The sequence below is a fragment of the Anomaloglossus baeobatrachus genome, chromosome 1 (genome assembly GCF_048569485.1).
Source record: "Anomaloglossus baeobatrachus isolate aAnoBae1 chromosome 1, aAnoBae1.hap1, whole genome shotgun sequence".
Classification (NCBI taxonomy): Eukaryota; Metazoa; Chordata; class Amphibia; order Anura; family Aromobatidae; genus Anomaloglossus; species Anomaloglossus baeobatrachus.
Window position 1 is genome coordinate 888,594,065 of NC_134353.1, and position 72,089 is coordinate 888,666,153.

Genomic DNA, 72,089 nt, shown 5'->3' on the forward strand with positions numbered 1-72,089 from the left:
GAACTTAAATCCAAAACCGCGGCTCCGGCCGTGAACCTCCCCACCGAAACCCCTCACGTAGCGCCAGCCTCCCTTCAGAACTACATGACCCCCGGGTCCGAAGGCACTCGAGCCACCCACCGACGAGCCCGGTTTCGAGCGGCTCAGCTGCAGCCGAGCCCCGGGGCGGTACACAAGCATATGAATCGGACGAGTGCAATGCGAGGAAATCTTGCATTGCACTTTTTACCAATGATAGTCAATGAGGCAGAGCAGATGATCAGCTTTTTTCTCATCCAGATTCTGGATTGGTGAAACGTTGCACGATGCTATGTTTTTGCATTATGATTTTATCCCTGGTTCTATCTCTCCTGTTACGGACAAGGTTGGTCTGATTATCCCTCAGGCTTGCTTTTATGGTCAGCTACTCTTTGAATAGTACTTAGAAGACACCATTATACGTCCAGATAAATGTATAGGCGTTAATAGGCTGGGGTTCGTCTGAGACCTGCTAAATGAGGGGGCTAATGTCTAGTTTATTTGCCGCATCCTTTTTTTACTTATGGTTTCTGTTGCAGGCAAGGGGACAGACCACGGCAGGGGGGCTGCTTGAGACGCTCGGATCCGGGGTCGTTGCGGTGGCTCGAGGGGAAACCGGACCCGGGCCTGAGCATTCGTTTGTTGCCCGTAAGTGAAAAAGGGGGATGTATATATATAGGGGAGGTTTGTCAGTGACACCTCCCGTGGTGTGCGGTGATTGTTGATGACACCGCCGCTGGCACTGGAGGTGATATGTGGGACCGATGGATTGGGTCAGCTGGATGTTATCCCCTCCACGGGTAGGGGAGGTGTTGTCCCAGTGCCCCAGTAGAGGTGGGATGGTGCTGCGGAGCGCAACTTGCAGGGTCGGACCGGATGGTGTTGGTGTACTCACAGTTCCTGAAAAAATTCACACAAAGTCCAGATAGTAAACCAAATTGCTAGTGACTGGTGACCTCCGGTGGATGTGTTCGGATCCCACACCCTAGTACAGCAGATAGGGGTCCCTTCCTCCTGCACTTAGTGTTTGTGTCCTTTTTGTTAACTATTCCGCAAGAAATTGGCAAGTCCACTCCCGGTGATATTGTGTGTTGGGAGCTGTGGCCCACGAGATCTGACCCATGGGATCTCTTAGCAGGCAATTGTAGAGCCCTATCCCTCTCAGTGGGCTTCCGTCTCGCTCTATCTTGGGCTCCTGTGGGACAAGACCTCAAATCTTGTCCCCGGCTGGTCAATTAGTAAGGTGCATGAAGCTGTCCTTGCTCTAGGGTCCAGATACCCTGTCGTGCATGGCCTCCAGACCGAATTTCCGCTGTCGGTACTGGCAGGCTACAACTCTGCCCCGGTCCACTTAAGGTCTCCCGTGACCAGATCTCCGTCGCCTGTGGCCCTGTCTGCCGACTGCCACCTAGTCGCTTGTCCAGTCCTCTTGTAGTCCGGGAGCTCCAACCCCTGACTACCCTGTCACTTCACACTCCTCACTCCATCTCTCTCACTGCCCTGACTCCTTCTGTTTGACTGTATCTCTGACTGACTTTTTCTGTTCTGTCATTGCCCCCACCCACAACACCTCAGAATCCCTAGGTAGGCATTGCCATCTGCTTGGCCCCGACCACTGGTGTGTCCCTATTGTCATGGTGGGTGACTAGGGTTTTCTGGCTGGTGTTATGTACCTAGATGGGGGTTGTGATGGTGACTCAAGGAGGAGGGAATCCTGCACCTAGAAGAGGGGTGCAGTCATCTGTGACATCCTGATTTTGTCATGGCGTCACATTTCTGGCAGACTTAAAAGAGTAACTGGCTCATACAGATCTCCTACAAGTTCTGGTCGATCAAATGCAAAGTCTGACACAACTGGTCCAGAATATCCTTTTTTGAACTTAAAGCTTCTTAAAAACTTAACAATTGACAAAACTATTGGGGAGGTCCAGCTAAGAATTGAGGAGTACATTTGTGATATAAAGCTTGGCAAATGAAACCTCATCTTGAAATGCATTTTAAGAAATGCCAAAGTAACCCCCTGATCATTTTTATTCCATAACCAACTAGGTCTTGACATGTAGCTTGCAATAAACATATGGAAAATTGAATGAGACCATTTAAAGGGGACCTATCACAATGAACATTTAATCTAAGTTGCTAACATGATACAGATCAGAACAACAGATTGATATCTTTATTTTGGGGAAAATGTTCATTGAGCTTTAATGCATCAAAGAGAACCTGTCACCAGTTTTTTCAGCATTGAACCTAAAGTATCACCTTCTGCAGATCCTGGGCTGCATTTTATGAAGGTGCACCTTGTTCCCTGACTCCCCTTGCAGACCCCAGAAATACATTTATAAAATCAGCCGCCACGTATGGAAATGACCTTTTCTGGTTGGATGGGCGTGCTCTTTTCGGCTCCTGTCTCCCCCTCCTTCCGCTGTTTGCCGTCCTCCTTTGATGATTGACCTGGATGAGTCCTCCGTCATCATCCACATACAGGGCAAAATCGCGTGCCTGCGCAGTCATTCTCGACTCAAGCAGGCACACTTCACTCTGCCCCATTGCAAGCAGAGCCGAAGACATAGGTGCGCTTGCGCAAACCCGTGAGTTCTACGCAGGCGCAAGATTATGAGAGAGCTTCATCAGTGTGCCTTCCTATGTCTTGTAGTAGCGCGGCAAGTGGCTCTGAATGAACGCGGAAGCACTACTCATCACAGTGGTGGACACCGAGTTCATTCAGCACCGCTCGCCATGCTACTACAGGACCTAGGAAGGCACACTGACGAAGGTCTTGCATGTCTGAAATGTCTATTCTGTTGGTCCTATTAATTCTTCTGAATAAAATCACCTTGTACCATTTACCTGGAGTGCCGAGTTTCAACTTACACTCAGTGCTGGTATACGTAGAAAGTGGCCAGAAATGCTCAGTTTCAGAGCTGCATTGGCTTCTGATAGTGGCCACAGCTGGGTATTGCACATCTGCCTTCTATTGATTTGAATTGAAAGCAGATGTAGAGTACCCAGCTGTGGAGCAGCTCCAGATCTGAGCATTTCTGACTGTCTTCTACCGCTGCCAGCACCGAGAACAGCTGATCGGCGAGGGTGCAGAGTGTTGGATCTTGGCCTATCAGACAGTGATCTAGACAAAAAGACTGATGGAACTCACCAAACTGCAATGTCAACAGGTGCATAACTGGACATGACACTAAATTACAAAAAAAGAAACAGTTTGCATTTTGAAATGCTAAAGCATGAAAGCCATGAATGTAAGAATATAGATATGCATTACTGCTAAGGAAAATTAAGAAAAATAAGATGTTTAGTATACAAAAGCGGCCATTTGTATATCTGCCCAGTCTCCACCACGACATATCTCATATATTGGGTACCTACTCTGAACTGACGCCTCTCTCTGGGTTTAAAAACTATGGGCATGTAGGGACCTGTTATATAGGACACAATCACCTGTGGCTGGTGGGAGAGGGGTACATGGTCAGAAGGCATGACCCCATTAATCTTGACAAAAAGACTGACGGCACTCACCAAACTGCAATGTGAACAGGTGCATAACTGATCATGACACAATATTACAAAAAATGAGGATCATCAATTTATAAGTAGTGAACAACCTGTGTAAGTCAATGTACAGTTCATTCAAATAACTTATCTTTCTTTATTAAAAAAAGTACAAATTTTATTGAATTTTCTTCCAAAAAAGTATGTATTAATCTGCTCAGCTTCTCCTACTTGATAACATTGTGACTATAGCACATTTTCTTTTTTTATGTTCCCTTTTAAATGAAAGTCTAACATTCAATCATAAATGAGGTCATAGCTGTTTTCTTTATGCAGGACCACCAGTTCTTTCCATCGAATAAATGATTTTCTGCAGCCACCACTAGGGGAAGTATAGCCGCTTACGGTACACAAGCTAACTAATAAAACACTATTACACAAAGTTGGATCTAAAACAATGTAGTGGTAAAAGTTGTGTATTCTTCATAAACATCCAATTTATTGTTCATTTTATAAAAGTAAATAAACGAAATTGTGAAAGGAGAAACACTTGTCTTCCAAGTGTTTCTAAGATGGATTTTTGATCGTAAATGACCAGGTGAAACATTATAATGGAATATCTCAACAAGGACCAAAACCTACAGAATGTGTACAACACCATACTTCAATTCTTATCTCGCTAATGCATGCAGCCACTTAATCTTTGGGTGTATTATTGTTGAGTGTCCCCTCGTACATAGTATTCAAGCTCTTGAGTTGAAGTCGGACCACTCTATAAATCTTACTTCATCTTGGAAGGGTAAATATTGTACTCTGATGTATTTCGGTGCTCAGAAAGAAATCTGTCAATTTACAGATGGAAACTGGAGATGTTCAAGTACCTTAGATAGAATCTTGCCTAACCTTTCAGAAGAAATCCTTATACAAGGGCTTATGGATCTCAAGACCAAGGAAATGAACATATAATGGAATAGTTGCAAGTTAAGAGAAAACAGGCAACTCGGGCTTCAATTTTTGTATAGATGTAGGAGAACGGAATTTAACCATTGTTAATTACTTAGTTAAGGTAATGCAGCAGACATACTCTCAATCAGATGGAAAACCATAGAGAAATCTATCTATTTATTTACCTATCTATCTATCTATCTATCTATCTATCTATCTATCTATCTATCTATCTATCTATCTATCTATCTATCTATCCATCCATCTATCTATCTATCTATCTATACCTCTATCTATCTATCTATCTATCTATCTATCTATCTATCTATCTATCTATCTATATGTCTATCTATCTATCTATCCCTCTATCCATCCATCCATCCATCTATAGCAAAAAAGAAAAAACTGGCAGCACTTCTATAATGTGAGCAAGTGCATATCTGTTCGAGACGCATAATATAATAAAGAGAAAAAACAGTTGCACACAATTATGGCAGAAATATAACTTACTAATAACAAAAGTTTATTGAGGTCTTTAGCATATTAAAATGGCCATTGTTATACATGCCCAGCAGCCACATCACGGCTAAAATAGTAAGTTATATTTCAGCCATAATAGTGTGCGACTGTTTTTTCTCTTTATTATATTATGTCTCTCAAACAGATACGCACTTGTTCACATTAGAGGAAGTGCTGCCAGTTTTTTCTTGTTTTGATATATCTAGTATGGAGTGATGTCATTAGACTGGCCGTGCACTCCATTCTACCTTGCCCATTAGCCCCAGGTGTGTTTAACTATTATTGGGGAGGTCACTCACTGTCCTTACATGTAGGTTTTTAGGAGCCCAGACAGAGGCAGTTTAGAGAAGGACCCAGCACAATGAGGTTACCGTTACGCAGCTGCTGGGCAGGTAATATGGCCATTTTAATATGGTAAAGACCTGAAAAATCTTTTGTTATTAGTAAGTTATATTTCTGCCATAATAGTGTGCGATTGGTTTTTTCTCTTTATTATATTATGCGTCTCGAACAGATACGCACTTGTTCACATTATAGGAAGTGCTGCCAGTTTTTTAATTTTTTTGCTATATCTAGTATGGAGTGATGTCATTAGATGGGCCATGCACTCCATTCCACCTTGCCCATTAGCCCCAGTTGGGTTTAACTATTATTGGGGAGGCACTCACTGTCCTTACATGTAGGCTTTTAGGAGTCCAGACAGAGGCAGTATAGAGTAGGACACAGCACAATGAGGTTACCATTACGCGGCTGCTGAGCAGTTATTATTATGGCCATTTTAATATGGTAAAGAACAGAAAAAACTTTTGTTATTAGTAAGTTATATTTCTGCCATAATAGTGTGCAACTGTTTTTTACTCTCTATCTATCTATCAATCATCAATATAGATCTTTGTCTATCTATCATTGTATTCCTCCAATAATTTTTTCCCTTTCCTATCTATCTGCAAAAGAGTAAATTTGACCAACTCCACATAACTGAATGAAGCAAATGTGAACAGGTACAAAATGCTGTGACTGCTATATACATATCAAAAAGTGCATCAGATCACTATTTGCGTTAATTTTCATTTCAAACGTTGAATAAATGAAACATAAAATGTTATATTTTAATATAAAATACAAAATTAAGGTACTCAGTTCACAAATTCGTCAATTTGTGTATTCACACTGGCCACAAAAGGCATACTTTTTTTGAAGCAAAGGTATGTCTAAGAAAAAAAGGCAGGGTCCTGTCAAAGAAAATTATGTCTTGTTGTAACTGGATGGTATACACAAATTAGCCAATTTGTGAACTAAGTACCTAAATTTTATAAATATAGTCTATATTGCAATAATGTAATTTACACTGCAGTATTTTCATATCTTTTGCTGTACACAGTGTACTGCGCTCTATCTATGTATCTGTCTATGTAATCTTACATTTTAAGAGTGCCCCCACAGAGTCTGATTTCAGTTTCCCCACAGAACAACAATTCTCAAAAAGACCCCTACAGAGCCTGTTTTCCTAGTTTACCCACACAGTCAAGATTGTTAGAGCCCCCACAGGTCAACAATTCTTAAAAAGTCCCTTACAGTTCCTGTTTCCCAGTTCACCCACATAGTCAGCATTGCTAGAATTTCCCCACAGAGCAACACTTTTCAAAAAGGCCCCTACATAGCCTGTTTTTACAGTTCACTCTACAGAGCCTAAATTTCAACTCCAGTAGCGTACACTACAGCTGCTGCAGTTAAAAAGCTTGTAGTTTAATTTGGGATTGAACTGGCCATTTGCCAGCTAGCCTTTCTACCACAAGTCCACAGCCACTTTGCCTTTAGGCACCTCCCTGATGTTGTTGACTCAGTGCACCAGGGCTAGAAGAGTTTAGTTGAAAAAAGTTATTGTTGAAAGCAGACAGCCATGGCTGAATACTACAGTTAGGATTATTGACATAGGATTCTGGTTCTATTTTGTTTGTTGTTGGTACTGGGGCATGATTAAGAAGGGTGCCAGCGGAATCTGAAGTGAAGGAACTGGAACTAAATGTGGAAGACCCATCACTCAATACATGAAAACATGTGAATTCTCTTTCATTATGTTGTTGAAATGCTGCCTCCTGCTAATAGGGAGTGTACCGCCCCGCGCTCGGCTGCAGCCGAGCCGCTCGGATCCGGACTCATGGTGGGTGGCTCGAGCACCTCTGGACCAGGGGTCACTTTGCTCTGAAAGGGGGGTGCTGGCGCTTTTGGTGGGGGTTAGGTAGGTGCACGGCCGGAGCCGTGCTTGAGTTCGTGACGTCACCCACGGGTCGTGGTGAAGTTGGACACCAACGCTGCGATTACTGGGCACCCGGGGGAGATGGTAGTGCAGCAAGATGTTAACCCCTCCATGGGTAGGGGTGATAGCCCCGGGACCCGTTGGGGATAGCTGGGTGGTGCAGGGCGGTGCGCGGCCGGATGGCACTGTTGTACTCACGGTTATTGACACACACAAGTCTCTGGTAAACCAAGTTGATGGTGGTTGGTGCCCGCAGCCGGCTGCGTCTGGTCCCCCACCCGGTTCGGTGGTCTTGGCCTTTCTCCTGCACTGTGTTGTGTATCTGTGGACTGCCTCCACCTCAGCGACGGGAGTCCACTCCCCGGCTTTGTGAATGTCGGGAGAGCTCTTTTGCCCGCAGACGCTGGCCCGTGGGATCTCTCTGCCTGTGCGGTCGCTTTCTATCCCCCTCAGTGGGCTGTTGTCTTCAGTTGGGACTTGGGTGGGAAAGGACCTATAGCCCAGCCTGCAATCAGTTAATTATGGGGAGATAAGGTATGCACACCAGTGACTATGTAAGGGGAATACATGAAATAGCAGAAACTGCTGTGTGAATACTGACTTGAAAAATCCAATAGCTATATGCAAGAGTGAAAATGTGAAAAATGGAATCTGCATTGCTGCCATGAACATATGAATCAAGAGAAATTTAGCTACTGAATTGATCAATGCAATAGAGCCCCAACACTACGCCAAAGTATTTCTCTACGTTGGGGTCCCTAGCTTGTGTGTGTCCTCTCATGCAGTTAAAAAACTTACCGTGTATGGGAAGCTGAGACCCAGGCTATTTATGCGTATGATATGGATTGGCAATAGGTGTGGTTGGGGAGGGTTCACAAACGAAAAAATACTAACAAATAGGAATAACATTTGGAACACCATTCTAAGTCCGAACTGGGTGCAAAAACCTAAAAAAACATCACTATGGGGAGATAAGGTATGCACACCAGTGACTATGTAAGGGGAATACATGAAATAGCAGAAACTGCTGTGTGAATACTGACTTGAAAAATCCAATAGCTATATGCAAGAGTGAAAATATGAAAAATGGAATCTGCATTGCTGCCATGAACATATGAATCAAGAGAAATTTAGCTACTGAATTGATCAATCCAATAGAGCCCCAACACTATGCCAAAGTATTTCTCTACGTTGGGGTCCCTAGCTTGTGTGTGTCCTCTCATGCAGTTAAAAAACTTACCGTGTATGGGAAGCTGAGACCCAGGCTATTTATGCGTATGATATGGATTTTAGGTTTTTGCACCCAGTTTGGACTTAGAATGGTGTTCCAAACGTTATTCCTATTTGTTAGTATTTTTTCGTTTGTGAACCCTCCCCAACCACACCTATTGCCAATCCATATCATACGTATAAATAGCCTGGGTCTCAGCTTCCCATACACGGTAAGTTTTTTAACTGCATGAGAGGACACACACAAGCTAGGGACCCCAACGTAGAGAAATACTTTGGCGTAGTGTTGGGGCTCTATTGCATTGATCAATTCAGTAGCTAAATTTCTCTTGATTCATATGTTCATGGCAGCAATGCAGATTCCATTTTTCACATTTTCACTCTTGCATATAGCTATTGGATTTTTCAAGTCAGTATTCACACAGCAGTTTCTGCTATTTCATGTATTCCCCTTACATAGTCACTGGTGTGCATACCTTATCTCCCCATAGTGATGTTTTTTTAGGTTTTTGCACCCAGTTTGGACTTACAATGGTGTTCCAAACGTTATTCCTATTTGCAATCAGTTAATTAACTCAGTCCAGTGGATTCTGGACCTCGTTTCAGGGTCTGAGTACCCCCCTCTGTGCTCCGGCTTCCAAGTCGGTTTCCCGAGTCAGTACCGGTGGGCCACTACCCTGTCCCGGTCCACCACGGTTCCACCGAGCAGTCTTCTCGGCTCCTGCAGGCTAAGGCCACCGTATGCCTCCTAGCCAAGGTACCAGGGCTCCGACCCCGGCAGCTGTCAGACTCCTTCACTCCACTTCACTCTCAACTCCACTGACAACTCAACTGAACTCTGTTTTTCCTGCCTCAGGCCCTCTGAACTCCTCGGTGGTCGTGGCCAACCACCTGGCTCCACCCCCTGGTGTGTCCATCAAGCACTGAGAGAGGTGACTAGGGTTTTAATGGTTGGCTGATGACATCTTTTTAGGGGATGGGTAAAGTGCGGGGGTCTACCTGTGACTACCTGGCTAGTCCTTGGTCCTTTCTCCTTGTTTTTTTTCTGGCTAGTCCAGGGCATCACAGGAGCATATCAGATGGTAGTGCTGGATGTTGTGGCATGCTGAGGAGCATCCTGTCGCCTTTGTGCGACAGAGGAAGGTGTTTCAGTTTGGCACGTTGCAGGCAAAGATCGACCACGTTCTTTCCTTGCAGCAGCTTCACCTCCACCACCAGCAGCAGCACCATGGCCGCCACATCCTCTAATTGATACTGTCCACATTCTTTGCACCCTAAAGTAGTGCAGAGTATTACATGGCCTGTATACAGAGAGAGACCATCATTACACTGCCTGAGTTCACAGTCCCCAAACAGAATCAAAATTTCAGCTCCAGAACCTTATACTATGGTTGTTGCAGTAAAAAAGCTGGTTACTGGATGTTAGATCGAGCTGGCAGTCCAGTGCAAGTTTTGGAAGAGTTCCCCCACAAAGCAAGAATTTTCAAAAAGACCCTTTCCGGAGCCTGTTTTCACAGTTCACCCAGACAGTCAAGATTGGCAGAGTTTACCAACAGAGCTACAATTTTGAAAAAATGGGTATTTGCTAATATTATTACGCCAACTACATATTGGGATAGTATTGTAGCACCCCTGCGATGACAGGTACCATGAAATGTAACCTGTGGAAACCCAAACCCTGGAATATCCGTGCCAGGCAACACATCAGCACCCTCAGGCCACATACACAACCCCAACACCAGTCTGGGAGACTGCCTAGCAACAGGTAAACGGGATGGGCACTGATTGGATAGTTGCCACCCAATCTGTAGGGAAAGACCTAACGAGGGGAAGGGGTGAGTGGTAAGTTGGGAAGTTAGTGGGAAGGAGTGTAGAGGAGAAAGTTTACAGTGTGTGAGGAGAGGAGAGAGAAGGAATCGAGACTGAAAGTACAGAAAGAAAGGAAAAGACCTGAAGTAACAACTGAGTGCTGTAACAGGAGGGAAGGACTGTGGAACCAGGACTCCAAGAACCGTGGGTTACCTGTGGAAGTGTAAGACTCCAACAACTGCAGGACGCCTGTGGTAGTCTGGAACCAAGGCTCACAGGACTCAGCACAAGGTGCAGACCCTAGGACAGCGGGCCACTTTATGGTCAACTGTTAATTCTGCAGGTGAGGGAATCTCCAGGGTCCCTCACCACCCAAAGAGTCTGAAACATCTGCAGTGAAGAGGGTACCGGGGACTGAACCCCTTAAATAGTCCAGGCGGCCTGCAATAGGACAAGACTGAAGAGAAGGGACTCCGAAGCAGCTCTAGGCCATGGGAGCCCATTAACAACAAGTGTGCATGGAGGACAGCCATCCCAGGTCACAGCTAGCATGGAGAACAAGGGGAGCGGGAACACTTGTAACCGGCACCCTCGGGCCCAGATACCAGCCTCCAGTAAAGGCAAGTTGAAATTGCAACCGATGTGGACTGTTTCCTTCTCGTCTCTGCACAGTTATACTGACTGTCCCTTACCATTGCCCCCTTCACAATCCACTGCTGTGGCCTGTCCCTGCTTGCGGAGGGCCCAAAACACCTAAGCTGCACTACTCCATCAGCCCCAGCAAGATCCTGCAGCAGCGGCCCCAATAACCTGGCTGCACAGCGCAAGTGGCATAGTCGAGAACTCTTTTATTTTTACTCCCTTTTTATTTTTCACCCCCTTTTATCGGACCGACCCCCAGGGTCACGGAACCAGGCCTCAGCCACCACGATGACGGTTCCCCTCTGCGCATTACACACCCCGGACCGTGTAGCCCACAGCTCTTGGGGTGTCACAGTATCTTAAAGAAGGGAATAACCCTTTAAATCATCTTCCATTGTCAGAGTGAATGTGTCGCGGGCGGAGGAGGGGACGCCGCGCTCTCCCACTGCTCGGGTCCGGCTGCCGCTGCGGCTGCTGCTCCCTGCTGCTGCTGCTCGGTGGCTTGAGCGATGGGCCGGATCCCGGGGACTCGAGCGGCGCTCCTCGCCCGTGAGTGAAAGGGGATTGGTTTTTGGGATAGTTTATTGTCCGTGACGCCACCCACAGTTGTGGTGATTTGTTGACACCACCGCTGCTCTTTATGGGGATCCCGGGAGTGATGGTATGGAGCAGTTAGATGTTAGTCCTCCCCTCCGTGGGTAGGGGGTTGGTTGTCCCAGGGCCCAGTGATGAGGTGGGTGATGCAGGGCTTGGTGGGGTGCAGGGACGCGGGGGCAGCGCTGTGCCTTGTGGCACTGTGGTACTCACTCAGCCTGACACGATGACACAGTTCTTGGTAAAACACACGGCTGGAAAGATGGTTCCCACGGACGGCTGCACTTGCTTTTCCCCAGTAGTTGACGGTGACGGTCCCTTTCCCTGCACCTAAGATGATGATGGTTGCGATGGGTTCCCACCGGTAACCTGCTCCCCGGCTTGGATATGGGCCGGAGGAGCCCTACTTTGCCCGCAGGCACTGGCCCTGAGAAAATGGTGCCCTGGCGGTGGTGGTGTCTCTCTGTAACGGTTGGACTGTTGCCTTCAATCGGGACTTGCTTGTTGGGAGACCCAGAAGTCCCCTTCACTAACGGATTTGGCAAATTCACGGCAACTCCTAGCCTTGCCGGGATCCGAAAGGCCCCTGCCACTGGTGCTGACTGCTCTTCGTATACCGCTCCGGTACCGCCGGGCCACCACCCGTCCGCGGTCCTTCCAGCAACCTCCAAGCAGTCACCCCTGCAGATAGTCTGCTGACCTTGCTGTCTCTCAGTCCGGGGCACACACCCGGACCAGCTTCAGGCTTGCTTAACTGTTTCTTTTTCTGTCACTTTTTACTCCTTCTCTCAAGCTCCTCTAACACTTCCTTCTCCTTCCTCCTCCCTAGCTTGACTGCCTGGTTTTCCCGCCTCCAGGGCTGTGAACTCCTCGGTGGGTGGAGCCAACCGCCTGGCCCACCCCCTGTGTGGACATCAGCCCCTGGAGGAAGGCAACAAGGATTTTAGGTTAGCCTTGATGTTCCTAACTGGGGTGTAGGGTGTGGTGGTGTTGTGACCTGTGACCCCTGACTTGCCCAGGGCGTCACAAATGGAGTGGTGAGTGTGATTTGTTTCTAAGTGTGATTTGGATTAAATGTGTAATTTGTTATTCAGCCACTTTGGATTCACGGAGTTTAAAAGGAAGTCATTTGCACTGATTCACTGTTTGTATTTATTTGTTTAATTACTCAATATTTCTGTCTTGTGCAAGCCAAATTAGGAAAATGTGCCCCATTATTGACAATGCCATCCAGTGTACATCTTGTCTCATGTTCATCAATCCTTGAGCAACCATTGAGGGTGCACATTGCTGTGAAAGATGTGTGCACATTGTACATTTGGAATCTAAATGAGCAGCTGCCAACACTGATATCCGTGGTCAATATGGAAAGCAGTTTGCTGCTCACTGAGCATGAGAAGAACATAGTTTTGCCAATATGTACTGTAAGTCACTAGTTCGACCACACTTAGGGGCACTTTGCACACTACGACATTGCAGGTGCGATGTCGATGGGGTCAAATTGAAAGTGATGCACATCCGGTGTCGCAGGCGATATCGTAGTATGTAAAGCCTTTTTGATATGATTAACATTGTAATCGTATCATCGGTGTAGCATCTGTCATTTCCATAATTTGGAAATGACCGATGTTACAATGTTGTTCCTCGTTCCAGTGGCATCACACATCGCTGTGTGTGAAGCCGCAGGAGCGAGGAACAGTTCCTACCTGCGTCCTGCGGCTCACGCCGGCTATGCGGAAGGAAGGAGGTGGGCGGGATGTTTACGTCCCGCTCATCTCCGCCCCTCTGCTTCTATTGGCCGCCTGCCGTGTGACGTCGCTATGATGCCGCATGACCCACCCCCTTAATAAGGAGGCGGGTCGCCGGCCAGAGCAATGTCGCAGGGCAGGTGAGTGCATGTGAAGCTGGCGTAGCGATAATGTTCGCTACTCCAGCTATCACCATGATATTGCAGCTGCGACGGGGCGGGACTATCGCGCTCGGCATCGCAAGCATCGGCTTGCGATTTCGTAGTGTGCAAAGTGCCCCTTAGAATACTCGGTACAATTTTGGTCTCCAGTGCATAAGAAGGACATAGGTGAACTGCCACAGATGCAGAGAAGAGCAACCAAGATTTTAAGAAAATGGGTGGACTGCAATATGAGGAAAGGTCATAAAACTTGGGGTTATTCAGTTAGGAAAAACAAAGCCTTAGGTGCAATCTTAATACAGTGTACAAATATATGAGGGGACAATACAGAGACCTATCTAATGATCTTTTTACACTTAAGCCTGAGACCGGGCCAAGGGGCATCCTCAACATATAGAGGAGAGAAAAGTTAATCATAATCAGAGATGAAGATTCTTTACTGTTAAGATTATTGATACTGTAGAACTCTCTGCCACATGATGTTGTTAATTCACTGCTAAAATTCAAGAGAGGTCTGGATGCGTTTCTTGAAAAATATAATATTACTGGTTATTTGCACAAGATTCTGTAATAGGGCGTTGATCCAAGGAACTAGACTGATTGCCGTATGTGGAGTCGGGAATATTTTTTCCCCCAATGTGAAGTTTACTGTCTGCCTCATTGGGTTTTTGCCTTCCTCCGGACCAACATGTTAGGCTATGGGTTGAACTCAATGAACTTAAGTCTACCTTCAAACTTAAAATTAGGCAACTGTCTATAATCTCTCCATCTAATTAACATAGCTTTCGCTCCAAGACTGAGCCTTTCTCAAGTGAAAAGTTAGAGAATTGGAATAAAAAATTTAGATACAGTGGTTAACGAGTAACCCAGTTAGCAAGTATTTCACTTAACAAGCAAAGCTTGCTGTAAATTTGTAACTTAGTTTACGAGCAAGCTTTGCCGTACAAGTAAATACTCACCGCACACACTTCTGGTTCCGTACTTCCACCGCACTCTAACCCACTCTTGCAGTCCACACAAACATGCACAAACTCACACAAACACACACATATTATACTCACCTTACCTTCCGTTCCATCACCGGCATCCTGGTTCTTGTAGTTCGACACTACAGGATGTGTATCAGGTAACCATCGCTACGAGGGAGGAACTTCCACTGTCAGCTGCTACTCTAAGGCAGTGCATTGACCAATCAGAGGCAAGCAGCTCATTCCTTTGACATCAGCGCTCTGGAAGCGGAAGTTCCTCTCTCGTCGCGATGGTTACCCGATACACATCCTGTGTCGGCGAACTGCAAGAACCAGGAGGCCGGCGATGGAACGGAAGGTAAGGTGACCATAATATGTGTGTGTGCGTGTTTGTGTGTGTTTGTGCATGTTTGTGTTTTTGTGTGTGTGTGTGTGGAATGGCACAATAGGGGACCAGGATGGGAGATTGCACAAGTTGTGGAACGAATTGTCTGCATTGCAATGATTTCCTATGGGAAATATTGCTTTGCTAGACAAGTAACTTGGTCAACAAACACACTCCCAGAATGGATTGTTCTCGTTAAGCAAGGTTCCACTGTACCTTGGGAATCAAATATGTTTAAAAGCTTTATTGAAGGATGTCCTGCTTAAATTTTTGCTACTTGTATTTTGCGATCTGATTGTCAATCATTCCGGAGGTTTGCACCCACATTGGTGGAATATCTATCTATCTATCTATCTATCTATCCCTCTATCTATCTATCTATCTATCTATCTATCTATCATATACATCGATATCTATCTGGCTGTCCCCATAAGACCCATACATGTTAGTAACATGATACCATTTTCTGAAGATACTTCCATTACCTCGAATATAATGACACAACCCACATGCCTTGCCATTATTTTATAATTTGGACAACTCTTTGCTATCTCCTATATAATCATATGTAATGGGGCACTTTGGTCAACAGGAAAGACTAAATACGTAACTGCATTTAATACTCTATAATGGTATATTCCATTATTGTGAAAATGGAGGTGATGAGGTGAATGATGATAAAATCAATTAGAATTAATGTAATAGCGATTTTACTCTTGCAACTAATTATAGCAAATTAACAAAAACGTTGCGAAATCACATATAAAAGGACATATAAAAGTGCTAAAGTATGATAGCAATCAATGTTAAAGAACATTTTGTCCTTTTTACAAGATGATTAGATGTATCAATAGATACATTCAACAAAATATGGCAAAGACAGATAGATAGATAGATAGATAGATAGATAGATAGATATATAGAAGGTATATCTGGGATCCCCAATGATCTCCAAAATGGGCTCTCTAAATCCCTATTGGAATAAAGCAGGACTGCAGTTAATTTAGATCCTGGTTCTCTGGATCAATGGATGTCCCAGTGGTCAGCAATTATTTTTTTGTAAATTGATTAATCCTTTAACCTCTTTAACACCCAGCCTGTTTTCACCTTCATGAGATCCACCGCCCCTTTTTATCAGTTCAGTCCAGTGTCAATTTTTTAAGTTATAGCTCTGTAATGCTTCAATGGATCCCAGTAATTTTGAGAATGTTTTCTTTTATGAAATACTAGCTGTACTATCCGGCTTCGCCCGGGTTAATAACTGTTGTTAACAAAATGGAATGTATTAACAAAAATGTATTCTGCACACAAAAACCACAAAACAAATAGATAGAAATGTAATTATTAAAAGGCAACAACTAAGCTAATAGAAGCATTTAACAACATATATTTCAACACCACAGATATTCCACACAGATTTAACTAAATTGGCCAAGTAATGTGCTCCGTCTGTCTCTTTCCCCGTCTGTCTCTTTCCCCGACTGTCTCTTTCCACGTCTGTCTCTTTCCCCGTCTGCCTGTCTCTGTCTGCCTGTCTTTATCTCTCTGTTTCTTTCCCCATCTGTCTCTTTCCCCGTCTGTCTCTTTCCCCGTCTGTCTCTTTCCCAGTCTGTCTCTTTCCCAGTCTGTCTCTTTCCCAGTCTGTCTCTTTCACCGTCTGTCTCTTTCACAGTCTGTTTCTTTCACAGTCTATCTCTTTCACCGTCTCCCCATCGACATCTTATTACCTCACATATAAGCTTCTTATACTATGAATGTCTTTTTTTCCCATAGAAACCAATCTCAGCTCCTACTAATAACCTGTAGTTCCAGGCTCCATTTACTTTAATGAAGGCATGTTTCTTGGAGAGTAACTGTAAAGCGCGGGGTTAAATTTTCCTGTCAAAACATAGTCTACGACGTTCCCTGGGTCACATGAGGTGTATGTGCAAAATGTCGTGATTGTAAATGCGACGGTGCGGATACACTTTTCGTTTCACTTTTTCTCCATTATGTAGATAGGGGCAAAATTGATTGGTAAATTAGAACGCGCGGAGTTAAAATTTCACCTCACAACATAGCCTATGATGCTGTCGGGGTCCAGACGTGTGTTACGTGGGGCTGTCTGATAATAAAACCTAAAGGAGTATCAGACAGTCAGGGTCCACCGTGCAAAGACTCTGCTGCAGACTATGGCAGAGTGCAATACCTCTGTTAAACTCACAGAGGAATATAATTAGTAAATAAGGCAATTCCTCCCTTACTTGGAGGGTGTGTGGAATGGTCTCTGTTAATAATCACAGAGACAAAGGCAGTGAGTGTGAAATGGCACCTACCTAGGTCCGTTCCTCTAGTGGTGCCAGGAGACGGACAGCAGCGTAAGCCGCACAAAGCTCCTACCTGCGTTCGCTCTGCTAGTGTGCGAGGACACGAACCACTAGATATGGCACCTGCCTAGGTCCGCTCTTCTAGTGGTGCAAAAGAGACGAACAGCAGCGTAAGCCGCACAAAGCTCCTACCTGCGTTCGCTCCAATAGTGTGCGAGGACACGAACCACTAGATATGGCACCTGCCTAGGTCCGCTCTTCTAGTGGTGCAAAAGAGATGGACAGCAGCATAAGCCGCACAAAGCTCCTACCTCTGTTCACTCCCCTAGTGTGCGAGGATACGAACAACTGCCAGACGCAGTATAAGGAACGTTACCCTAGCGGCAACGTCCACCTATGAGTAGAATCACAAGGCCCAGCCGGACCATGTGCCTCAGGCTCCTGCCTATGTCCGCTCCCCTAAGAGGTAAGGATACGGACTGCAGCCGAAGCTGTAAGGTATAAGAACGCTACCCTGCCGGTAGCGCTCACCTAGCATAGACAGAGAGATGCCTAGAGGAACGTGCACAGAGCGTCTACTCTCATGCATGAACCAAGAGGACTGAGCGCCATGCGGCGTGCGTCAGGGTCTTATATAGACTCTGTGCCTCATCCAAGATGGAGGACACCAGAGCCGCTGCCAGAATGACAGGAATGACGTCACGCTGGCCTATCACCGAGCAAAGCGTCACAAGCACATGACCAACGACCAATCGGCATAGAAGGTGTCAGAGACATGTGACCACATGTCACAAGCACATGACCAGCGGCCAATCGGCATAGAAGGTGTCAGAAATATGTGACCTCGTGTCAGTGATGATGTCACCCGCACATGTGCAATGGCTCCAAGATAGGACTTAGTCTCCAGCACTTGCACATGTGCAGTAGCAAGAAATCTGGACATAGTCTCCAGTGCTCGCACATGTGCAGTAGCAAGAAATCTGAACATAGACTCCAGTGCCACAGCAACCGTAACAGTACCTCCCCCTCAAGGACCCCCCTCCCAGCGACGCAGGTAATCGGCAACTAAGTCGGGAGCATGGACAGCCTCCTCAGGCTCCCAAGAGCGATGTTCCGGGCCGTAGCCTTCCCAATCTATCAAGAAGAACCTGCGCCCTCTAACCATCTTAGAACCAACTATGGCTCGTACCTCATAGCTAGAGCGAGAGGAATCAGAGGCAAGAGAGTGCACTTCACGAGCGTGAGGTAAAATAGCCGGCTTTAGCAGTGAGACATGGAATTTGTCATGGATCCTAAGATGGACGGGTAACTTCAATTGGTAGACTACAGGATTTACCTGTCGAAGAACCTCATACGGACCCAGGAAGCGAGGAGCAAATTTGACAGAGCTCACTCTAAGTCTCACGTGTTTTGCAGAGAGCCACACAAAGTCCCCCGGAGAAAAGACAGGAGCCGGGCGACGAAACCGATCGGACACCGTCTTCATACGGTCCTTAGCTGCTTGGATCGATTCTTGAGTCCGATCCCAAACCTCTCTGGCATTAGTTGCCCAGTCGGCCACAACAGGAGGAGGTGCAGCAGCGGGAAACGGTACCAGTACCCTAGGGTGTTGCCCATTATTGAGTACGAACGGTGTCTGCCCAGTGGCCTCAGCCAGCGAATTGTTAAGGGCAAATCCTGCCCAGGGTAGGAGGGAGGACCAGTTATCGTGGTTCTCAGCAACAAAGTGTCGAAGGTATATAATCATGGATTGATTGGTACGCTCAACCAAACCATTGGTCTCCGGATGGTATGCCGAAGAGAGATTCAACTCAATTTGCAGAAGGCTACAAAGATCTCGCCAGAAACGGGAAGCAAATTGCGGGCCTCTATCACAAATGATACGATCTGGCATCCCGTGAAGCCTAAAGACATGCTTGAGGAATAGTTTGGCTAGTACCCTGGAAGATGGGATTCTCGATAACGGTACGAGATGAACCATCCGGGAGAAATGGTCCGTAATGACCCACACATATCTATGTCCCTGTGAACACGGAAGATCACCCACAAAGTCCATGCCTACCACCTTCCATGGTCTATCTGGCACTGGTAAAGGATGCAAGAGCCCAGCCGGTCTCTGCCGTAATGGACGGTTGCGAGCACACGAGTAGCAGGAACCGACATATCTCTTGACGTGGCTGGCTAAGTGTGGCCACCAATACCACCTCTCCAGTAACTCTCGTGTCCGCCTAATACCAAAATGCCCACCCACCTTTGAGGTGTGGGCCCACGACAGTATATCATTCAGTCGATCAGGCGGAACAAAGGTCTTGCCCGGTGGGATTTGGTCTAACGTCACAGGGGAGAGCGTATGAAAAACCCTGGAAGGAAGGATAAGACGAGGTTCGTCAATCTCTTCCTGGGTAGAAACCATAGAGCGAGACAGGGCGTCTGCCTTGTTATTCTTACTCCCAGACAGATAGTTGATGGAGAAGTGAAAGCGGGAGAAAAACAAGGACCAGCGGGCTTGGCGAGGATTCAGACGCTGAGCGGTTTGTAAGTACGTCAGATTCTTATGGTCTGTATAGACCTGGAAAGGATGTTTCGCTCCTTCCAGCAAATGACGCCACTCCTCCAAGGCTAATCTCAGGGCGAGCAGTTCCCTATCCCCAATGGTATAGTTTCTCTCTGCCGGTGAAAAGGTTTTAGCAAAGAAGAAACACGGCCTTTTTCTACCTGCACCGTTCTTTTGATACAAGACCGCACCAGCACCCACTGAAGAGGCATCAACCTCCAAGAGGAAGGGCTTATTCTCATCGGGTCTTTGAAGAACGGGAGCAGTTGAAAAGTGTCTTTTTACTGCCTCAAAAGCCTGAGATGTCTCAGTAGACCAGACTTTGGGATTAGCACCTTTCTTAGGCAAGGCCACCAAAGGGGCCACCAAAGTAGAAAAATGGGGTATGAACTGCCTGTAATAATTTATGAATCCTAAGAAGCGTTGCACCGCCTTCAAGGAATGAGGTTCGGACCATTCCAGGACAGCAGAGAGCTTCGCAGGATCCATAGCCAGACCCTCTTGTGAGATAATGTAGCCCAAAAAAGGCAAGGATGACTGCTCGAATACACATTTTTCGAGTTTAGCAAACAATGAGTGCTCCCTTAAACGGGAAAGGACACGAACGACATCATGACGATGAGTCTCCAGATCAGGAGAAAAAATCAGGATGTCGTCCAGATACACCACTACAGAGGATAACAGTAAATCCCTGAACACATTGTTTACGAAGTCCTGAAATACTGCGGGTGCATTACATAAACCAAAAGGCATGACGAGGTATTCATAGGGACCGTCTCGGGTGTTAAAAGCGGTCTTCCATTCGTCACCCTCTCGAATTCGTACCAAGTTATACGCATCCCGCAGATCCAACTTCGTAAAAACTTGAGCTCCCCTCAGTCTGTCAAAGAGCTCCGAAATTAAAGGTAACGGGTATTTGTTCTTTATTGTGATTGCGTTGAGACCCCTGTAATCTATGCAGGGACGCAAATCACCCTCTTTCTTCCGAACAAAGAAAAACCCAGCTCCCGCGGGAGAGACAGACTTACGAATGAACCCCTTCTCTAAACTCTCTCTTATATAGGTCGACATGGCCTCCGACTCAGGTATCGACAAGGGGTAAACCCTGCCCTTAGGTGGAACCGAACCTGGGATAAGGTCTATGGCACAGTCATACGGCCTATGGGGTGGAAGAACCTCAGCACCCTGTTTAGAGAACACGTCAGCGAAATCCAAATAGGGTGTAGGTATGGGAGAGAGATCAGTTGATGCAACCGCAACGACCTTAGGTGGTAAGGGAAGACATCGAGACTGACATTTCGAACCCCAACTAATAATGCTGTCGGAGTCCCAGTCAATGTGAGGAGCATGAGTCCGAAGCCATGGGAGACCCAGAAGGACGTCGTCTATACCCTCAGGCAAAACAAGAAAAGAAATCTCCTCTATGTGACCCTGAGACAGGGAAAGGCGCAAGGGAACTGTCCTCAATGTAATGGAGTCAGACAACATAGTTCCATTAACAACACGGACAGGAATAGGCGCCTCTAACATGATAGAGGGAATATTGTGTCTCTTTACAAATCCCGAGGACACAAAAGTCCCGTCAGCTCCGGAATCCACAAAAGCCATAATAGGCCATGTATTCTCAGAGAATGAGAGCTGACCTGGGATACTACACTTAGAGGGTGCAGAAGACGTCTCTAGTAACCCCCCTCTAATGGTTACTAAGCTTGGGAGTTTCCCTGACGGCTAGGACACTTGTTGGCATAGTGCCCAGCCTGACGACATACGTAACATATAGGAGGACCAGACTTGCATAGTCTGAAAGACGTATGACCTAACTCCATAGGAGACGGAGATGTTTCAGATGCTGAGGAAGATGGTAGTGGACCCTCAACAACTGGAATAGCCCGATGCTTAGGACGTGAGGAAGAGACCTCGAGTCTACGTTCCCTATGGCGTACGTCGATCCTCGTTGCTACTGTGATCAAGTCTTCCAGAGAAGCAGGGACCTCACGAGTAGCAAGAGCATCCTTGACATAGCCTGCCAACCCTCTCCAGAAGATAGGAATCAACACCTTCTCTGGCCAATCTAGTTCTGCCACCAGAGTTCTAAAAGCAATGGCATAAGAACTAGTGGATAACGAACCCTGAGATAAATCTAACAGTCTCAGGCCCGCATCATGGGTAACCTGCGGACCCATGAATACCGCCTTAAGAGCATCAAGAAAGTCTTGATGTCTCAGAGTAACCACATCAGAGCGCTCCCATAGGGGAGTCGCCCATTCTAAGGCTTTGTCCTGAAGTAAGGAGATGATAAAGCCTACTCTGGACCTCTCCGTAGAGAAGCGAGAAGAGTTGACCTCTAGGTGTATCTGACACTGACTAATGAAACCACGACATGATTTGGCATCGCCAGAATATCTGTTTAGCAGAGCAAGTTGAGGATCATGTGCAGATGTCACCATGGTCTGAGGTTTATCCTCTATACTCTTGAGCCGTGACTCAAGTACTTGTATGTAACGGTGTAACTGCTGATATTCTGCCATAGCTGCCAGACCCTTGGCTCAGTCCTAATGTTACGGGGGGCTGTCTGATAATAAAACCTAAAGGAGTATCAGACAGTCAGGGTCCACCGTGCAAAGACTCTGCTGCAGACTATGGCAGAGGATAAGGGATATATAAGTGTGCCACTGTAAATAATGATAGCACAAGTGCAGAGTGCAATACCTCTGTTAAACTCACAGAGGAATATAATTAGTAAATAAGGCAATTCCTCCCTTACTTGGAGGGTGTGTGGAATGGTCTCTGTTAATAATCACAGAGACAAAGGCAGTGAGTGTGAAATGGCACCTACCTAGGTCCGTTCCTCTAGTGGTGCCAGGAGACGGACAGCAGCGTAAGCCGCACAAAGCTCCTACCTGCGTTCGCTCCACTAGTGTGCGAGGACACGAACCACTAGATATGGCACCTGCCTAGGTCCGCTCTTCTAGTGGTGCAAAAGAGACGAACAGCAGCGTAAGCCGCACAAAGCTCCTACCTGCGTTCGCTCCACTAGTGTGCGAGGACACGAACCACTAGATATGGCACCTGCCTAGGTCCGCTCTTCTAGTGGTGCAAAAGAGATGGACAGCAGCATAAGCCACACAAAGCTCCTACCTCTGTTCGCTCCCCTAGTGTGCGAGGATACGAACAACTGCCAGACGCAGTATAAGGAACGTTACCCTAGCGGCAACGTCCACCTACGAGTAGAATCACAAGGCCCAGCCGGACCATGTGCCTCAGGCACCTGCCTATGTCCGCTCCCCTAAGAGGTAAGGATACGGACTGCAGCCGAAGCTGTAAGGTATAAGAACGCTACCCTGCCGGTAGCGCTCACCTAGCATAGACAGAGAGATGCCTAGAGGAACGTGCACAGAGCGTCTACTCTCATGCAAGAACCAAGAGGACTGAGCGCCTTATATAGACTCTGTGCCTCATCCAAGATGGAGGACACCAGAGCCAATCCGCTGCCAGAACGACAGGAATGACGTCACGCTGGCCTATCACCGAGCAAAGCGTCACAAGCACATGACCAACGACCAATCGGCATAGAAGGTGTCAGAGACATGTGACCACGTGTCACAAGCACATGACCAGCGGCCAATCGGCATAGAAGGTGTCAGAAATATGTGACCTCGTGTCAGCGATGATGTCACCCGCACATGTGCAATGGCTCCAAGATAGGACTTAGTCTCCAGCACTTGCACATGTGCAGTAGCAAGAAATCTGGACATAGTCTCCAGTGCTCGCACATGTGCAGTAGCAAGAAATCTGGACATAGACTCCAGTGCCACAGCAACCGTAACAGTACCTCCCCCTCAAGGACCCCCCTCCCGGCGACGCAGGTAATCGGCAACTAAGTCGGGAGCATGGACAGCCTCCTCAGGCTCCCAAGAGCGATGTTCCGGGCCGTAGCCCTCCCAATCTAGCAAGAAATCTGGACATAGACTCCAGTGCCACAGCAACCGTAACAACGTGTGAGTGTGCAAAAATTATGTGGCTGTATGTATATAAATAAATGTGAACACACATTCAGCTTTATATATTAGATTGTACTTCATGGATTAGGATGATTTTTTTTGCATTTTTTTGTGAAAAAATAAGACATTTGGCAAAAATTTGGAACTTTTCGCAATTTTCAAATTTTTAATTTTTATGCCCTTAAACCAGAGAGTTATGTCACACAAATGCTTAATAAATAACATTTCCCACATGTCTACTTTACATCAGCTCAATTTTTGAAACATAATTTTATTTTGTTAGGAAGTTAGAGGGGCTCAAATTTTATCAGCAATTTCTAATTTTTCCAACAAAATGTACACAACCATTTTTTTTAGGGACCACATGACATTTGAAGTGACTTTGAAAAGCCTAGATGACAGAAAATACCAAAACGTGACACCATTCTAAAAACTACACCCTTCCAAGTACTCAAAATCACATTCAACAAGTTTATGAACCCATTAAGTGCTTCACAGTAACTAAAGCAATGTGGAAGAAAAAATCAAAAATTTTACTTTTCCCACAAAAATTTTAGTTTAGCTCCAAATTTTGCATTTTTTTACAATGGAAACAAGAGAAAATTCACCATACAATTTATTGTACAACTTCTTCTGAGTACAATGATATCACATATGTGGTAGAAATCTACTGTTTTTGCACACAGCAGCGCTTGGAAGGGAAAGAGCACCATTTGAATTTTAGAGTGCAAAATTGTCCCATTTGGTGAGTCCCTGATTAGTCTAAACAATACAGCTCATCCACAAATAACCCCATTTTGAAAACTAGACCCCTCAAGGAATTTATGTAGATGTTTGGTCAGCACCTTGAATCCCCAGGTACTTACCAAAATTTTATAATGTTGAGCAGTGAAAATATAAAAAATACATTTTACCACTAAACTATTGTTTAACCCAAATCTTTTATTTTCACAAGGGTAAAAGGATAAAATTCACCATAAAATATGTTTTGCAATTTCTCTTAAGTATGATAATATCTTATATGTGATGGAAATCAACAGTTTGGGTGCATAACAGTGTTCGGAAGGGAAGGCGCGTCATTTGACTTTTTGAATGCAAAATTGTCTAGAATAGATAGCAGACACCATGTTGCGTTTGTAGAGCCCCTGATGTGCCTAAACACTGGAGCTCCTCCACAACTGACCAGATTTTGGAAACTAGATCCCTCAAGGAACTTATCCATATATTTGGTGAGCATCTTGAACCCCCGGGTGCGAAAACAGAATTTTGTAATGTTGAGCCTTTTTAAAATTTGTAAAATCCACAAGGGTAACTGGAGAAAATGCACCATAACATCTTTTTCTGCAATTTTTCCTGAGTATGCCATTACCCCATATGAGGTCAAAAACTAATTTTGGGGCACATTGCAAAGTGAAGAAGGAAAGGAGCGCCATAATTGAGTTCAGATTTAGTTGAAATGGTTTCTGGGAGCCATATCACATTGGCAAAACCCCTGAAGTGCCTAAACAGTGGTGCTCCCCCAAGTGACCCCATTTTACAAACTGCACCCCTCAATAAATTCATCCAGGGGTGCAGTGAGCATATTAACACTACAGGTGTGTCACAACATTTTATACTTTTGGACAGTAAACAAAAATAATTACATTTTTACCACTAAAATGTTGTTTTAAGCCAAGATTTCCAATTTTTACAAGTGTAATAAGTAAAAAATGCCCTATAATGTGTTACACAATTATTCCTGAATATGTCAATATTGATTTATGGAACACAGATTTCCTTAGAATAGTTTGCTTACTGCATTGGCAGAGCCACTAAGTGCCAGAACAGAAGAAACTCCCTCAAGTGACCACATTTTTGAAATTACACCACTCTGGGAAAGCATCTATGGGTGTAGTGATGATTTAGTCTCTGTAAAACATCCATGTAGTCAAAAGCAGTGAATGTTGCAGAATTGCAAATAAGTCTATATCGTGCCTACTACATTGTATTAGCCTTACATTGTGTCCAGTTTGTGCTTCTAGAAACCTGCTCCTCGTAAGTTAATTGGGCTCTCCTCACTACAGCAATGTCAATCATGTGGACGCTAACTGTGGTTTAGGCAGATTGTGGAGTTCAGAAGGGAAGGAGGCATTTGGATTTTGGAGTCCAAATTTTGCTGGATTTCTTTTTTGAGGGGGAAGCCATAGTGTTTTTCCAGAACCTTTGTGCTAACAGTAGCTATGTTTCTGTTAACAGAAGAAGTACCGAAGTAGGGACTTGTGTTTTTGTGGGTTGCGTTGAATGCTATTTGGTGACAGATTTAGGTACAGAACATTTTGAATCCGTTCACATTTATCCCATTCCCTATGCTGAGCACTTACATTGGGGTTTCAATCTACATCTCTGAAATACGTGATTCAAGTGAAACCATGGATGAATGCATTCACTAATGAGGCAGCAGAATTACCCAGACTCTGTGTGGCTTCTGATCAGCAGTGTCCATCTTTTCAAAGGTGAACAAAACTGTTGATGACCAATTTTACTGTTCTGCGTACTGGGTGTAATCCTCAGTACCTGTATTATTTTGTATATATACACTGCACAGTACCACTTGTCCTATCCTGTATACTGGGTGCAATTCTCAGCATCTGTATTATTTTATATATATGTTACCGGCAGTGTGTAAAAACAGGCATTCTATAAAATACCTAGGCAATGTGTACAATGCTGGAAATGGATCGTCAAAGTATGAAATACATCAGATGTTCATACATTTCTTAGTCATTCTATAGAATACCTAAATGACAAACAAGAGTGTAGAATACTACAGGTGTGGTGCGGACGAAACATTCATGCGATCTGTGGACACGCTAATCAAGACAATGACGGTGAGGAAATAGAAGGTTATGGGGTCAATATTTGGTGCCCTATTTGCTTCAACATTGAGAATGCACTAGAAAATAAGAGACTATCAAAAAGGAATCTAGAAGTACAGGCCAAGAAAATGAAAATGGACACTGACAAAAAATCCCTATCACTGACGTAGACAAGGGACGCAGTGATCCGCAAAATTTGCTAGCAGTTGTTATGGATGTGACAGAAGACAGCTTTTACCGACTCGGAACGGTGAGAGGGAGGAATTGTGAACCAACTCTATGCAAGATCACAATTCAGTGTTTGTCAAAAGGGCTTGCTCAAGGTTCAAGATGTTCCTGAAAACAAAATTCCTTTTCGATCTGCTGCTACTGCTCAGTCCATAGGAAGTGGCCAAGGAGTTTTCAGGTGTGTGTGCAAAACTAAGTGCCAAACTAACAAATGCCTTTGCGTCAAAGAAAAAAAAAATGAAGTGCAATTCAAAATGCCATTCTAGCCTCCCGTGCTGCAACAAATAGTCAGGAATGACACTTCTGATTCCTTTTGTTTTTTTTCCCAGCAAAGATATCCTGTTGTTCATTTTGCATTTCTTGTTTCATGTTTTTGACTGTTTGTTACTAAAGACTAATAGTCAGGAATGACACTTCTGTTTCTTTGGGGGGGGGGGGGGTTCCCAGTAAAGATATCCTGTTGTTCATTTAGGATTTCTTCTTTCATTGTTTTTTTGACTGTTTGTTACTTCTTTCATTAGTTTTTGACTGTTTGTTACTAAAGACTTTTCCAATCTGGGCATTATATCAGACTTTGTCTGAGCAATTCTTGTCATTCTTTATATTACCTACACATTTTATGTAATGCCTAGGAAAAGTATAGAACAAGGCAGATATTTTATACCTTGCCTGAGCAGTTCTTGTCATTCTTTATTATACCTACACATTTTATGTAATGCCTAGGAAAAGTATAGAACAATGCAGATATTTCATACCTTGCATGAAAACGACAGGGATTGTATACATTGCCTAAGTATCCTTTAGAATGCCGGGTTTTCATACATTGCCTGTAACATATATACACTGCACAGTACCACTTCTTCTGTCCTATATACTAGGTGTAATTTTCAATATCTGTATTATATAGTATATATACACTGTACAGTATCACTTCACCTATCCTGTTGTTGTAAAGGCAGCATTGGACTTCGATAGGGTAATTACTGGTTTATTATTTTCTTTATTCCTTTGTGCAAATAAAATTAAATCTTGAAATAACTGTTTAAATGGGTATCCCACATTGGGAAGCTATTCCCTATCTTCTGGATATGGGATGACTTTCTGTTCACAGTGCATCTGACTGCTGGGATGCCACAATCCCAAAAATTGTAGCTTTGTAAATGGAACTGTAGTTGATCATACGCAGTGCCGCATCATTTACATGTAGCTCTTGAAATAACTACTTTAGGAGAGTGGTGAGGGACATGATTAAGTAAAAGCAAAATTCACTGATCGGGGGTGATGCGTGTTATAGTATGTGGGCTGTAGGGGGTTCGTGCTGTAGGGCTACTTTTTTTTTTTGGTACCAGTCCGGCCCTGTAAAGAATAGTCTTCCTTGATGAAATTTGTAGCAAGAGGGTTTCCCAAGAGACTGATGACAAACACAGATATTATTTTGCTGCATTCTTCCACCAGAAACACCACTGAAAACAATAGACTTAGTTTCATAGCAACATACTTGGAAAAGAGCCATAACGTTCTAGATTTTGTCCTTAGACATTGGCCTATATTGCTTTGCTATGGACACTGAATTTAGGAATCCTTTTATTCTCACCAACAACAAAATATTACAAAACAAAATGAGGGAAGTTTGACATAAAAAGTCTCATAGCTATATAAACTTACCTGACAACTTTTCCTTTATGTTGAAAGGAGTCAGGTTTACACATTGTGAACACATTTCATGCTTTGTTTGACTTGTGACAATGATTTGCAACATTTCGAACAGTTTTACACTAGAAATTTTGCCAAACTTGTTTCGTAAGTCAGGGCCAATGTACTTTATATGCAACGAGAGATCCGTTAGTCCAACATAGTCTCGTAGGAAGAAGTTGGTGGGACCACCCTAAGTGACCGGTCTCACTTTTCCTGTTCAAAGTATGTTTTTTTCTGAAAAGTCTTAGTTTTTAACAGTACAGATAGATTTCTGTAATGATGGAGCCGGTTTCTGATTTAGGGTTTGCTCACTTCTAAAAAATAGCAGCAAAAAGAGGAATAAATATCCTCCAAAAATTAAGCATTAGTTACAGCAAAGAAGGGCAGCAGTTGTACATCGACCCAGGCCAAAAACTATTACTCGAGCAGGATACAGCTAAACCCCTACTAAGAGGAGACATCACAGGGGCAGGAGGAGGAAATCACACACACACTTCCAAAACATGGAGGGGCGATTACTAGTTGATAAAACTGCACACTGATGGCTTGCATAGAGCGCTGTTCACACAGTCACAAGCCCGCAGCCTATTAGGTGACGCCCATACTATTAGATCAGGTGGGCTGCCAAGCCGTACTCCATCTGTGCACCATGCAGGGACAGAAACTCTGGTAGAGTACTAGTTTGTGGCCTGGGCGATGTACAACTGCTGCCCTTCTTTGCTTTAAGTAATGTTTGCTCACTTCTGCGTATAAATGATCACTGCAATACTCATCTGGAAAAGTGGGATGAGAATCATGTGAATGTGACTCTGTATGTCATGGAAGAACTACAGTATGTGTGTGATTTTTTTTTATCACCTAGCATCCATATGACATGTAGTCCAGGAAATCCGCAGTAGTCTATAAAAGGAAACCTGAAAGACATAAAATAGAGAAATAAAAACAAGAGACTGTCCCCAGTTCACCAATTTATTAGAAAGCAAAGTTCCCAAGTCTGACATACAGTACAGACCAAACGTTTGGACACACCTTCTCATTCAAAGAGTTTTCTTTGTTTTCAGGACTCTGAAAATTGTAGATTCACATTGAAGGCATCAAAACTATGAATTAAAACATATGGAATGAAATACTTAACAAAAAAGTGTTAAACAACTGAAACTATGTCTTATATTCTAGGTTCTTCAAAGTAGCCACCTTTTGCTTTCATTACTACTTTGCACACTCTTGGCATTCTCTTGATGAGCTTCAAGAGGTAGTCACCGGAAATGGTTTTCCAACAGTCTTGAAGGAGTTTCCAGAGATGCTTAGCACTTGTTAGCCCTTTTGCCTTCACTCTGCGGTCCAGCTCACCCCAAACCATCTCGATTGGGTTCAGGTCTGGTGACTGTGGAGGCCAGGTCATCTGGCGTAGCACCCCATCACTCTCTTTCTTAGTAAAATAGCCCTTACACAGCCTTGAGGTGTGTTTGGGGTGATTGTCCTGTTGAAAAATAAATGATGGTCCAACTAAACACAAACCAGATGAAATAGCATGCCGCTGCAAGATGCTGTGCTGATGCTGGTTCAGTATGTCTTCAATTTTCAATAAATCCCCAACAGTGTCAGCAGCAAAGCACCCCCACACCATCACACCTCCTCCTCCATGCTTCACGGTGGGAACCAGGCATGTAGAGTCCATCCGTTCACCTTTTCTACAAATATACGGTGGATGGATCCAAAGATCTTAAATTTGGACTCATCAGACCAAAGCACAGATTTCCACTTGTCTAATGTCCATTCCTTGTGTTATTTAGCCCAAACAAGTCTCTTCTGCTTGTTGCCTGTCTTTAGAAGTTTTACAACCTTCCTTGATTATGTAGATCAAGAACGAGGCTCCATAGACTTTGCGTAACAGTGACTCCTGGCTCACACTGTGCTCCACAAGACCAGGCAACTGGTATGACTGGTGATGTCAGGAATGTCACCACTCATCCCTGTGATGAGTGTCATGTTCCTTACATCACCGATCATCAGTGTCATTAGGTCTTCAGGAGCGCAACATGAGCCAGCAGTGGCTGTTGCTCAAAATCTATAAAGCCTTGTTCTGAGGCTCCACAACCTGTGATCTATGTAATTGAGGAATGTCCTGAGAACAGCTGAACTATGTTGTACCTCGGACCTTTACTTTCTAATAAATTGATGAATGAAGTCTCTTGTTTTTTGTTTCTCTCTTTTTATGTCTTTAAGATTTCCATTTGTGAACTATGTCAGATTCCCTGGACTACGTTGGATTCCTCTGACTACATCAGACCTGCATGGGTTTTTTATTTTATATTTTTTTTAAATAAATAAGTGAAGCATAGATAGAGTTGGGGAGTGTTTTTTCAAATAAAATATTTGTGTGTTTTTTGTTTTTTTTTTAACTTACTGGTTATTAATGGGGTTGTCTGATAGATGCCTCTCCATTACTAACCCTAGGGCTTGATGGCAGCTGACACTACATAGTTAACATCAACTCCAAAAACCATTACCCCGATTGACATAGCACCAGGGCAATCAGAAAGAATAGAGGCGAAGCATGAGAATCGGTACATCTAATGTGTTGCACCGCTTCTGTGGTGGCGGCAGGCTGATATTTTTAGGTTGGGAAGGGCCCAATAACCATGACCTTCCCAGCCTCATAATATCAGCTTGCGGTTGTCTGCTTTACTTTTACTGGGTGTCAAAAATAGGGGGAAACCCCATGTTATTTTTGTAATAATTTATTTATTATAAATAGTCCAAATGTAAAGTACAGATAATGATTCTCTCAGGATAAATAGGGTGTACAGCAGAAGAGATCCTGTAAAACATAATGTTTAATAGATATCAATAAAAACAGGAACATACCAAGAACAGATAATGCTGTTGTCCCTCAATGAAATTAACAAAATTAATAATGATAAAATGCAAGTGCAAAACAGTCTATACAATAAAACGTGTTAATCTTACCAGTCTTGAAAATTCAATTGCTGAGACCATGGAGCCATGAAGAGGACAGATTAAAGGGAACCTGTCAGGTGCAATATGCAGCCAGGACCTCGAGCAGTTCTGGATGCATATTGCTAATCCCTGCCTAACCGTCCCTGTATACACTAGCATAGATAAAGAGAGCTTTAGAAAAAGTATTTCTAAAGATTCTTTAGAATATGCTAATGAGTGAGGGGACTAGTCGTAATGGCGTAAGTTCCTGCACTCATTCCACCTTCTTAGCATGTTAGCACACCCACAGGGCTGTACTAACATGTTATTCAATGCCCATTGCCTAGCGTCTTGAGTGGTGATGCATGGACCTGTGTCCGTTATCACCGCATCAGACGCCGGACAGTGTGCATGATTAGAATGCCCCACACTTCCGGTTATGCGCATTATGAAGCCCAGTGTACGTGTCCTGGCTTCAGAGAGGTCTAGTGCACATGACCGGAAATGCCGGGACTTCTGATCATGCACACTGCCCGGCATCGGATGTGGTGACACAGGTACGTGCATCACTGCTGATGATAATAGTCTCAAAATGGCATCCACTTTTTATCAACGCAATTGGCAGCCTGAAATCAGACTGATAATCCTGAGAATCTGGGAAAGACTTGAAAATTGATGTTTACAGACTCACTGATCTTGTGTGCAGAGAAAAATGGGCAAAAATGTCATCCTCTAGATGTGCAAAGCTGGTGAAGACGTTCTCCTGAAGACTTGCAGCAGTAATCGTAGCAAAAGGTGATCCTACAAAGTATTGACTCAGGGACTGAATACAAATTCACGTCACAATATTAATATTTCTGTTTTTAAAAACTTTAGAAAGCCATGTATCATTTCCTTTACTTTTCACAAATACTTGTTACTTAATGTTAGTAAATCACATAAAATCTCAATAATATACATTTAAGTTTGTGGTTGTAACGTGAAAAAAGTGGAAAAGTTTGTTGGTTTGAATACTTTTTCAAGGCACTGTACCTAGATTTATCGATCGATATAAAGTATAAAGAATGATGATAGATAGATACTAGATAGATAGATGGATAGAGAGATAAATAGATAGAAAGAATGGTAGAAAGATATGCAGATAGATTGATGGTGTGCTGCCTTCATTTAATCTTTATTATATCCTACTTTATTTTTAGATATATAGATAATAGATAGATAGATAGAGGGATAGATAGATAGATAGAGGGATAGATAGATAGATAGATAGATAGATAGAGGGATAGAGGGATAGATAGATAGATAGATAGATAGATAGAGGGATAGATAGATAGATAGATAGATAGATATGAGATAATTAGTGATGAGCGAGTACTAAAAAGCTCGGGTGCTCGAGGCTCGGGCCGAGCATCCCAAGATACTCGTGTACTCGGCCCGAGCACCGAGCCCAATGTTATCCTATGGGAGACCCGAGTATTTTTATGAAATGACCCCCGGCAGCATGTAGAAACCCTAAAAATGTCACAAAAATCTCAGAAGAGAGCTCAAATGACATGGCAACAGCATGGGGAAGACCCCTTGAAGCATTTATCACTCAAAAGTCACAGCTGTGAACAATTTTGTCCGCATTTTACGCAATTTTTACGGACTCACCAGAAAACCTTCCAAAATGACACCAAAATGAATTTTCATGGCGGAAATGTTAGGGGCACATACCCAATAGTGAGATAGAGCTAATGTATGTTACTTTTTGAGATTAATACATGAAAGATTTTACGTAAAACATTGTGTGGCACTCCGATGTCCAAAACGCACGTTTTGTGCTTTTTACTAGCGATGTCGGTCATTTTTTTTTTCATTCTATCTCCCGTCGGTCGGTCTCGCTCTGTCGGTCTCTCTCTGTCTTGTCTGTCCCCCTCTCACAGTCTGTCAGTCATTCTCCCCCCTCTCTCTTACTTACCGTTCCCCGATCACTGCCGCGGCGCTGCACGGCTGTTCACTAAACTCCGGCGGCTTTTCCTCTTTTGAAAAAGCCGGCCGCTCATTAAACAATCTCGTTTTCCCTACTTTCCTGCTTTTCGGCGCCTATGATTGGTTGCAGTGAAACACGCCCCCACGCTGAGTGTCTCACTGCACCCAAACACAGCAGCCGGTGTGTGTGTATACTGTGCAGTGAAATAAATAATTAAATAATTTTAAAAAACGGCGTGCGGTCCCCCCAATTTTAATACCAGCCAGATAAAGCCATACGGCTGAAGGCTGGTATTCTCAGGATGGGGAGCTGCACGTTATGGGGAGCCCCCCAGCCTAACAATATCAGTCAGCAGCCGCCCAGAATTGCCGCATACATTAGATGCGACAGTTCTGGGACTGTACCCGGCTCTTCCCGATTTGCCCCGGTGCGTTGGCAAATCGGGGTAATAAGGAGTTATTGGCAGCCCATAGCTGCCACTAAATCCTAGATTAATCATGTCAGGCGTCTCCCCGAGATACCTTCCATGATTAATCTGTAAATTACAGTTAAAAAACACACACACCCGAAAAATCCTTTATTAGAAATAAAAAACACTAACAAAGTCCCTCATCACCAATTTATTAACCCCGACAAACCCTCCATGTCCGGCATAATCCACGGACCTCCAGCGTCGCGTCCAGCTGTGCTGCATGAAGGTGACAGGAGCTGCAGAATACACCGCCACTCCGGTCAGCTTCACACAGCAACTGAGGTGAGTATAGCGATCAGCTGAGCTGTCACTGAGGTTACCTGGATGCAGCGGTGGCCGCGGGTAACCTCAGTGACAGCTCAGCTGATCGCGCTACTCACCGCCGCTCCGGTCAGCTCCATGCAGCAACTGAGGTGAGTATAGCGATCAGCTGCTGTCACTGAGGTTACCCGCAGCCACCGCTGGATCCAGCGGTGGCCGTGAGTTACCTGACTGACAGCAGCTGATCGCGCTACTCACCTCAGTTGCTGTGTGAAGCTGACAGAAGCGGCGGTGTATTCTGCAGCTCCTGTCACCTCCATGCAGCAGAGCTGGACGCGACGCTGGAGGACTGTGGAGTACGCTGGACATGGAGGGTTTGTCGGGGTTAATAAATTGGTGATGAGGGACTTTGTTATTGTTTTTTATTTCTAATAAAGGATTTTTTCAGGTGTGTGTGTTTTTTAACTGTAATTTACAGATTCATCATGGAAGGTTTCTCGGGGAGACGCCTGACATGATTAATCTAGGATTTAGTGGTAGCTATGGGCTGCCATTAACTCCTTATTACCCCGATTTGCCAACGCACTAGGGTAAATCGGGAAGAGCCGGGTAGAGTCCCAGAACTGTCGCATCTAATGTATGCGGCAATTCTGGGCGGCTGCTGACTGATATTGTTAGGCTGGGGGGCTCCCAATAACGTGGAGCTCCCCATCCTGAGAATACCAGCCTTCAGCCGTATGGCTTTATCTGGCTGGTATTAAAATAGGGGGGACCGCACGCCGTTTTTTTTAATTATTTATTTATTTATTTTACTGCACAGTATAGACACGCCCACCGGCTGCTGTGATTGGGTGCAGTGAGACACCTGTCACTCAGCGTGGAGGCGTGTCTCACTGCAACCAATCATAGGTGCCTGTGGGCGTGGAAAGCAGGGAATATGAGATGGCTGTGTACAGAGCACAGCGCTCCCGCCGGTATAAAGGCTCGGTCACGCTGTACAGGCCGGCCAATCACTGCAATTCCACAACTAACAGGGCTGTGGCATTGCAGTGGTCTGCCAGCCAATCCCTGCATGAGGACTGGCTCTCAAAAGAGCGCCAACATGCAGGGATGAAGACCACGAGTACAGCACGAGTATCGCGAGATTACTCGGTCCCCGCCGAGTAGCCCGAGTACAGTGATACTCGTGCGAGTACCGAGTAGTAACAAGCATACTCGCTCATCACTAGAGATAATCATCTCTTTTCTTGTCCATCACATGTTCAGGTATTTTCGTTATCATGATATTCGATATTACAACTGGTGTCTGGCTACACCGCTCATTGACCGGTCTTAATTAATGTCTTCATCAATAAAATGAAGGATATTGTAGAAGTGTACGATGACTTCACAATATAACAACACAAAGGAAGCTGCTCGGAGCTCTGCTGTCCAGTACATGTGCTTATAGAAGGGACAATCAATACACTCTGAAGACAGGTAAGAAGTGAAAGCTTAGGAGGCTAAGATAACAGGTTAGGGAGTGTACTGTTTGCTTTCTGGCGCCAAAGAGTATTCGTGAGATTAAAGGTCCCAAATCTCTCATTCATGGCATTTCAAACTGACCATCATCATACACTCGTTAAATCAGGGACAAAAGAAGAAAGAAGTTTGTTGTTTCAAGACGACATCCTAGAATACGGGTTTTAATTGGAGTAAGCTGATTTTCAGCAATTACTTTATTGTTGTCAGGGCGTGCTACTTATGGAGCCCACCCAGCGATGGCGCCCACCCTGCTGTACTTTAGATCCCATCTTCCTATTCTTCTATTGGAGTGATGTATTTTTTAGAAAGCGCCGGTTGGAATATAGAATCTTTCGTTTCCTTTGCTAATTTGAAAATTGGAGACAGCGAATGAAGAAACTAGATATCCCGCAGTGCTCAGTAGACTAACACCAATTCAAGGGAAAATAGTACAAAGGGGAAGAGAGAAGAAGGAATTATCTCCTATAGGACTGGAAAAAAAGCATATGAAAATATGAGGACTTAACAGGGGATGTAGGATAGTAAATAGGAATATAGTCAACTAAAAATATTAAAAAACATTTCACATAAAGACCACCCCTTTTATAATAGATGCTAAGCCAGGAGTTCAGCTGAACACGGATTCTCTAGTCCCAGACGATTACTTCTTTCTGGGGGATATGTACTATTACATGCCAGCTATTCAAAATTAATGGGAAACAAAATCATTTATGGATAAGTTATGCATTTATATAGCCTATTTTCTTTCAGCCTCTTAAAGGTCGGTTCCAGAGATGACATATTGACCATATAGGATTTATGAAGAGCGGTTGTTGTCATGAGGCCACCACTTAAAGGGGTTTCCTTTGGTGATACCATGAAGAAATAATCTAATTTTAAAATATTATCAGTAAGATGATTTAAATATCAGGGACAACAGATACAATAGTTTAATGCCTTAGGCCCCTCCTTGTAATAGAAAGTACACAAAGTCACACCCCTTTTGGCAAATAGACTAAACAGTAACAATCTAAATAACAGGCACATTAACAAAACATAAGAAGGGGAAGAAACCAGAAAAACATTTATTGAGACTTAAATTCGGGAAATAGAATTTTTTGGAAATAGGAGAATAACCAATGTGAATTTAAGACTTTGTAAAACGTGGAAAATCTTGCCTTAGTTTAAGGAATATTTCAGATAGAGATGACCGGTTTAAAAAAGAATTTTACTCAAATATTTAGAAAATTCGGATTTGTCAAAGGGAATTTTTGCTAATTCATTTCCGCTTAGATTCAGCAGTGTGGTGTCTGGCTTGCCACCATTTTGCTGACCTATGAAAGGCCATCAAAACTTAAAATCTCATCTTACTGCTCACCTCTCTGGCCCGTCTACTCTGCCCCATCCTTTGACCGATCCTTGGCGTGTCTTCTTAGTACCATCAGAGCAAGGGCTGAATTCCAAGGCCTCTTAATGCTAGACCATAACATTTGGCTCTGATAAGGCTCAGGACCTTGCATGCAAACGCAAAGTTTTGGAGTATGTCGTAATATCTTGACCTTATTTATGCCTACGCAGAAATGTCCCAGGCCTTATCTAAGCCATAAGTCCTGCTATAGCTTAAAGAAGTACAGGGATTTAGTGTTCGGTGTCGTTGACAAGAAGATGCTCTGATGACCGTAAAAAAGGACTGTGTAAAGCAGAGGGGCTAGAGAGTGGAGTATAAGTATTTTATTTTTATTTTTTTTCAGCATCTTTCTTTTTTTAGGCTCTGGGGTCTCTCTAGACCCCTAAGTATTCAAAATGGGATATTCCATTCATGAATAATAACTTTCCTTCAAATCAAATTTCATGGGAAAATCTACAAAATTTGGCAAATTTGAGTTTTGTCAGAAACACTCATCTTTAATTCCATAATATCTTTAAATTACAGGTAAGGCAATCTGGTCATGTATTAATGAAAGTTTACTAGCCATTTGCCATAAAAAAAGGACATTTAACCTGTACATGACATCTCTTTTACTTGTTTATATCAGTAATGGTGCGGATATCAAGTTGCACATTTACAAAAATTTTTTAGTAACTTTACATATTTGAAAATGCATTAAAATATTATTATTGTTGAAAGTAAAAAAAAAATCCTAAGAACAAATACATACAGCAAAGTATATGCAATTATTTCCTTAATTGCAATTTCAATGGGTGTAATTGTCCATCAGCCGAGTTAATGCTTCAGTATAACGATCTGATAATAGACTCTCTAAAGACTATTCTCTTATGTCCTGGGGCTCTTCTTCACACATACCGCAATTAGAAGCTACTAGGAAGCCTCAGGGCCACTAGCAGTCTACTTGTGATGTCCCTCTGACACTCTGAAATGCTTAGGATAGGATTAGGACTTTAGTAATTGATACAAATTGTCTGTCAGTGTCACTAATGCTAACACAGCCTCCTCTATGGAGATAATCCCGTGACCGCTGGACCAGCGCTCATCACTGCATCATTTGTAGAGAATGCCATGCCGGAGCACTTGACATACCTGTTACCTAGTCCCATCCTGGGTATTATGTAGCTGATAGGTCAGGAAGCTTAGAAATGCCTTCAGCAAAATCTTACCTTGAGTTTGGAGAAAGGAGAAGGACAAGTTGGTTTAAGTCAAGTGGATGTGTTTGTTTCCATTTCAATTTCCATATGAACTGCACATTGATGATATTTTTAAAATATTGCAATTATTTTGAATATTGTAAATTGTGGTTAAGGTGTCTACATACTTGCTGTTAGCCGTAAGCTCGTTTTGACGACAGTTATTCTTCCTTATTATCCAAAACACATGAATTCTGAGCTTTTCTGCGCGTTCATGTATTACTATCCAAATCATCTCTTCATTGAGGAAGTAGACAAACTTTAGCGCCACCTATTGGAAGTACCAATCCTAAAAGTCAAATGTGACCCTTTAATGAGAGTTAGGATTTATGCCAGATCAGAACCTCAATTTGCAGGCACGGTGTTTTGGGGCTAGTTAAAGAGTCACTTTTGACTTTTAGGATTGTTACCTCCAATAGGTGGCATTAGAGTTCGTCTGCTTCTATCCTGAAGAGACAATTTCCATATTTTCCAGAGGAGCATTGCAGCTATAACTCTCCTCACTGGCATTCCAGATTGGTGTTTCAGTCTCCACAAGGAGAAACATTTTTTCCTTAGACCCCATGTATTACTAGATAGATATATTGCTAGAAAAATTGCCAGACACCTCTGTTGGCTGTTGACCCCCTCAAAAAAACAAAAATATTGGGTATTTGAATTTATATTGTCCAATGTTTATCTACACAGGCATCATCTGTGAGAGTCAGGAGACCTCAACTCTTAAGGGCCATTTATACGCTGCAACATTGCTAACGATATATCGTCGGAGTCACGGCGTTTGTGACGCACATCCGGCGTCGTTAGCGACATCGCAGCGTGTGACAGCAAGGAGCGACCTTAAACTATTGCAAAAGAGGCAAAAATCGTTTGTCTGTGAGAGGTCGTTTATTTATGAAAAATCATTGTCTGGTCAATAGCGATGTTGTTCCTCGTTCCTGCGGCATCACACATCGCTATGTGTGACACCGCAGGAGCGACGAACATCTCCTTACCTCCGTCCACCGGCAATGAGGAAGGAAGGAGGTGGGTGACATGTTCCAGCCGCTCATCTCCGCCCCTCCTCTGCTATTGGACAGCTGCCGTGTGACGTCGCTGTGATGCCGCACGAACTGCCCCCTTAGAAAGGAGGCGGTTTGCCGGCAACAGCGACGTCGCAGGGAAGATAAGTCCGTGTGACTGGTGTTAGCGATGTTGGGCAGCGATTTGCCTGTAACGCACAACCGACGGGGGCGGATATGCTCGCTAGCAATATCGGCACCGATATCGCAGCGTGTAAAGTACCCTTTTAGGCCACGTGCACACGATGAGTATTTGGTGAGGTTTTTACTTTATTATTTGTAAGCTAATCAGAGAAGATGTATAATAGAAGCACGGGCACCAGTTAGCATTTTTTATCCACTCCTTTTTTTGACTTACAAATACTGGGGTAGAAAACTCAAAAATATACTCAACGTGTGCACGTGGCCTTATTGGATGATCATTCGATCCTGCTGATAAAAATGTGCTTGGCTAATTTGGAAGAGTTGTCCAGTGAAAAGAAGTTAACACCAATGCACATGATACATGATAACTTGTTGATTGATGGCGGTCCAACTTCTGGGATCAACACCAATCGGTAGAACAGTTGGAAAAGTGGCACTGTGCAGCACTCCATTCATTCCTATGGGGCTGTTGAGTGCTATGCTTAGCTTTTTCTAGCAGAACCGTAGAGAATGAATAGAGGGGTGGTCAAGTGTCAAGTTTGCAGCTCTAGTTTGCAACTGTGATAAAAGTTCCCTCCTCACAACAAAAATTGATCTGCCAATCGGTGCGGGTCCAAGTGGTTGGACTCCCACTGGTCAGGAAGTTGTCCCTTATCCAACAGACAGGAAATAACTTGCTTTTATTAGACAACCCCATTAAAGGTAACCTGTCACCAGATTTGAGGACTATAAGCTGCGGCCACAACCAGTGAGCCCTTATATGCAGCATTCTAACATGCTGTATAAAAGAGCTCAGACCACTGTGTTGAATGCAAAAAATACTTTTATAATACTCACATAGTGGGCGGTCAGATGGGTGCTGCTGCTCTCTTGTCCGGAGCCTCCACTCTACGGCTATCGACGACATCCTTCTATCCCGACCAATGTGGATGACGCTATCTACGTCATCCACACAAGCCAGTATTGTGATCCTGCGCATGTGCACTGTGATCTGCCCTGCTGAAGGCAGATCAATAAATTGTAGTGCGCAGGCGGTCTTTAACTTTTCCTTGCTTTTCCGTGCTTTGATCTGCTCTCAGCAGAGCAGATCAAAGTGTGCCTGGGCAGGACCGCAATGGTGGCCGGTGTGGATGACGTCAATCAGGTTATCCGCACTAGGCAGGATATAAGGAGGATGGCGATCACCGCAGAAAAGAGGCGCAGGACCAGAGAGCAGTGACACCCATCGGACCACTTCAACCTAGGTGAGTATAATAGACGGGTTTTTTACATTTTACAGAGTGGCCTGGGCTCTTATATACAGCATTAGAATGTTGTATATAGGGGCTCACTGGTGGCGGCCGCAGCTTATAGGGCACAAATCTGGCGACAGGTTCCCTTCAAATTAAAAGTTTTTTCCTTGAGATTGCTGCTCCATAATTTCCTCATTGTCCCTGCAGTTCTAGAAAAACCCATGTCTTCGCTCTTATCTTCATTGGCTTCATATGGTCAGGTTCACTGAGCAAATGACACTAATAAGAAAGAACAAGTAGAAAACTTCCCAAAGTAGAGTTGTTTTCTTATAACATTGTCGACTAATAAAAAGAGGTAGAAAATCCTTTTGGAGATTCACATCTTGCATTACGGTAAATAGGGACTCCATAGAAATAAATGGAGAGCCATGTCTCTACTTAAAGCACCACTCTAGTATTTTGTTTTTTCTTCAGTGCTGGAGTTGTGCTTTAAATCTAAGTCCCCTGCCTCCCCCCCCATTTTTATACTTAGTCTGCAGTGATTTCATACTTTTCCAGTGCCACTCCGGTCCCATATTTCTGACTAGCTGTAAGTCAGAAGTTGTTTTACAAACTCTCGCCAGAGACCTACAGGAGCGACACTGCAAAAAGATGAATATAAGACAGGGGGCATGGGACTTACATTTAAAGCACCACTCCAGTCTATGAGAACCAGAACAAGGCTCTTATAGACTTGTATTGAGTTGTGATCTTCAGCTTGCTGCTCAAACAAGGGAGCTGTCAGCAGATCACAAATCACCTGACACCTACGGTAGAGACGCTGGAAAAAGAGGAAGATGAGTGTAAGACAGGGGGCATGGGACTTACATTTACAGCATCACTCCAGTCTATGAGAGCCAGAACAAGGCTCTTATAGACTTGTATTGAGTTGCTGTAAAACATCTGAGAATCCCCTTGTCCTTCGCTTTCCTAACGCTTTCATCAATGTATCACGTTCTGTTCTCAGACTCAGCGACAACAATGTGACATTATAAAATCCACTGAATTCATCTATTATTCAGTTGGTTAGAAATAAATAGTAAAGATTGGTAAACTTGAGAATAATCCCATTCAGAAGATCAGGGACATTCTTGTGTGCGAGGAAAATAGGTTTGGACCATTCAAAGGCTCAATGCAACAATGTAATGTACCGTAAGTGGGTGTCGTACCAGTAACATGAACTCTGTATGTTTGTAATGGGCTATTGCTACAATTTCCACAGGAGCGACACTGCAAAAAGATGAAGATGAATATAAGACAGGGGGCATGAGACTTACATTTAAAGCACCACTCCAGTCTATGAGAGCCAGAACCAGGCTCTTATAGACTTGTATTGAGTTGTGATCTTCAGCTTGTTCCTAAAACAAGGGAGCCGTCAGCAGATCACAAATCGCCAGAGACCTACGGGAGCGACACTGGAAATAGATGATGGTGAATATAAGACAGGGGGCATGGGACTTACATTTAAAGCACCACTCCAGTCTATGAGAGCCAGAACCAGGCTCTTATAGACTTGTATTGAGTTGTGATCTTCAGCTTGCTCCTCAAACAAGGGAGCTGTCAGCAGATCACAAATCGCCAGAGACCTACGTGAGTGACACTGGAAAAAGATGAAGGTGAATATAAGACAGGGGGCATGGGACTTACATTTAAAGCACCACTCCAGTATATGAGAATTATAACAAGGCTCTTATAGACTTGCATTGAGTTGTGATCTTCAGCTTGCTCCTGAAACAAGGGAGCTGTCAACAGATCACAAATCGCCAGAGACCTACGGGAGCGACACTGGAAATAGATGATGGTGAATATAAGACAGGGGGCATGGGACTTACATTTAAAGCACCACTCCAGTCTATGAGAGCCAGAACCAGGCTCTTATAGACTTGTATTGAGTTGTGATCTTCAGCTTGCTCCTCAAACAAGGGAGCTGTCAGCAGATCACAAATCGCCAGAGACCTACGTGAGTGACACTGGAAAAAGATGAAGGTGAATATAAGACAGGGGGCATGGGACTTACATTTAAAGCACCACTCCAGTATATGAGAATTATAACAAGGCTCTTATAGACTTGCATTGAGTTGTGATCTTCAGCTTGCTCCTGAAACAAGGGAGCTGTCAACAGATCACAAATCGCCAGAGACCTACGGGAGCGACACTGGAAATAGATGATGGTGAATATAAGACAGAGGACATAGGATTTACATTTGAAGCACCACTGCAGCTGAAAAAAACCCCAAAAATGCTGGAGTGGTGCTTTAACTCAAGTCAACCCACATCTATAGGATATTTATGGAAACTTTTGTGTACGAGCTAAGGATATTGTTTTAATAGGAAAAAAGTGAAAATTACCAATAAGCATGCTTTATGGCCAATATCTCTTCCTACACCTGGTGATACATTTTGACAGGTGTAACTTGATATATGATACTTGGCACAATCTTAAATACATGTGACATATTTGTGAACGTAGTGCACAAAGGATAATAGTAATATACTGATGGCAGCTTTGTATAGATGAGACCTTCTACTTTCTACAATATTACACATCAAAGGCTCCTGAGTGATACAGAATGCCGAGAATGGTCTCGGATAACGCTGTGAATTCCCTGATTGAATGCAATTACAATGTAATCATATTAGACTTCTCCTATAGGTTGATTTGATTTATTTTGCTGACAGCAGAAGACAATAGCCTAAACGTATTTGCCATGGAACAGGGGAGACCGGTCTGATCCCTCTAATTGAATAAACTTGTCTGAGTGTCCAGCTTGTTGCACAATGGTAGAACATCTGAGAATCCCCTTGTCCTTCGCTTTCCTAACGCTTTCATCAATGTATCACGTTCTGTTCTCAGACTCAGCGACAACAATGTGACATTATAAAATCCACTGAATTCATCTATTATTCAGTCGGTTAGAAATAAATAGTAAAGATTGGTAAACCTGAGAATAATCACGTTCGGAAGATCAGGGACATTCTTGTGTGCGAGGAAAATAGGTTTGGACCATTCAAAGGCTCGATGCAACAATGTAATGTACCGTAAGTGGGTGTCGTACCGGTAACATGAACTCTGTATGTTTGTAATGGGCTATTGCTACAATTTCCATTAAATAAACACATAGTTTTTCAAAGAGATGAGAGACCTACATCAAAGAAAAAGTGACCGGCAATGTAAGGCGCAGAACATTTTTAGAAATAGATTTATAAGTACAGGAATGACTTAAACCAAAAAACTTAAACTCCTAAAATTTGAATTTATTAAATATTAGAATGAAAGATATTCTTAAAAAAACACAATTAATCACACAACATACACCAAGAAAAAATGTGCGGTAACAACAGATCAATGAAGACAAGGCTAGCTAACCCTACTAGGCTCTATTCTCACTCCTATCGTGCCGCGGAGGTCGGTACCCTAATCCTGCGCTAATGGCGCCTCCACTCACTAACGACTGACCCTACAAGGCCTTCAAAAAGCCCTAAACAGATGGAGTAAGGGACAGTAAAAAAAAACACACTAAAAATCACACAAATGCAACATTGATTTTGGGGTAGTACCAAAGATGTAATACGAATAATGACTTCACCAGTAGTAATTGATCTGGGGAATATAACAAGGGTCCACGGCCCAGAAATAAACCACTCTGTATGAAAATGGTCAAAAGACCACCCGACGCGTTTCCCTATAACACTTAGCTTAATGTAACAGGAAACAGAATCCCTTCAAAGGCACCATGCAGTAAGGTCCCAGTAAGGCAATAGAATTCCCCTACAGTGACAGCAATATCCTAAGGTCTAGACAGGCCTTGCTCTTATCCGCTTCATGGCCATATCTAGGCTATGGAGTAGCGCATTTCTCACTGACCTGTGGAGACTCTGTATCATGTTACATTAAGTTAAGTGTTTCATTCCACTCCTGAGGAAACTCCTATTTTGAGGGGAAATGCGTCGGGTGTTTTTTTTACCATTTTTATACAGAGTGGTTCATTTCTGGGCCGTTGGCCCTTGTTATATTCCCCAGATCAACTACTACTGGTGGAGTTGTTATTCATATTAGATCTTTGGTACTACTCTGAAATCAATGTTGCATTTGTGTGATTTTTAGTGTGGCTTTTTTACTGTCCCTTGCTCCATCTGTTTAGGGCCTGTAGGGTCACTCGTCAGTGAATGGGAGCACCATTAGTGCAGGATTAGGGTGCCGACCTCCGCGGCACGGTAGGAGTGAGAATAGGGCCTATTGGGGCTAGCTACCCTTGTCTTCATTGATCTGTTGTTACCACACATTTTTACTTAGGGCTACTTTGCATGCTGAGACATCGCTAGCCAATGCTAGCGATGCCGAGCACGATAGTTTTCGTCCCCATCGCACATGCGATATCTTGTTATAGCTGCCGTAGCGAACATTATCGCTATGACAGCTTCACACGCACTTACCTGCCCTGCGACCCGCCTCCTTCCTAAGGGGGCGGGTCGTGCGGCATCACAGCAGGCGGCCAATAGAAGTGGAGGGGCGGAGATGAGCGGGACGTAAACATCCCGCCCACCTCCTTCCTTCCGCATAGCCAGTGGAGGCAGGTAAGGCGATGTTCCTCGCTCCTGCGGCTTCACACACAGCGATGTGTGCTGCCGCAGGAACGAGGAACAACATCGTATCTCCTATTGGTGCGACATTATGAAAATGACCAACGCTACCCAGATCACCGATTTACGACGCTTTTGCGATCGTTTATCGGCGCATCTAGGCTTTACACATTGCGCCGGATGTGCGTCACTTTCGATTTGACCCCGACAATATCGCAGTAGTGATGTCGCAACATGCAAAGTACCCCTTAGTGTATGTTGTGTGATTAAGGCTATGTGCGCACGTTGCGTCGGAGTACCTGCAGTTTATTCTGCACGTTTTATTTCCCTTGGTTTTTGACCAAATGGCTTTCGACCATTTTTAAGCGCTAAAAACGCATGCGTTTTTACCGCGTTTTTAGTGCGTTTTCCGCGCTTTTTACATGCGTTTTTGAACCAAAAAAAGCATATGCGTTTGTCATGTTATTGGGCTCTAAAATAAAGTTAAATGATTCAAAAACAAAAATGTCTGCCTTTCCTGTCTAGTTTATGTTAATTTGTTAAGATGTCATTTCCTGAAACAATGATAACTCCTAAATCATCAAGTTAAAACATTAAAACACTTTATATTACGCAAAATAAAAGAAAAAAACATAGATTTATCACCAAAACAAGATTTTATTTCTTTAGTTTGCTTTATTACAATCATAAAGCAGTTTATTAACACAATGCCACATGCTTTAAAAAGAACAAAATTTATATGCAAAATTACAACATAATTTTTTCAAAAATAAGAAAATAACATTAAAATGTAAAAAAAAATAAATTAATGATCAGAAAATAATTGACTACTGAAATAGCCATGAGGTTGTTCTCGTGACCGCAAATTTAAATTTACCGGAGGCTGAATATTTATTTGGGAATTTTGTGGCTTATGAGTTGTTATGGGTTGTTGAAAATGTTGTTGCACATTTGGATTATAGGGAATTTGATTAACAGAATATTGTTTGGGTATGTAGATTGGGTTTGTACCCATATTTTCAGTACTTTTTTCTGTTGGTGGGTTTTTGAGATCTGAAAAAATCTGCTCAATTTTTGAAATTATAGAGCCGGATGAAGGGAAACTACCCTCTTCCTCATAACAACTCAGCATCCCACATATGGCTGTCATGCATGTATTTTTTTTTTTAACATCTTTAATTTTGCGAATTCTACCAGCAATACTAATTCCAAAATGATCTATGTCATCTTCATGTGCAGTTGTATTTAATAATTTTAAAGTTTCATTACATATAACTTCTTCCTCTAATTGTATATTTTTTGAATTTTTTTTTGTTTTTTGGCTTTATATATTTTGATGGTCCTGAGATATTTGTTGTTGACCTAGGTGGTGATTTTTCAGCTACACTGACATTTTCAATATCCCCTTCATTTTCTGAGGTATTGTGTTCAATACTGCCAGATGGCCCACCCTGGTCTTGTTGATGAAGGCTCTCTTGCCCTTCTCCATCAGCAACAGGTGTTTCAGTTGCTAAATTTCCTGAAGTTCTGGGGGAAAAAAAAAAAAGACAAATCAATAAACAAAATCCAAACGAATGAAAAGAATTTTGATGATAACATTATTTTAATAAAACAATGCAAACATACTGTTACATGAAAACTTACTCTCTGGTTTTGCGACTTGTGCATAAAAATGACAGTTCATCATAATATATGAAATTGGGTTTCTTGGGTGAACTTCCACTTTTCATGCCCTCATTCCTTATCTTATGAAATCGGTCCTTTACAGAACGCCATCTTTTGCGCACGTCAAGCTCTATTCAAATTTAACATGTCAAACAAAAAAATTGACAATATTATTTTTTTAAAAAAAAAGAACTTAGATAATATTAAAAGATAATAATCAAATTTAAAAACATACCAATTCTATATTTGTAAGGCTGCATCAGCCTCATGCCATTGTGGAAAAAGTTCTGCACAAATTGTTCCCCAACAGTTCATCCTCTTTGTTTTCTGCATATAATCTGGGCATGTAGGATCCCATAGGCATGGCATGGATTCAACCTGTTTGATTATTTTTTAATTTAGATATTAAGTATTTAATACAATTATAAGAGATTTATAAGGTATACATTATCATTATAAAAATTGTCTAGCAAAGTCGGCCAAAATACATCATAGCACATATCCAAAAATTAAATAAGGTATTTATTTATAACATTTTCAAAAAAAAATTATTTTGTTGGAGGATTGTATAAATTTTTAAATTTTTAAAGGAATATTTAGTATAGTTTTGTGAAACTTTTCAAAACAGTTCATAAATTTAAAGAAAGAATAATTCTTAAAATTATGTGAAATATTCATTAACTTACCATAGAAATTAATTTAGCAACATCTATTTTCATTCTTTGGAACCAAGCCATTTTATACACAAGTATCTCCAAGTATGTAGAAATTGTGAAATCTCAATAGTAGCAGGCACTAAAACATACACATCTCTGTATTTATAGGAAAAAGGAAGTGATGTAGGTAATGACGTTTCTGCCTTGGTTATTTCCCTCCTACAACTGCGTTTTTGGTTTGGAAAACGCAGGTAAAAAGCATGTCAAACGCATATTAAACGCAGAATATTCACTCCAACATGCGTTTTGCCATTTCTCATTGACTCCAATGTTAGGGAAACGCTGCAGAAATGGCAAAAACAACTGACATGCTGCTTCTTTTTCTGCATGGTTTTTGACCCAAAATATGCACATTAAACGCTGCAGAAGAAAAAGCAAAGTGCAGACAGGATTTCAGCTTTTCCCATTGACTTTGCTGGAAAACAAAAACGCATGCGTTTTAGCGCAAAAACGCTGCCGCTCAAAACGCTGCAGAAACGCGGAAAAAAACGCAACGTGCGAACATAGCCTAATTGTGTGTTTTGAGAATATCTCTCATTTTAATAGGAATGTCAGATGCTGCAGATGGAAGTTGTTGGTCATATATAATAGTGCTGGATTAGTCACATGTACTATAACTATGTTGGGCCCTCGCCTCAGTATTGAGTTTTCTGGATGTAGCAGAATTGGATTTATTGCATCTGACCCTACAATCACAAGTTCTTTGCATAGTTTTTCATAGACCTCCATAAAAATGTCCTGCAAGTTTCACACAATCATAATTTGGGTGCATTTTTGTACCCATATTACAGACTGACCAAAAATCTAACCCTTTTCTACCCAACATTTTCATTCTTTTGGTACATTTTTTTTTTTTTACTGACATAGCTGAATGGGGACTTAGTTATTTTTACTTTTGAACACCATTTTCTAAGCTTCTCTCAGCTGATTTATGACCACAAAGTTCAGGCAGCCTATGACGTAGTCGTGCATCAGCACATCGGCGTCCATAAGCAAACAGACAAAAGGCATTTAAAGTATATAATAAAAGTGAGTACACCCCTCACATTTTTGGAAATATTTTATTATATTTTTTCATGGAACAACACTAAAGATCTGACACTTTGATACAATGTACAGTGTCAGTATACAGCTCATATAGCAGTGGAAATTTGGTGTTCCCTCTAAATAACTCAGCTCACAGTCATTAATGTCTAAAGTGCTGGCAGCAAAAGTGGGTACACCCTAAAGAAAAAAAATTGTGCCCAAAGTGTCAATATTTTGTGGGGGGTCTCCATTATTTTCAAACACTACCCTAACTCGTGGGCATGCAGTTCACTAGAGCTTCACAGGAGCCGCTGGATCCTCTTCCCTCCTCCATGATGACATCACGGAGCTGGTGGATGTTAGAGAACTTGCGCTCTTCCATCTACCATTTGAGGAGGCCCCACAGATGCTCAAGAGGGTTTAGGTCTCGAGACACTTGGCCAGTCCAGCATCTTTACCATCAGCTTCTTTAGCAAGGCATTGGTCATCTTGGAGTGTTTGGGGTCGTTATTATGTTGGAATTAAAAAACGTATTCAGACCCCTTTAAATTTTTCACTCTTTGTTTCATTGCAGCCATTTGGTAACTTCAAAAAGTTAATTTTTTTTCTCATTAATGGACACTCTGCACCCCATCTTGACACAAAAAAACAGAAATGTAGACATTTTTGCAAATTTATTAAACAAGGAAAACTGAAAGATCACATGGTCATAAGTATTCAGACCCTTTGCTCAGACACTCATATTTAAGTCACATGCTGTCCATTTCCTTGTGATCCTCCTTGAGATGGTTCTACTCCTTCATTGGAGTCCAATTGTGCTTTATTAACCCCTTCAGCCCCAAGCCTATTTTGACCCTAAAGACCAGGCCATTTTTTGCAATTCTGACCAGTGTCACTTTATGAGGTTATAACTCTGGAACGCTTCAGCGGATCCTGGTGATTCCGAGACTGTTTTTTCGTGACATATTGGGCTTCATGTTAGTGGTAAATTTAGGCCGATATTTTTTGCGTTTCTTTGTGAAAAAAACGGAAATTTTGCGAAAAGTTTGAAAATTTTATAATTTTCAAACTTTGATTTTTTATGCTCTAAAACCATATGACATATGACACAAAATAATTAATAAATAACATTTCCCACATGTCTACTTTACATCAGAACAATTTTGGGAAAAAAAAAAAATGAAGGAAGTTATAGGGGTTCAAAGTTTATGAGCAATTTCTCATTTTTACAACAAAATTTACAAAGCCACTTTTTTTAGGGACCACATCACATTTGAAGCGATTTTGAAAGGTCTACATGACACAAAACACCCAAAAGTGACACCATTCCAAAAACGGCACCCCTCAGGCTACTCAAAAGCATATTCAAGAAGGTTATTAACCCTTCAGGTGCTTCACAGTAACTAAAGCAATGTGGAAGGAAAAAATGAACATTTTACTTTTTGCAACAAAAATGTTAATTTAGCCTCAAATATTGCATATTCACAAGGGTAGCAGGATTAAATGAACCCCCAAAATTTGTTGGGCAATTTCTACTGAGCACACAGATACCTCATATGTGGCGAAAAACCACTGTTTGGGCGCACGGCAGGACTCGGAAGGGAAGGAGCGCCATTTGACTTTTTTGAACAGAAAATTAGCTGGAATCGTTAGCCGCACCATGTTGCGTTTGGAGAGCCCCTGAGGTGCCGAAACAGTGGAGCTCCCCCACATGTGACCCCATTTTGGAAACTAGACCCCTCATGGAATTTATCTAGATGTTTATTGAGCACCTTGAGCCTCTGGGGGCTTCACAAAAATTAATAGAGTTGAGCCGTGAAAATAAAAAAAACATTTTTTACCACAAAATTGTTACTTCAGCCAGGTAGCTTTTTTTTTCACAAGGGTATCAGGAAAAATTGCACCATAAAATGTATTGTGCAATTTCTCCTGAGTACACAGACACCTCATATGTGGTGGAAATAAAATGTTTGGGCGCACAGCAGGACTCGGAAGGCAAGGAGCGTCATTTGACGTTTCAAACGCAAAAATTGTCTGGGATAATTAGCGTATTCCATGCTGTGTTTGGAGACCCCCTGAGGTGCCGAAACAGTGGAGCTCCCCCACATGTGACCCCATTTTGGAAACTAGACCCCCATGGCATAGAAAAAAAAACAGCGGCAGATGGGGGGGGCGGCAGATGGGGCAGCGGCAGATGGGGGGCAGCGGTATATAAAGGGAGCATCTGTGATTGTGAGACGGCGGCTGGGATAGGGTGGGGGCGGATGGGAGAGGGCGCAGTGGATGCAGGAGCGGCAGAGGATGGGGGGAGGGGTGGATGGGGGGAAAGGAGAGTGGGAGGTGAGATTGGGGATAGTTACCCTACAGGATGGATCTAGGCAGCTGGATCACATGAGATGAAGGAGGCAGCAGATCGGGGAGGGTGAGAGGTGGGGGGAGGGAGCGCAGCGCAGATCACGGAGGAGACAGGTGAGCAGAGCACAGATCACGGGGGTGAGAGGTGAGGGAGAGCGGACAGCAGATCACGGGGGTGACAGGTGAGGGAGCACAGATCACGGCGGTGAAAGGGGAGGGAGCACAGATCACGGGGTGACAGGTGAAGGAGCACAGATCACGGGAGTGACAGGGGAGGGAGCACACATCACGGGGGTGACAGGGGAGGGAGCACACATCACGGGGGTGACAGGTGAGGGAGCGCACATCACGGGGTGACAGGGGAGGGAGCGCACATCACGGGGGTGACAGGGGAGGGAGCGCACATCACGGCGGTGACAGGTGAGGGAGCGGACATCACGGGGGTGACAGGGGAGGGAGCACACATCACGGGGGTGACAGGGGAGGGAGCGCACATCACGGCGGTGACAGGGGAGGGAGCGCACATCACGGCGGTGACAGGTGAGGGAGCGCACATCACGGCGGTGACAGGTGAGGGAGCGCACATCACGGCGGTGACAGGTGAGGGAGCGCACATCACGGCGGTGACAGGTGAGGGAGCGCACATCACGGCGGTGACAGGTGAGGGTGCGCACATCACGGCGGTGACAGGTGAGGGAGCGCACATCACGGGGGTGACAGGGGAGGGAGCGCACATCACGGGGGTGACAGGGGAGGGAGCGCACATCACGGGGGTGACAGGGGAGGGGGCGAGTAGCCGATCACGGAGGTGAGAGGTGGGGGGGAGCGGGCAGCACATAACGGAGGAGAGGGGGCGTGCAGCATATAACGGAGGGGAGGGGACGGGCAGCACATAACGGAGAGGGGGCGCGCAGCACATAACGGAGGAGAGGGGGCGGTGCTGGGCAGCACATAACGGAGGAGAGGGGGCGGGGCCGGGCAGCACATAATGGAGAGGGGGCGGGGCCGGGCAGCACATAACGGAGGAGGAAGCGGGCAACCGATCTCGAGTGGAGGGGGCTGGCAGCACATCACGGAGGTGAGAGGACGAGCAGCCGATCACGAGGGAAAGGGGATCGGGGGGGACCGGTGGCGCTGTGGCGGATGGAGGGGGGCGGAGGCGGATCGGGAGGTGTGGGGGTTAGGGTGCGGGTGGCAGATCATGGAGGGCAGCGGCGGATCAGGAAGTGGGGGGGTGGGGGTGCGGGCAGCAGATCGGGTGGCAGATCGCGGAGGGCAGCGGTGGATCGGGAGGTGTGGGGGTGGGGGTGCGGGCAGCAGATCGGGTGGCAGATCGCGGAGGGCAGCGGCGGATCGGGAGGTGTGGGGGTTGGGATTGCGGGCAGCAGATCGGGTGGCAGATCGCGGAGGGCAGCGGCGGATCGGGAGGTGTGGGGGTGGGGGTGCGGGCAGCAGATCGGGTGGCAGATCGCGGAGGGCAGCGGCGGATCGGGAGGTGGGGGTGAGGGTGCGGGCAGCAGATACGAAGGGTGGGGGTGCGGGTGGCAGATCGCGGAGGGCAGCGGCGGCGGATCGGGAGGCCGGTTTCATACAGTGCAATGGCAGCGCGGCAACTTCCGGGTCCCATGCTCCGGTCACATAACAGCATGGGACCGGAGCTTGTCGCCCTGCCATTGCACTGTGTACACTCACTGTGCTGGCATGCTGCAGGGAAGTGAAGCTGATGGGGGCGGTCACTGGCAACAGGTCCACTGTGATTGGAGACAGCGGTCACAAGGCCGATCTCTCCAATCAGAGCTACTGGAGCTGGGGGAGGGTGATCCAGTGAGGTCACCCAGCTCCAGCCAATGGCCAGTGTTATAGCTGCACTGGCCAGGGCTGGATTTCAATGTTTCAGTCACTTTAAGTGGCTGGAACATTACAGTGGCTGTGATTGGTTGAGTGGCGTTCGTCAGCCAATCACAGCCTCCGTAGGTCCGGGGAGGAGGCACCACCCCTCCTGAGGTCAGGTACAGGTCCCTTCCTCCCCGAATCTGCGGTTTATGCTAACTTTTCGTAGTCACCGGAGGCTCCAGTGCCGCGATTACGCCATGATGGAAAGATCCGTCCTTGGTCGTTAAGGCCCAGGGCACCATGACGGATCTTTCCGTTAATGGTCGTGAAGGGGTTAAACTGATAGGACTTGATTTGGAAAGGCACACACCTGTCTACTGTATATAAGACCTCACAGCTCACAGTACATGTCAGACAAAATGTGAATAATGAGGTCAAATGAACTGCCCAAGGAGCTCAGACAGAATTGTGGCAAGGCACAGATCTAGCCATGTTTACAAATTAATTTTTGCAGTACTCAAGATTTCTAAGAGCACAGTGTCCTCCATGATCCTTAAATGGAAATAGTTTGAGACCACCAGAACTCTTCCTTGACTTCTTTGTCCAACCAAACTGAGCAATCGCGGGAGAAGAGCCTTGGTGGGAAAGGTAAAGAAGAACCCCTGAGATCACTGTGGCTGAGCTCCAGAGATGCAGTGGGGAGATGAGAGAAAGTTCCACAAAGTCAACTATTACTGCAGCCCTCCACCAGTTGGGCCTTTACGGCAGAGTGGCCTGAGAGAAGGCTTTCCTCAGTGCAAGACATGTGAAATCCCGCATAGAGTTTGCAAAGACAACACATTATTGACTTCCAGACTTTGAGAAATAAGATTCCCTGGTCTGATGAGATGAAAATTGAACTGTTTAGTGATAATTCTAAGTGGTTTGTGTGAAGAAAACCAGGCACTGCTCATCACCTGCCCAATACAATCCCAACAGTGAAACATGGTGGTGGCTGCATCATGCTATGGCGGTGTTTTTAGGTTGCAGGGACAGGACAACTGGTTTCAATTAAAGGAAAGATGAATGTGGCCAAGTACAGAAATATCCTGGTAGAAAACCTCTTTCAGAGTGCTCTGGATCTCTGACTTGGCCGAAGGTTCACCTTCCAATATGACAATGACCCTAAGCACACAGCTAAAATAACAAAGGAGTGGCTTCAGAATAACTTTGTGACCATTCTTGACTGGCCCAGCCAGAGCCCTGACCTAAACCCAATTGAGCATCTCTGGAGAGACCTGAAAATGGCTGTCCATCAACGTTCACCATCCAACCTGACGGAACTGGTGAGGATCTGTAAGGAAGAATGGCAGAGGATCCCCAAATCCAGGTGTGAAAAACTTGCATTGTTCCCAAGAAAACTCATGGCTGTACTAGCTCAAAAGGGTGCTTCTAACCAATACTGAGCAAAGGGTCTGAATACTTATGACCATGTGATATTTAAGTTTTTCTTGTTTAATAAACTTGGAAAAAATTTTACATTTCTGATTTTTTTTTCTGTCAAGATGGGGTGCAGACTGTACATTAATGAAAAAAATAACTTTTTTTAATTTACCAAATGGCTGGAATGAAACAAAGAGTGAAAAATTTAATATTCATAAAAAAGTGCTTGCAAGAGAGAGTAGGTGGATATTTGAGCTGGGGACCCGCATGCCACAGGGCTTTAACAATCGTATGGATATCATTATGCACTATTGATACATTGTTGCATTATATGTTGCTGGCTTTTACTACTGTGTTAGGCTTTTTGCATCACTTTAAAAATAGTTTTATGGTCAGGTTATTGGATTTTCTGATTGTATTTTTCTCCAAAATGTTGAATCCTTTCCTTATAACTCTTATGCATGCTGTATATTAATTAATATGCGGATAGCTTACATGTTTGATTTGCTTTTCTAGCTTATGTTTTTAAATCTCTCACACATGTTTGTAATTACCCTGATGGGAGTGAGATGTATATAAGGTTCTATGTTTGGAAAGCAGATCAGATTCTGGACCGTGAAGAAGGTGGATTTTACCGCTGAAACGCGTAGTCCTATCTGCGCTATTTTCCTGCGATAATGATGTTCTGAATTGCTTGGACCATTATATTTTAATGAATTTATGAATAAAAAGAAGGAAAATATTTTTTAACAGCATCCTGGATTGCTCACGTTATTGCTGGATCCTGCTTTGTTGTTGTTCACATTTGTATGGATGGACTCCTACGTCCTGATCCGGGCACAACGGAGTTAACCAGGTGAGCTGAGGATCCAGGTGATTCACAGGAGTGAGCTGGTCTACATTGTTGAACTCATATATATATATATATATATATATATATATACATACAGTGCCTACAAGTAGTATTCAACCCCCTGCAGATTTAGCAGGTTTACACATTCGGAATTAACTTGGCATTGTGACATTTGGACTGTAGATCAGCCTGGAAGTGTGAAATGCACTGCAGCAAAAAAGAATGTTATTTATTTTTTTATTTTTTTTTTTAAATTGTGAAAAGTTTATTCAGAGGGTCATTTATTATTCAACCCCTCAAACCTCAAGAATTCTGTTTGGTTCCCCTAAAGTATTAAGAAGTATTTCACGCACAAAGAACAATGAGCTTCACATGTTTGGATTAATTATCTTTTTTTCCAGCCTTTTCTGACTAATTAAGACCCTCCCCAAACTTGTGAACAGCACTCATACTTGGTCAACATGGGAAAGACAACGGAGCATTCCAAGGCCATCAGAGACAAGATCGTGGAGGGTCACAAGGCTGGCAAGGGGTACAAAACCCTTTCCAAGGAGTTGGGCCTACCTGTCTCCACTGTTGGGAGCATCATCCGGAAGTGGAAGGCTTATGGAACTACTGTTAGCCTTCCACGGCCTGGACAGCCTTTGAAAGTTTCCACCCGTGCCAAAGCCAGGCTTGTCCGAAGAGTCAAGGCTAACCCAAGGACAACAAGGAAGGAGCTCCGGGAAGATCTCATGGCAGTGGGGACATTGGTTTCAGTCAATACCATAAGTAACGTACTCCACCGCAATGGTCTCCGTTCCAGACGAGCCCGTAAGGTACCTTTACTTTCAAAGCGTCATGTCAAGGCTCGTCTACAGTTTGCTCATGATCACTTGGAGGACTCTGAGACAGACTGGTTCAAGGTTCTCTGGTCTGATGAGACTAAGATCGAGATATTTGGTGCAAACCACACACGTGACGTTTGGAGACTGGATGGCACTGCATACGACCCCAAGAATACCATCCCTACAGTCAAGCATGGTGGTGGCAGCATCATTCTGTGGGGCTGTTTCTCAGCCAAGGGGCCTGGCCATCTGGTCCGCATCCATGGGAAGATGGATAGCACGGCCTACCTGGAGATTTTGGCCAAGAACCTCCGCTCCTCCGTCAAGGATCTTAAGATGGGTCGTCATTTCATCTTTCAACAAGACAACGACCCAAAGCACACAGACAAGAAAACCAAGGCCTGGTTCAAGAGGGAAAAAATCAAGGTGTTGCAGTGGCCTAGTCAGTCTCCTGACCTTAACCCAATTGAAAACTTGTGGAAGGAGCTCAAGATTAAAGTCCACATGAGACACCCAAAGAACCTAGATAACTTGGAGAAGATCTGCATGGAGGAGTGGGCCAAGATAACTCCAGAGACCTGTGCCGGCCTAATCAGGTCTTATAAAAGACGATTATTAGCTGTAATTGCAAACAAGGGTAATTCCACAAAATATTAAACCTAGGGGTTGAATAATAATTGACCCACACTTTTATGTTGAAAATTTATTAAAATTTAACTGAGCAACATAACTTGTTGGTTTGTAAGATTTATGCATCTGTTAATAAATCCTGCTCTTGTTTGAAGTTTGCAGGCTCTAATTTATTTGCATCTTATCAAACCTGCTAAATCTGCAGGGGGTTGAATACTACTTGTAGGCAATGTATATATATAGTCCTTTGTTGGCAGCTATAGGTGTCTCCATTACTGACAGATACACTGTATCCCACCAAGGCTGTAACAGACGATGGGCGGGGGAAGCAGTGAAGATTCACAAGATTTAAGGAGCGGATCCTGAAGCAGTGTGACAGCCATGCAGAAACTCGGTAAGTATAATTGTTCTGCTTTAATCGTCATTTTGCTTCATTTTTCCCTTTTTTTAAATTTATTTTTATCCGAACAGCCAAATCCGAACAGTAACATGGACGTCCCTGAGAAGTCCGTGTTTGGGGTCTGAGCACAGACACTAAGGGGTACTTTGCATGCTGCGACATCGCTACTGCGATATTGTCGGGGTCAAATCGAAAGTGACGCACATTCTGCGCCAGTAACGATGTTGCAACGTGTAAAACCTAGATGTGCCGATAAACGATCGCAAAAGCGTCGTAAATCGGCAATCTGTGTAGCGTCGGTCATTTCCATAATGTCGGTACAATGTTGTTCCTTGTTCCTGCGGCGGCACACATCGCTGTGTGTGAAGCCGCAAGAGCGAGGAACATCTCCTACCTGCGTCCACCGGCGATGCGAAAGGAAGGAGGTGGGCGGGATGTTTACATCCCACTGATCTCCGCCCCCCCGCTTCTATTGGCCGCCTGCCGTGTGATATCGCTGTGATGCCGATGACCCGCCCCCTTAGGAAGGAGGCGGGTCGCCGGCCAGAACAACGTCGCAGGGCAGGTAAGTCCGTGTGAAGCTGCCGGAGCAATAATGTTCGCTACGGCAGTTATCACAAGATATCGCATCTGCGACGGGGGCGGGTACTATCACGCTCGGCATCGCTAGCATCGGCTAGCGATGTCGCAGTGTGCAAAGTACCCCTAAGTGTCCCATACAGATCATGAACTTTACAGTTCGGGTTCACCCATCACTACATATCACCCAAAAACACAATATCAACAGTGAAGTTTGGAGGTGGGAACATCATGGTGTGGGGCTGTTTTTCAGCATACGGCACTGGCAAACTTCATATATTTGAAGGAAGCATTTGAAGCATGAATGGACTAATGTACCGAGACATTCTTGATAAAAAAGTGCTCCAATCTACCAGGATGATGAAGATGAAATGAGGGTGGACATTTCAGCAAGACAGTGATCCCAAACACACAGCCAAGCAAACTCCCAAATGGTTTTGGAGAAAAAAATAAAGCTGCTTGAAGGGTCCAGCCAGTCAACAGACCTAACTCCAATAGACAAGTTCTTGGAAGCGTCATCACCACCAAAGGCTTTTGTACAAAGTATTAAAGAAGTTGTCCAGTTATCAAAACTGATTTTTTCGTTTCTCCTAAATCTTGCTAATATGTGCCTCTCCAAACATCTATTATGTAATTTCAGCAATATTACCTTTTATCGTGCTCTGGCAACACATCCTCATTGCTGGCTCCAGCTCTGATGGGGGTAACCTCTCTCCTGACTTCCTGTGTTCAGTTCTCACAACTCCCATAATCCTTTGCAGTGGCACCCTGCGCTCTGCTCATCCTCCCACCCCCACCCCAGTGCGATAACTTACTCACCCGACATGACTCCTCCTCTTCTCTCTCCTGCTGCTGGCCCTGCACACAGCTGCAGGATGGTAAGTAAACCCTCCTTTCCTTCTCCTCATGCTGGGCTGTGATATGCAGTGATCACCACCCACAGCTGAGTCAATTACGATCAGAGGCAGCTGCAGCTGATGATGTAACGTCAACTTTCAGAGCCCGGAAGTTGACGTGACATCAGCGGATACCAGAGCCCACAGCACCCGGGGGTCACGTGACTGGCACTGAGCAAGGGGGATAGCGCCGCTCAGTGCCAGAACTGGAAATAGAAGGCAATTAAGAAGACAACTGAAATGGTAAGTTACACTGATAGAATAAAACAAAAAGGGTGAACCACGCCTTTAAATAAATTTTAGTAAGCATGTTCAATAATTTTTCCCTCTGTCATTTCCCATTATTACAAATCACTAGATTTATGGACATCTATGGTTTGATTTCTTTTCTTAAAGCAATATTAGTCTGAGATTGAAAAAAGTCTACCAGGTCAGACACAAAGGGTTTTCTTTTATAACTTTTATCTAGAAAATAAACATTACACTGATATAGAATTAACCTGTCAGGATGTAAAATAAATCGATGCCTGCTGCATGAAGGCTATAATCCCACAGTGAAAAAATATATATATGCATAAGAAGCAATAATAAATCCTGGAGATCTGGTTTATCTCGTAGCATAGATAGCATTAATTATAGTAATAAATATGGCTGAGAAGACAATAAATGCTACTTATTCCTTACAATTTTTCACCATTTATATTTATAACCCTTACATTGTGTCTGTTTTTAATAGTTTTATGATCTGTAAGGAGTGTTTGCTCATTGCTTGAGATACAGCTGTGTGATATACTATCGCTGTATTTCTAGGTTTCATGCATAAGTCATGTTCACACTTGTGTTGGTCTTCATGATTTACCTTTAGAGCAAGACCATACTAAAGTTAAAGAGTACCTATAGAGAAAAATATTGTTGAAGGCCCCTCCTTAGTCAATCATAGGAAAAGTGTCATCAGAAAAAAGGTCTGTTGTTTAAATCAGGCGTTTAAGTGCACAGTGCAAAAGTTTTAGGCAGGTGTGGAAAAATCCTGCAAAGCAAAAATGCTTTTGAAGATTGAAAAGTAAAAACAAAATGTAAAGTGAATGAACAAAAAAGAATTATAAATATAATCAATATTTTGTGTGACTGCCCTTTCCCTTCAAAACAGCATGAAAGCATTAATTCACTAAGTAAACTTTCACACATCATGCCGTATCATAACAGAGGCACCTCATTGGCTCCAAATTTGTTATATGGCTGGACAATTACCCCAAACATACCTTTCAATGTCATTAACAACTATCTTCAGTGTAAGGAAGTAAAAAGACTCCTGGAAGTGATGATCCAGCCCCCGCAGAGCTATGATCTCAACATTATCCAGTATGTATGGGATTGCATGAAGAGACAGGATTTCCACAGGCCTCATACACATCTGTTCTGGGGTTAGTTCTTTAAGATGTTTGCAACAACCTTCCTGTCGAGTTTCTTCAGAAACTGTGTGCAAATGTATGTAAAAGAACTTATGTTTTAACCCCTTCATGACCTTGGACGTATATATATATATATATATATATATATATACAGTCAAGGCCAGAAATATTTGGACAGTGACACAAGTTTTGTTATTTTAGCTGCTTACAAAAGCATGTTCAGAAATACAATTATATATATAATATGGGCTGAAAGTGCACACTCCCAGCTGCAATATGAGCGTTTTCACATCCAAATCGGAGAAAGGGTTTAGGAATCATAGCTCTGTAATGCATAGCCTCCTCTTTTTCAAGGGACCAAAAGTAATTGGACAAGGAACTCTAAGGGCTGCAATTAACTCTGAAGGCGTCTCCCTCGTTAACCTGTAATCAATGAAGTATTTAAAAGGTCTGGGGTTGATTACAGGTGTGTGGTTTTGCATTTGGAAGCTGTTGCTGTGACCAGACAACATGCGGTCTAAGGAACTCTCAATTGAAGTGAAGCAGAACATCCTGAGGCTGAAAAAAAAGAAAAAATCCATCAGAGAGATAGCAGACATGCTTGGAGTAGCAAAATGAACAGTCGGGTACATTCTGAGAAAAAAGGAATTGACTGGTGAGTTGGGAACTCAATAAGGCCTGGGCGTCCACGGATGACAACAGTGGTGGATGATGGCCGCATACTTTCTTTGGTGAAGAAGAACCCGTTCACAACATCAACTGAAGTCCAGAACACTCTCAGTGAAGTAGGTGTATCTGTCTCTAAGTCAACAGTAAAGAGAAGACTCCATGAAAGTAAATACAAAGGGTTCACATCTAGATGCAAACCATTCATCAATTCCAAAAATAGACAGGCCAGAGTTAAATTTGCTGAAAAACACCTCATGAAGCCAGCTCAGTTCTGGAAAAGTATTCTATGGACAGATGAGACAAAGATCAACCTGTACCAGAATGATGGGAAGAAAAAAGTTTGGAGAAGAAAGGGAACGGCACATGATCCAAGGCACACCACATCCTCTGTAAAACATGGTGGAGGCAACGTGATGGCATGGGCATGCATGGCTTTCAATGGCACTGGGTCACTTGTGTTTATTGATGACATAACAGCAGACAAGAGTAGCCGGATGAATTCTGAAGTGTACCGGGATATACTTTCAGCCCAGATTCAGCCAAATGCCGCAAAGTTGATCGGACGGCGCTTCATAGTACAGATGGACAATGACCCCAAGCATACAGCCAAAGCTACCCAGGAGTTCATGAGTGCAAAAAAGTGGAACATTCTGCAATGGCCAAGTCAATCACCAGATCTTAACCCAATTGAGCATGCATTTCACTTGCTCAAATCCAGACTTAAGACGGAAAGACCCACAAACAAGCAAGACCTGAAGGCTGCGGCTGTAAAGGCCTGGCAAAGCATTAAGAAGGAGGAAATCCAGCGTTTGGTGATGTCCATGGGTTCCAGACTTAAGACAGTGATTGCCTCCAAAGGATTCGCAACAAAATATTGAAAATAAAAATATTTTGTTTGGGTTTGGTTTATTTGTCCAATTACTTTTGACCTCCTAAAATGTGGAGTGTTTGTAAAGAAATGTGTACAATTCCTACAATTTCTATCACATATTTTTGTTCAAACCTTCAAATTAAACGTTACAATCTGCACTTGAATTCTGTTGTAGAGGTTTCATTTCAAATCCAATGTGGTGGCATGCAGAGCCCAACTCGCAAAAATTGTGTCACTGTCCAAATATTTCTGGACCTAACTGTATATGCCCTAGCCCGTGCTTCCTGGTACCTGAGGGATCTGGCAGCAAGCTCGCAGTAATCCCACATGTCTGCTGATCTGATCAGTAGACATGTGCAGCTAACATGGGCGGGTGGATCTATGATCCACCCATGCCTGCTTACCACTTAGATAGCGTTGTCAAAATGTGACAGCGAGATTTAAATTGTCACGGTGGAGATCACATAGTTCCCCTCCGCCATTGATGCCATGGTTTTGTCATAGTAGTGCGGGGTCAGGTAATAAACTCTGATGCTACCATGGCATATTTCCTATGAAAGCCAACAAAATGTGTCAGCACTCACAGGAACACTGCATTTTTGCTGATCAGAGATGCTGTAGCATCGCTCTGATCAGCACAAGCGATTGAAGTGTGCAGTGAAAAAAAACACTAGGGGGACTAGTAAAATCAATAAAAAAATGTAAAAAAAGTTTTAAAATATATGAAAAAATTAAAAAAAACTAAAAGTTTTAATTACCCTCCTTTTGCGCCATTGAAAATACAGTAAAACAATAAAAAAAATAAAAAATATAGACATATTTCGTATCAGCAGACATGTGCGCCTGTTAACCACTTAGATTGCCCAGTCTAACTCTGACAGCATATACTAATGTGCTCTGGTGGGGATTCCGCCATTGTCCACCGCCATTAACAGCCCTGTGATGCAATCATGGGGCACCAATGTGTTGCCATGACAGTGCAGGCTCAGATGATGATCCCTGTTGCTGTTTTGACTCACTACCTCTGAATGCCAGCAGAGCGCCGACACTCACATGAGCACAGCATTTCTGCTGATCAGAGTGATGCTGAAACAGAAGCGGTCAGACGCTACAGTCATAAACTCCCCTAGGGGAGGTTAGTAAAATCAGTATCAAAAGTAAAAAAAAGTTTTAAAAAATATTAAAAAAAAGTTAAAATCTCCCCCCTTTTGCCTCATTGAGAATAAAACAAAAAATATACAAATATTTTGTATTTCAGCTTTCAGAAATAATCTGAAATCGGTACACGGTGTAGCGAGAAAAAAAATTCCAAACGTAAAAATTACATTTTTTTGGGTAGCCGCAACATTGCATTAAATGCAATAATAGGCGATCAAAACAGCGGCGCATCTATGGAAAAATGATATAATTAAAAACACCAGCTGAAAATGCAAAAAATAAGCCATCACTGAGCACTAGATCACAAAAAATGAGAACACAACGGGTCTTGGAAAATGGCGACAAAAGCACAATTCTCTTTTTGGACAAACTTAATTTTTTTTTCACCACTTAGTAAAACTATACACTGCGTGCAGACTTAATAGGCAAATGAGTATTTTGATCACATGATACTTTTTATACATGTCGTCCTACTCCAAGCTGTATAGGCTGAGAGCCAACTACCAAATAAATCAGGTGATGTGCATCTCTGTAATGAGGAGGGGTGTGGTGTAATGACATCAACATCCTATATAAGGTGTGCTTAATTATTAGGCAACTTCCTTTCCTTTGGCAAAATGGGTCAGAAGAGAGATTTCACGGGCTCTGAAAAGTCCAAAATTGTGAGATGTCTTGCAGAGGGATGCAGCAGCTTGAAATTGCCAAACTTTTGAAGCATGATCACTGAACTATCAAGCGTTTCATGGCAAATAACCAACAGGGTCGCAAGAAGCGTGTTGGGCAAAAAAGGCACAAAATAACTGCCCATGAATTGAGGAAAATCAAGCGTGAAGCTGCCAAGATGCCATTTGCCACCAGTTAGGCCATATTTCAGAGCTGCAACATTGCTGGAGTATCAAAAAGCACATGGTGTGCCATATTCAGGGACATGGCCAAGGTAAGGAAGGCTAAAAAACGACCACCTTTGAACAAGAAACATAAGATAAAACGTCAAGACTGGGCCAAGAAATATCTTAAGATTGATTTTTCAAAGGTTTTATGGACTGATGAAATGAGAGTGACTCTTGATGGGCCAGATGGATGGGCCAGAGGCTGGATCAGTAAAGGGCAGAGAGATGCACTCCCACTCAGACACCAGCAAGGTGGAGGTGGGGTACTGGTATAGACTGGTATCGTCAAACATGAACTTGTGGGACCTTTTCGGGTTGAGGATGGAGTGAAGCTCAAGTCCCAGACCTACTGCCAGTTTCTGGAAGACAACTTCTTCAAGCAGTGGTACAGGAAGAAGTTGGTATCGTTCAAGAAAAACATAATTTTCATGCAGCACAATGCTCAATCATATGCATCCAACTACTTCACAGTGTGGCTGGCCAGTAAAGGTCTAAAAGTGATAAAAATGAAATGAAAAAATAATGACATGGCCCCCTTGTTCACCTGATCTGAACCCCATAGAGAACCTGTGGTCCCTCATAAAATGTGAGATCTACCGGGAGAGAAAACCGTACACCTCTCGGAGCAGTGTCTGGAGGCTGTGGTGGCTGCTGCGTGCAATGTTGATCGTAAAAAGACCAAGCAACTGACAGAATCTATGGATGGTAGGCTGCTGAGTGTCATCATAAAGAAAGGTGGCTATATTGGTCACTAATTTTTTGGGGTTTTGTTTTTGCATGTCAGAAATGTTTATTGCTAAATTTTGTGCAATTATATTGGTTTACCTGGTGAAAATAAACAAGTGAGATGGGAATATATTTGGTTTTTATTAAGTTGCCTAATAATTCTGCACAGTAATAGTTACCTGCACAAACAGATATCCTCCTAAGATAGCCAAATCTAAAAAACCCCACTCCAACTTCCAAAAATATTAAGCTTTGACATTTATAAGTCTTTTGGGTTAATTAAGAACATAGTTGATCAATAATAAAAAAAAATCCTCTAAAATACAACTTGCCTAATAAGTCTGCACACGGTGTACATATTTGGGATCTACAAACTTGTACTGAACTGGGGAATTATACTCCCAGGTTAGTTTTACCAAATAGTGAAGATGGTACTAACTAAACTAAAAGAAAAACAACAAAAAACAAACAATTGTGCAATTTCACTGCACTTGGATTTTTTTTCCTGTTTTCCAGTACTATATGGTAAACACTATTGGTTGCATTCAAAAGTAAAAGTCGTCCTGCAAAAACATGCCTTCATATGGTTACATTGTTAGAAAAATAAAAAAGTTATGGCTCTTGGAAGAATTGAAGAAAAGATCGAAACCAAAAACAGAAAATCGCTGGAAGTGAAGGGGTTAAAATCAATGATCAAAATCAAGTCTTTATTAATTTGCTGCATTTTGCGAACAACAAGAGAATAAACTATTGTTTGCTTAGCCTCATTGACTTTTCCAGTACCGCTTAGGGCAAATTGCTTCCCACTACCTATCCATCTATCTATCTATCTATCTATCTATCTATTTATCCCTTTATCTATCCCTCAATCTATCTATCTATCTATCTATCTATCTATCTATCTATCTTATCTATCCATCCATCCATCCATCTATCTATCTATCTATCCCTCAATCTATCTAGCTATCTATCTATCTATCCCTCTATCTATCTATCCCTTTATCTATCTATCCCTCAATCTATCTATCTATCTATCTATCTATCCCTCTATCTATCTATCTATCTATCCCTCTATCTATCTATCCCTCTATCTGTCTATCTATCCCTCTGTCACGGGGTCCTTCTCCCATATCAGACAATCAACAGAGCGAGAGATGGCTGTTTAATCCAATAAGCATTTATTCCAAGCAAATCAAATGGGTGCATAACATAAGATAATCCACAAAACAGAGGGTAAAATTAATCCAGTAACACAAATATAGTCCAGTAAGCAATAAATGTCCAGGCCTCTCTCTGAGAAGTTTCAGCTTCTACCAGAGGATCAATCTTCCTGCTTAATTCTTGAAGTTCTCCAACAGACTGCCTGAATCTCCCAGGTAAGCAGAGAGTTTACAGTAGGTGGATCTCACGCCCCCTCCCCCGACAGGAACAAAAGGCTGGCAGGGGAGGAATTAAACCTGCAAATGGGACAATGTACACATAAGGAATACAGAATGGATAGTGAACCACGCCCAAACATTAACCCACACAAAATGGTAAAAATCCACAATATTCCACCATCACACCCTCTATCTATCTATCCTTCTTTCTTTCTATCTATCTATCTATCCTTCTATCTATCTATCTGTCCATCCATCCCTATATGTATCCATCTGTCTATCTATCTATCATCTATCTATCTATCTATCTATCCATCACTATATCTATCCATCCGTCTATCTATCTATCTATCTATCCATCCGTCTATCTATCCCTCTATCTATCTATATATCTATCTGTCTATCCATCCCTATATCTATCCATCCGTCTATCTATCTATCTATCTATCCATCCCTATATCTATCCATCCGTCTATCTATCCCTCTATCTATCTATCTATCTATCTATCTATCTATCTATCTATCCATCCATCTATCTATCTATCTATCTATCTATCTATCTATCTATCTATCTATCCCTCTATCTATCTATCTATCTATCTATCTATCTATATCTATCTATCCTTGCATTTGTGTAGTAAGTCAACTGTAGAAAACCATAATGATCATTATACCCACAGTGGTGTAACATGGGTGGACTGATGTACTGATTGATGGAAGAAAGAAGTTAAGGACTACAGTTTACACTGATGGATTTGACTAAAACATCATATGAAACATGAGAGTTGGGGTCAATATCATTTGGTTTGTTTTGGTCTCAGTTATACTGCAAGCCGTATCAGAAAAGCCAACAGCACCGTTCAATCTTCTTAAACAGCCCCTGGTGACAAAAAGATATTTTAAAATATCAAGTTGTAAAAAAAAGTATATTGTATGTAGAATATAAAAAAAACAATAGGATATAAAAAATACTAAAATGGACAGCCAGCCCAGGAGACTGACATAGGAAGGGAATCTTTGATGGAACCAAGAGATTCACCCTTTGAGGAGAAATAGAATCTTTTTAACACTTGTCTGCTGGAAAGAAATGAAATAGTCTGTATCAGAACACATTCCAATACTAAAACTAATAGAGAAACCTAACTGACGGATGGAGTGGAAGAAGCTTTGAACTCATTATTAGGTGCACGCCACCACTTAAAGGGAACCAACCAGCAGAAATTTTCATATATAAGTAAAGCCAGTGCTATATTGGCCCTGGGATGCTCAATGTAACCATAACTTTTATTCTTAGATTTGTTATTTTATTTAAGAAATATGTGCAAGTAAAGTTCCAGCAATGCACTGCTATTTGATTGACAGGTGCAACAGGAAGGGAATATGTGGGATGGGTCTTGATATCTATTCCTGCCACTGTCTTTCTGCCTGGCCAAGGGTGGAAATAGATAGCAAGACCCCACCAATATAGTCACTTCCTGTTGCACCTGTCAATCAAATAGTAGTGCATTGCTGGAACTTTACTTGAACAAATTTCTGAAATAAATTATCCAATTTCTGAACAAAAGCTTTGCTTACATCCAGCATCCTAGCGTCAGTATAGCACTGGTTTTACTTTACATATGAAAATTCTGCCGGTTGGTTCCCTTTAAGTGATGGGGTGCACCTATTAATGAGCTCAAAGCTTCTTTACTTCATCCATCAGTTAGGTTTCTCTTTAGCACTGGGTTTACTTTTTTATATGAAAATCTTGCTGGTTGGTTGCCTTTAATAAATTTGGTACCTCTTGTTGGTGGAGTGCACTTCCGTGCTCCGCATGAGAAATGCTATACCAGTCAATGACTATAGTAGCATTTCTGGTCTAAAAAACACCATTACTTGGAATTGGACAGGTTTGCAAGACTATGCTCCCTTGGGCCCCGGCTCATCCCCAGCTCTGACTTAGCTCTGCCCATTCCAGCAAAACTGATGCAAAGTGTGAAAATGCCAATGGTGCTCAAAAGTTGCACAAAATAATTTAAATTGTCAGAGATTTTACAACACTTTTGTAGTGTAAAAGCTTTGAGGAATCGGCCCATGAATGTATAGACTCTGAATGAATGAATGAATGAATGAATATAGACTCTTGAAATACAAAATTTGTGTAGTTATGTTACTCTTTTGATCTACATTTTTGCATTTTTTAGAATATCTTCTAATAAAGAATGAGGAACGTCTTCTGCTAATTAAGAATTTTAGTTTCCACTTTGTCTCCAAAATATAAGAGGCACACTGGAAATATTTTGATATATTCTTTAACAAAACAAGAAGCAAAGAGGAACATAATTCAATATCACTGTGCAGAAATAAAGGATATTGTAAGTGCCATTATGCTGCAATTCTGCAAATATCAAAACTTTTTTTTAAATATTCCAAGTTTATGAGTCAGAAGAACCGTAGATGAAGTGTAGTGTGCACATTGATGATCTGCTTGCTGGACTTTTGTTCAAATTTTTAAGTTGCATTGGAGTCTTTTCATATTTAAATTCATAATATTTTTTCAGTTTTTCATAGAAATCTTATTGAAATATTTTCCAGCTATTATAATTTTACTTTATCACCCTGTACAACATTGCAGCATTTCAATATGAAATATTATTTGGCTGAGGTATTGGCTCTCACTCAAAGTGAAGATAATATTTTAGCCAAGTGGAGTCTATAACTTCACTCAATATACATCCAGATAATCTCATAGATTTCTATATGGTGTTAACTAGTCTAACTAGTACTATTAACTATGGTTTCCCTATATAGCACCAACATATTTTTTATTATTATTATTATTATTACTAGCTGTAGTACCCGGCGTTGCTCAGAATAGTAACTGTTTCTCTGTCTCTCTCCAAGTCTCTGTCTCTGTATGTCTGTCTGTCTCTTGGTGTGTTAACCTCTGTCTGTCTCCTTCCCTGTCTGTTTCTGTCTGTCTCTCTCTTTCCCTGTCTGACTCTCTCTTTCCCTGTCTGCCTCTGTCTGTCTCTCTCTGTCTGTCCCTTTCCCTGTCTGTATGTATGTCTTTATTTGTCTTATTTGTCTGTCTCTTTCCCTGACTGCCTCTGTCTTTATCTGTCTCTTTCACTGTCTGTCTCTTTCCCTATCTGTCTCTTTCTGTCTGTCTGTGTCTTTCCCTGTCTGCCTATTTTTCTGTCTCTGTATATTTCTTTCTCTTTCCCTGCCTACATCTGTCTGTTTCTTTCTGTCTGTCTCTTTCTTTGTATGTCTGGCTTTTTTCCCCCTATCTCTGTATGTCTCTTTTCCTGTCTGCCTCTGTCCTTGTCTGTCTCTTTCCCTGTCTGTCTCTTTCCTGGTCTGCTTCTGTCTGTCTGTCTCTTTACCTGTCTGCCTCTTTTTCTGTCTGTGCCTCTGTCTGTCTCTGTCTGTATGTCTGTCTCTCAGTCTGTCTTTGTCTGTGTCAGTCTCTCCACCGACATCATAATGCATCACACATAAGCTTCTTATACTAACAATTTCCTTTGTTCCTATAGCAACCAATCACAGCTCCTATTAATTACCTGTAGCTCCCAGTTCCATTCACTTTAATGGAGGCAGGTTTTTTCTGGAGTAACTGTAAAGCGCGGGGTTAAATTTTCCCATCAAAACATAGTCTATGATGTTCCCTGAATCAAATGAGGTGTCTGTGCCAAATTTTGTGACACACACACACACACACATAAATACATACAATCAGCTTTATATATTAGATTATTATTTATTTATAGAGCACCATTGATTTCATGGTGCTCTACATGAGAAGGGGTTACTGTACATACAAAATATATATACAAGTTACAATAGAAAGACTGGTACAGAGGGAAGAGGACCCTGCCCTTGCGGGCTTACATGCTATAGGATAATTAGGAGAAAACAGTAGATGGGCTAATGGTGAGGCAGCAACTTCAGCGGTAGTGAGGCGACAGCTCCAGTGGGGGTAAGGTGGCAACTCCGGTGGTGGTGAAGCGGTGGGGTTATTTGGTATTATAGGTATTTCTGAACAGATGAGTTTTCAAGTTCTGTTTGAAACTTGCAAGTGTAGCAGGTAGTCTGACGTGTTGAGGCAGGAAATCCAAAAGACAGGGGATGCTCAGAAGTCTTGGAAGCGGTTGGATGAGGAGCGAACGAGTGAGGAGAGAAGAAGATCTTGGCAGTACCAGAGTTTAAGTGTTGGAGTGTGTCGGGAGATTAGTTCGGAGATATATGGAGGAGACAGATTATGGATGGCTTTGTAGATCAGAGATTATGAGGGCATGCACTAGCATTTTCGTAGATTGAGAATTGAGGAAAGGACGGATTCTGGAAATATTTTTTAGTATTTAGCAGTATTGTACCAGAATAAACCTATAAACATGAGGAGAACATACAAACTTCATGAAGATATTATTTATGGTCAGACTCAAACTTAAGATAACAGGACAATGCAGCAACAAGGCTAACCAATTAGACAAGCAGTTTTTATGTCAAAATAAAGAAATTTACTTTTTCAATTTTTTTTCCATATTACAGAAAATTTACATACTTTACTATTTATTAAAAGTGGTAGCATAAAGACAGGGATAATTATAGTCGAGGTGGCCATGGACTTGAGATGAAAGCATTGATCCATCAAATTTCCTAAAATTCATGGTTTCATGCAAATTCAAATATTTTTAGATTCAATTTGACACCATTTCTCACACGTCTGAAGCATCATATAACAGGCCAATGTAAATTTATGCCTGCCCATGCTGCCCTGTAGTTATGACATCTAGCGGATTATAATACCTTGTACAGTGGGGGTCAGGACCTGGGACATGACAGATCAGAGAGTCCCAGTGGAGCAGTTTATATGGCTGAGCCAATTCTATATGCAGAGTTAATGGGTAAATCTTTCTGTACTGTAGAGTTTAAGCGCTTATGCTCAGGTGGATCATCTCTTTCTCTTTCCTGTAGAGTGTAAGCTCTTATGTTAGTGGATCATCTCTCTCTCCTGTAGAGTGTAAATTCTTATGGTCAACATGGTCCTTTCTCTCTTTCTCTATCTCTCTCTTGAGGAGTGTGAGCGCTAATGGTCAGTGGGATCCTCTCTCTCTCCTGTAGAGCATAATATTATGGTCAGGGGTTCCTCTCTCTCCTGTAGAGTTTAAGCTCTTATGGTTAGCAGATCCTCTCTATCTCCTGTAGAGTGTAACCTCTTATGATCAACGTGGTCCCCTCTCTCTGTCTCTCTCTATCTCTCTCCTGAAGAGTGTAAGCTCATATGGTCAGAGGAGTTCTCTGTCTTGCCTGTAGAGCATAAGATCTTATCATCAGGGGGTCCTCTCTGTCTCTCATTTAGAGTATAAGCTGTTTTGGTCAGTGGAGTTCTCTCTCTCTTCTGTACAGCGTAAGCCATTATGGACAGCCAGTCCTCTCTCTTGCCTGTAAAAAGTAAGCTCTCATGGTCAGTGGGTCCTCTTTCTCTCTTGCCTGTAAAGTGTCAGCTCTTATGGTCAGTGGGTCGTCTTTTTCTCTTGCCTGTAATGTGTAAGCTCTCAAGGTCAGTCGGTCCTCTTTCCCTCTTGTCTGTTAAGTGTAAGCCAGACTCCCAAGACTGCGGCTTATCTAATAAGAACATAAAGATTGGCAGTCAGAAATCGGACATGCCAAATCATTATCTCCTTTAACATTATCTGCAGGGGAAGAGTTATGAGGTACCCTTACACATTAGACTGTTGGCCCAGCCTGACTCATGTCAATGTTGATCAAATTATTAACCTTATTTGTTTCCAATCTTAATATCTTTTTGATTATTGTTTGACAAGGGTCATCCAATTTGGGCCATAATTTTCCCCATAAAGTATATCCATTTGACACATGACTAATACAGCTCTTTTTAGGGTGCACATTAAGGCTGCAACATCCAGACTACCTATGGTTCTATTGGACTGAACCTAGATTGTTATAGGGTCTTGTAGAGATTGTAAACAAGGAGAACAAAGAAGAAAAAATTTCACGAGGTATTGCAAAAGAGATATAAATTTTATTAGAAAAATCATTAAAAATATTAATCTCACCAAAGTCACAGTATTTGCAATATAGTATCAAAAAGGATGAAAACACAGAGTCATGGATAGATGAAAATTCACAAACATAATGTTGAACATAATTGTAATAATACGACCCTGACCGCCATGAAGAAAAGCCTCCCTTGAAAAAGCGCTCTGGCGAAACGGACGTTGGGACCGCTCACCTGCCGCCACGCTCTGTCTTCATACTAGGTACTACCTTCAAGTCAGCTCTCCTTCATGCCAGCGGTGCATTTTCGGCACTTCACTTCTCTTTGCTGACATGTCTGGCATTCCTTCTCACTGCCTCCTGTGTCTGGTTTCAGTTGTGTATAGCTGATTATGCTTGTGAATTATCATTACTCTCACTTTTGCCCCCTCTTTTCAATATTTCATTCTATTAGCATACACAACTGATCCTTGACTCTTGGCTGGTTGGGGTTTTTTGTTTGCCCTATTTGTGGGCAA